At 44.9% G+C, this 72,089-nt stretch overlaps 1 protein-coding gene and 1 pseudogene across 1 annotated transcript; both read left to right on the plus strand.

Moving 5' to 3' along the window:
- Window positions 1-12,705: 12,705 nt before the first annotated feature.
- On the plus strand, window positions 12,706-17,299 carry LOC139226218 (tetraspanin-10-like). The gene is made up of 2 exons (XM_070856843.1): window positions 12,706-13,283; window positions 16,993-17,299. Exons 1-2 carry the CDS (start codon window positions 12,706-12,708, stop codon window positions 17,297-17,299), a joined length of 885 nt encoding a protein of 294 aa, XP_070712944.1.
- Window positions 17,300-58,893: 41,594 nt separating this feature from the next.
- On the plus strand, window positions 58,894-59,132 carry LOC139227271 (U2 spliceosomal RNA; annotated as a pseudogene).
- Window positions 59,133-72,089: the final 12,957 nt, after the last annotated feature.

The raw sequence follows: 72,089 nt of genomic DNA on the forward strand, positions 1-72,089 counted from the left end.
AGTGGTGTGCCACAGGGATTGGTGCTGGGACCACAACTGTTTACAATATACATAGATGACCTAGAAGAGGGGACAGAGTGTAGTGTAACAAAATTTGCAGATGACACAAAGATTAGTGGGAAAGAGGGTTGTGTAGAGGACACAGAGAGGCTGCAAAGAGATTTAGATAGGTTAAGCGAATGGGCTAAGGTTTGGCAGATGGAATACAATGTTGGAAAATGTGAGGTCATCCACCTTGGAAAAAAAAACAGTAAAAGGGAATATTATTTGAATGGGGAGAAATTACAACATGCTGCGGTGCAGAGGGGCCTGGGGGTCCTTGTGCATGAAACTCTTTTGAGTTTACCTGCAAAACATAAAAACATTAAACGGTGCCACCCGACCTGGGTGACACTCCAGACATTTACAAGGCCCTTTTTTTTTTTTCCCCCCCCTTTTTTTTTGTTTGTTTTTTTTTTTTTTTTTTTTGGGCACTAAAATCACAATTTTCCCCAGTGCCCCCTATAAAAGGGAAGGGGGACACTAAAAGCACTGGCAATTAAGACAAATTAAACTTAAAAAACGTAAAATCAAATTAAAATTTGGTTGCCGGGCGTGATGATGCACTCCAGTCCCTCCGGTGCCCACCTCTCGCGGAAGGCCGCGAGCGTACCGGTGGACACCGCGTGCTCCATCTCCAAGGACACCCTGGACCGGATGTAAGAGCGGGAGAGAGGCAGGCAGTCAGGTTGAACGACCCACTCGACCGCCCGCTGCCTGGACCGGCTGATGGCACCCTTGGCCGTGCCCAGGAGCAGTCCTACGAGGAGGCCTTCGGACCTACCCGCTCCCCTCCGCACAGGGTGCCCAAAGATCAGGAGAGTGGGACTGAAGTGCAGCCAGAATTTCAGGAGCAGCCCCTTCAAATAATGGAACTCCTTGTGCATGAATCCCAAAAAATTAGTTTGCAGGTGCAGCAGGTAATCAGGAAGGCGAATGGAATGTTGGCCTTCATTGCGAGAGGGATGGGGTACAAAAGCAGGGAGGTCCTGCTGCAACTGTATAGAGTATTGGTGAGGCCGCACCTGGAATACTGCGTGCCGTTTTGGTCACCTTAGGAAGGATATACTGGCTTTGGAAGGGGTACAGAGACGATTCACTAGACTGATTCCGAAGATGAGCGGGTTACCTTATAATGATAGATTGAGTAGACTGGGTCTTTACTCGTTGGAGTTCAGAAGGATGAGGGGTGATTTTATAGAAACATTTAAAATAATGAAAGGGATAGACAAGATAGAGGCTGTTTCCACTGGTCAGGGAGGACCTTGAGATGATCACTATCACTAGGGAGGTAGTGCTGGCCAGACTAATGGGACTGAAGGTAGACAAGTCCCCTGGTCCTGATGAAATGCATCCCAGGGTATTAAAAGAGATGGCGGAAGTTATAGCAGATGCATTTGTTATAATCTACCAAAATTCTCTGGATTCTGGGGAGGTACCAGCGGATTGGAGAGCAGCTAATGTAACGCCTCTGTTTAAAAAAGGGGGCAGGCAAAAGGCAGGTAACTATAGGCCGGTTAGTTTAACATCTGTAGTGGGAAAAATGCTTGAAACTATCATTAAGGAAGAAATAGCGGGACATCTGGATAGGAGTAGTGCAATCAAGCAGACGCAGCATGGATTCATGAAAGGGAAATCATGTTTAACTAACTTACTGGAATTCTTTGAGGATATAATGAGCATGGTGGATAGAGGTGTACCGATGGATGTGGTGTATTTAGATTTCCAAAAGGCATTCGATAAAGTGCCACACAAAAGGTTACTGCAGAAGATAAAGGTACGCAGAGTCAGAGGAAATGTATTAGCATGGATAGAGAATTGGCTGGCGAACAGAAAGCAGTGAGTCGGGATAAATGGGTCCTTTTCCGATTGGAAATCAGTGGTTAGTGTTGTGCCACAGGGATCAGTGCTGGGACCACAACTGTTTACAATATACATAGATGACCTAGAGGAGGGGACAGAGTGTAGTGCAACAAAATTTGCAGATGACACTAAGATTAGTGGGAAAGCGGGTTGTGTAGAGGACTCAGAGAGGCTGCAAGGAGATTTGGATAGGTTAAGCGAATGGGCTAAGGTTTGGCAGATGTAATACAATGTCAGAAAGTGTGAGGTCATCCACCTTGGGAAAAAAAACAGTAAAAGGGAATATTATTTGAATGGGGAGAAATTACAACATGCTGTGGTGCAGAGGGACCTGGGGGTCCTTGTGCATGAATCCCAAAAGGTTAGTTTGCAGGTGCAGCAGGTAATCAGGAAGGCAAATGGAATGTTGGCCTTCATTGCGAAAGGGATGGAGTACAAAAGCAAGGAGGTGTTGCTGCAACTGTATAAGGTATTGGTAAGGCCGCACCTGGAGTACTGCGTGCAGTTTTGGTCACCTTACTTAAGGAAGGATATACTAGCTTTGGAAGGGGTACAGAGACGATTCACTAGGCTGATTCGAGAAATGAGGGGGTTACCTTATGATGATAGATTGAGTAGACTGGGTCTTTACTCCTTGGAGTTCAGAAGGATGAGGGGTGATCTTATAGAAACATTTAAAATCATGAAAGGGATAGACAAGATAGAGGCAGAGAGGTTGTTTCCATTGGTGGGGGAGACTAGAACTAGGGGGCACAGCCTCAAAATACGGAGGAGCCAATTTAAAACCGAGTTGAGAAAGAATTTCTTCTCCCAGAGGGTTGTGAATCTGTGGAATTCTCTGCCCAAGGAAGCAGTTGAGGCTGGCTCATTGAATGTTTTCAGCTGTTTACATTGTACATTAATGATTTAGATGAGGGGATTAAATGTAGTATCTCCAAATTTGCGGATGACACTAAGTTGGGTGGCAGTGTGAGCTGCGAGGAGGATGCTATGAGGCTGCAGAGTGACTTGGATAGGTTAGGTGAGTGGGCAAATGAATGGCAGATGAAGTATAATGTGGATAAATGTGAGGTTATCCACTTTGGTGGTAAAAACAGAGAGACAGACTATTATCTGAATGGTGACAGATTAGGAAAAGGGAAGGTGCAACGAGACCTGGGTGTCATGGTACATCAGTCATTGAAGGTTGGCATGCAGGTACAGCAGGCGGTTAAGAAAGCAAATGGCATGTTGGCCTTCATAGCGAGGGGATTTGAGTACAGGGGCAGGGAGGTGTTGCTACAGTTGTACAGGGCCTTGGTGAGGCCACACCTGGAGTATTGTGTACAGTTTTGGTCTCCTAACTTGTGGAAGGATATTCTTGCTATTGAGGGAGTGCAGCGAAGATTCACCAGACTGATTCCTGGGATGGTGGGACTGACCTATCAAGAAAGACTGGATCAACTGAGCTTGTATTCACTGGAGTTCAGAAGGATGAGAGGGGACCTCATAGAAACGTTTAAAATTCTGATGGGTTTGGACAGGTTAGATGCAGGAAGAATGTTCCCAATGTTGGGGAAGTCCAGAACCAGGGGTCACAGTCTAAGGATAAGGGGTAAACCATTTAGGACCGAGATGAGGAGAAACTTCTTCACCCAGAGAGTGGTGAACCTGTGGAATTCTCTACCACAGAAAGTAGTTGAGGCCAATTCACTAAATATATTCAAAAGGGATTTAGATGAAGTCCTTACTACTCGGGGGATCAAGGGGTATGGCGAGAAAGCAGGAAGGGGGTACTGAAGTTTCATGTTCAGCCATGAACTCATTGAATGGCGGTGCAGGCTAGAAGGGCTGAATGGCCTGTCCTGCACCTATTTTCTATGTTTCTATGTTTCTATGTTTCTAAAGATAGATAGATTTTTAAGCCATAAGGGAATTAAGGGTTACGGGGAGAGGGCCGGTAAGTGGAGCTGAGTCCACGGCCAGATCAGCCATGATCTTATTGAATGGCGGAGCAGGCTCGAGGGGCTAGATGGCCTACTCCTGTTCCTAATTCTTATGTTCTTATGTTCTTATGATGGTGCCAAGAGGGAAGAGGAGCTATTGCTGGATGTGCTCTAGCTATGATTGATATGCCAGATATGAGACTCCCGAAGCAAATGCTTTATGCGGAGTTCCTTCATGGTAAATGAGCCAAAGGTGGGCAGTGGAAGCGTTACAAGGACACCATCAAAGTGTGACATCACCACTGACACCTGGCAGACTCTGGTCGAAGACCGCCCGAGGTGGAGAAAGTGCATCCGGGAGGGCGTGAGTTCTTCGAGTCTCAACGCAAAGAGCATGAAGAGGTCAAGCGCAGACAGCAGAAGGAGTGCGTGGCAAACCAGCCCCATCCACCCCTTCCCTCGACGAATGTCTGTCCCACCTGTGACAGGGTCTGTGGCTCTCGTATTGGACTTTTCAGCCACCAGAGAACTCACTTTGGGAGTGGAAGCAAGTCTTCCTCGATTCCGAGGGACTGCCTATGAGATGAGGGGATGATTGATAGGTAAGAATGGAACCCAAGTGAGGGCTGTCCCACTGAGCTAGAAAACAGAGAGGCGATAAAGGTGGATGGTATGATCTATTGTAACAAAGATTTCAGAGAGGTTAGGGAGGATAATCCACCATAGTCGCAGAGAACATCATTTGTGACTTTGGTTGGGGTTAATTTGGTGTGTAGGAGGGACAGAAACCTGATTGGAGAGATTGAAGGAAGTTGCGAGAGAGATGGGCATGTATCTGGGAGATGAGAATATGTTCAAAGACTTTGTGGAGAAAAGGACATTTGATGGGGCAGTAGTTAGTGAGAATAAACAGTTCAATGGTGGATGTTTGAGGAGGGTATGATGATGGTCATCTTGAAATGAAAGGGGAAACTACCTGAGGAACGAGGCCATTTACACTGTCAGCTAGCATGAGAACCAGGAAGGGAAGTTGGATGATCATAAGTTTAGTGGAAATGGGGTCAATAGAGCAGGAGGTAGACTGCAGGATGAAAAATGCTGGGAGAGGGTTTGGGGGAGAGGAGTGAAACTAGAGAGATGAGGGTTCAGAGCTAATCAGATGAAGAAAATATGAAAATACTTTATATTTATCACAGTGCCTTTTAAAGTAAAATGGCACTGTTTTGGATGTGTCTTAGCACAATAATCTTTCAGTGTAGAGTTATGCAAATGGCCTTTCATGTTATTAAGAGAGCCCATGGGATGAGATCTTATGATCTGCCCACCAGGCATTATGTAGAAATGAACTAGTGACTGATACAGGGAATGCTTTGTCTTTATGTCTTGAACAGCTATGGCAATTGTATAGAATGATAATGCAATATTATTCTCTCCCTGAATGTAGTGGAACAAATTAATCAGGGGGAAATCATGAAGGGGAAATCATGTTTAACTAATTTACTGGAATTCTTTGAGGATATAATGAGCATGGTGGATAGAGGTGTACCGATGGATGTGGTGTATTTAAATTTCCAAAAGGCATTCGATAAGGTGCCACACAAAAGGTCACTGCAGAAGATAGAGGTACGCGGAGTCAGAGGAAATGTATTAGCATGGATAGAGAATTGGCTGGCGAACAGAAAGCAGAGGGTCAGGATAAATGGGTCCTTTTCGGTTTGGAAATCGGTGGTTAGTGGTGTGCCACAGGGATTGGTGCTGGGACCACAACTGTTTACAATATACATAGATGACCTGGAAGAGGGGACAGAGTGTAGTGTAACAAAATTTGCAGATGACACAAAGATTAGTGGGAAAGCGGGTTGTGTAGAGGACACAGAGAGGCTGCAAAGAGATTTGGATAGGTTAAGCGAATAGGCTAAGGTTTGGCAGAAGGAATACAATGTTGGAAAATGTGAGGTCATTCACCTTGGGAAAAAAAACAGTAAAAGGGAATATTATTTGAATGGGGAGAAATTACAACGTGCTACGGTGCAGAGGGACCTGGGGGTCGTTGTGCATGAATCCCAAAAAGTTAGTTTGCAGGTGAAGCAGGTAATCAGGAAGGCGAATGGAATGTTGGCCTTCAGTGCGAGAGGGATGGAGTACAAAAGCAGGGAGATCCTGCTGCAACTGTATAGGGTATTGGTAAGGCCGCACCTGGAGTACTGCGTGCAGTTTTGGTTACCTTACTTAAGGAAGGATATACTGGCTTTGGAGGGGGTACAGAGACGATTCACTAGGCTGTTTCCAGAGATGAGGCGGTTACCTTATGATGATAGATTGAGTAGACTGGGTCTTTACTCGTTGGAGTTCAGAAGGATGAGGGGTGATCTTATAGAAACATTTAAAATAATGAAAGGGATAGACAAGCTAGAGGCAGAGAGGTTGTTTCTACTGGTAGGGGAGACTAGAACTAGGGGGCACAGCCTCAAAATATGGGGGAGCCAATTTAAAACCAAGTTGAGAAGGAATTTCTTCTCCCAGAGGGTTGTGAATCTGTGGAATTCTCTGCCCAAGGAAGCAGTTGAGGCGAGCTCATTGAATGTATTCAAATCACAGATAGATTTTTAACCAATAAGGGAATTAAGGGTTACGGGGAGAGGGCGGGTAAGTGGAGCTGAGTCCACGGCCAGATCAGGTATGATCTTATTGAATGGCGGAGCAGGCTCAAGGGGCTAGATGGCCTACTCCTGTTCCTAATTTTTATGTTCTTATGTTCTTATGTTCTTATGAAAATTAATTTAGTAAAGTTAAAATCTTAGGCAAGAAAGGCTGAAAGAAAAGACATACATGTGTTCATGGTGGAATAGCTGAGCTCTGCATTCCAGTAGCCAACTGTTGTCGCCCTCCCTATTGAACTCATCAATCTAGGAACAGAATGTGTTTTGCTGCTATCAGTGCTAAAACAAAGAACAGAGGTTATTATAAGGGGTTAGGGCTGAGGTCAAAGAACTCTCAAGAAGATAGTATCTAGCACATTCCTGAGAACAAACAAACAACTATACCAAGACAAATGGTCACTGGTGCTCGTAAAGTAACAAACGATAGGGGCCACCTCGGGTTATACAAGATAGCAGGAGACAAGGTCTCTTTGAGACATCCCGCTGTATTTATCAAACCTAGTCATGGATGACTGAGCACACAGGATCAATGCCTGGGAAAGGAATTCACAGAAATGATGTAGCACATAACTCATTTAATAAGGGCCGCCCCGCATAAACTTGCTGTAACTATATGTACCAATGAAATCATTAGAAATTGTATGGACCAATGTAATCACAGTAGGAGGGAAAGGACTTGTGACAAACAACCAATGGAATACTTCCGCGCATAGTTTCTTGATTTTGTATGTGTTTTGACTGTATTTTGAGTGTATAAAAAGTAGCAGCCCAGGCTGTTTGAACTCGACCGGTGGGGATTGCCGGTACAGAACTGATGCAACCGTGTCTCCCTTGATCGATCAAATTTAAATAAACAGATCTTATATCTATACACAGACCTGTGTTGAGTGTTATATTTTTAATACTCCACAACACTGAACACCCTTTAGTTTTCATTTCCCAAAAATATTAATAAGATTTTTAAAAGAAAAAGTAACAGAAATGTCTTACAGATCTGCAGCTTTGTTCACAGTCCATGGTGAGGGGCTCTGATGTGGTATGTTGGCTCAGTGCTGAAAAAGATAACTGATGTTTGCATTTCGTGTTGAACCTGACTTTGCGGCCTTCGAATCCCTTTCATTTCTATATATTATTGTAGCGGCCTTAAAACTATTCTCTTCCAGTTATTTTAGTTAAAAAAAGACAAAATTGACCTGGTGGCATATTATGGGTGTGATAATAAAGATGCCGCTAAGTATTTCTGAGTGTAGTGAGTGCTTCCCCAAAGTGACTAGTGGGGTACCGCAAGGTTCTGTGCTGGGGCCCCAGCTGTTTACATTGTACATTAATGATTTAGACGAGGGGATTAAATGTAGTATCTCCAAATTTGCGGATGACATAAATTGGGTGGCAGTGTGAGCTGCGAGGAGGATGCGATGAGGCTGCAGAGTGACTTGGATAGGTTAGGTGAGTGGGCAAATGCATGGCAGATGAAGTATAATTTGGATAAATGTGAGGTTATCCACTTTGGTGGTAAAAACAGGGAGACAGACTATTATCTGAATGGTGACAGATTAGGAAAGGGGAGGTGCAACGAGACCTGGGTATCATGGTACATCAGTCATTAAAGGTTGGCATGCAGGTACAGCAGGCGGTTAAGAAAGCAAATGGCATGTTGACCTTCATAGCGAGGGGATTTGAGAACAGGGGCAGGGAAGTGTTGCTACAGTTGTACAGGGCCTTGGTGAGGCCACACCTGGAGTATTGTGTACAGTTTTGGTCTCCTAACCTGAGGAAGGACATTCTTGCTATTGAGGGAGTGCAGCGAAGGTTCACCAGACTGATTCCCGGGATGGCGGGACTGACATATCAAGAAAGACTGGATCAACTGGGCTTGTATTCACTGGAGTTCAGAAGAATGAGAGGGGATCTCATAGAAACGTTTAAAATTCTGACGGGTTTAGACAGGTTCGATGCAGGAAGAATGTTCCCAATGTTGGGGAAGTCCAGAACCAGGGGTCACAGTCTAAGGATAAGGGGAAAGCCATTTAGGACCGAGATGAGGAGAAACTTCTTCACCCAGAGAGTGGTGAACCTGTGGAATTCTCTACCACAGAAAATTGTTGAGGCCAGTTCGTTAGATATATTCAAAAAGGAGTTAGATGTAATCCTTACTACTAGAGGGATCAAGGGGTATGGCGAGAAAGCAGGAATGGGGTACTGAAGTTGCATGTTCAGCCATGAACTCATTGAATGGCGGTGCAGGCGCGAAGGGCCGAATGGCCTACTCCTGCACCTATTTTCTATGTTTTCTATGTTTTCTACATGACAGTTACAAAATTGGAGCTCAGCTTAAACTGCACCACTTATACATGCATTGATGTAAAGATTTCACAGCAGCAGCAGTAAAGGCTTGGGATCAAGTTTGAAAAGCACCCAATAGAAATCAAAGAAAATAAGTAAATTCAAAAATGATTCGTCACAGCAAATCAGACTTATTGTAAAAAGCAGGTAAGTATTGTTGGCAAAGCATGGGAAACTGGATTTTGTAGTGTGACTGAGATCCATAGATTTTTGTTAGGTATGGGCATCAAGGGTTATGGATCAAAGGCGGGTAAATGGGGTTGAGGTACAGATCAACCATGTTCTAATTGAATTGTGGAGCAGTCTCGAGGGGCATCCTCCTGTTCCTATATAATGACTGCTAAGAAATATTTCCGGTTCAGCAAACTCAGTGAGCCCCTCTGTTTCACTGACTGCAGATTAAAGGTTACACGTGGTCTGCTTCTCTAATTGCTCCCATCGGAACTGCTCCCCAAAGAAGCGGAGGCTTGATAAGGTATCTACCCACGTACCCCAGCAGCCCAGTTGGCCAGTGTACCATCCAGTGTCCTGCTGCGCCATTAACAGCCAGGAATGTCGCTGCTGAGGTAACTAATGTCACCTGTGCTAGGGAAGAATGGGGGTGGGTGTGGTTCGGATTCTTGCTCATGATCATTATTCAGCAACCCCTGCGGGAGGCGTTTGTGTAATGGGTGTGGGGTCAAAGATGAGATTGGGAGGCACGCAGTCGAATAAGATGACAGGTGAAGAACGATGGCCTTGGTGGGTGCTGGTAGGTAAGCTTTACCTGAGGAATTGTAACCCCTCCTCAGCCAGGTGTCAATACCTTCTTCTCTATCTCTATAACCTCCTCCAGCCCTACAACACTCTGAGATCTCTGTGCTCCTCTAAATCTGGCCTCTGGCACGTTCCAGATTTTTATTGCTCCACCATTGGTGGCCATACCTTCATCCATCCAGGCCCTAAGCTTTGGAATTCCCTCACTAAACCTTTCCACCTCTTCACCTCATTCTCTTCTCCTTTAAGATGCTCCTTAAAACCTACCTCTTTAACCAGGCTTTTGATCACCTGTCCTAATATCTCCTTATGTGGCTCGGTGTCAAAGTTTGTTTGATAATGCTCCTGTGAAGCACCAGTTTGCTATGTTAAAGGCGCTTTATAAATGCAAGCTAATGTTGTTGTTATTCTGTACACCTTTGTTTGAATTCAGCCAAAGTCTCCACTAGCATCAGTTTCTGGTTGTTGAAAGCTTTTTGTCTGCTGTATTCTAACAATTCTTCTATATGCTGTGTGAGGACCTGGGTTGTAGATAGTTAGTGCAAAATATTATGAGCTTCTTGGGATGGTGGTTTCCCTTCCCTCAGGTCCCCAAAGACCTCAGATGGACACAGGGCAGACTGTGCCAGGAGTTCATTAAAGTTCTGATCCTGCAAAGTTTGAGGTTTCTGTGGGCAGCTGATAGAGTGCTTCTCTCTGCTATTACCATGAGGGGAAGTAACCTCAGAAGAATGCACATTAGCTCATCCACTGGTGCTGGCAAGAGGATTCTGGTTTCCAGAAATCAGTGGTAGAATGGGCTTCATGAAATCAGAAAGGTCCTTAAATCCCTGAGAGTCAACCAAATATCCTTAGTCCCTCCAAGATGCTGCCCTGTATACTTTGTAATTTGGTCCCCCATGTCCATCATTCAATGCCTCTATGTTGAGTTGATTGACTTGTTTGGATTGCTCAGGTAAAGGAGACAGCTTTGCAGATACTTCTGCAGGTGCCACTTTCTCTACACTGTCCTGCAACGAGTTGAATTCCTCCCAGACGTTGGGGCACAACAGGGCAGTGGACTCCACTGCTTTCCCAACCGTCTGCCACACATCTTGGAAGAGGCCAGGCTGAACCTCCATATGTGTCTACTGATATACTAGCATCATTTTCTTTGTGGCAAGACTCCTGAGATTATCCTCCATTTGTTCCACAGCTAGGGGCTGACATGTCTTATGTCAATACTCAACTACACCAGGCTCTACTTCCATATTTTATCCTCTGGCTTCCTTGGGATGTCCTGAGACCATAAAAGGTGCTATATAAATGCAAGTCTTTCTTTTTTCTTTCTTCTTTGTGCTGTGTCTCACTATATGTCAACTCGTCATCTACACTGCCCGTACTGCCTCGAGTGGGAGACCCTGGGCTGCTGCGTGCAAGTAAGAGTTTTAATGATGGGATTGGGGAGTGATTGTTGGTGTTGCCAGAGGCAGAGGAAATGCAAGGTTGTGCTCTTCAGCAATCCTCTCCACTATATCCTGGCTTACTGGAGAAGGAAACAATGCTGTTAACTTCGGCCTGGCCCCACAAGGCCATTCAGGAAACTTTACCTTAAGTCCACACTCGGCATATCTGGGCTCCGGGCAAGTTTGTGGCTGTTCTTGCAAACTCCACCGAACTTATGGACTTATGCTGGGTGTCCACTAGAACCGCTATGAATTTTCAACGTCTTTTTTTAAACTTTTATATACTGACTGGAATGAGGAAGGAAAATGGCAACTGAAAGAAGCTTTGAATTTGTTTTGTGGTCGTTGATAGTTCCAGACTGTTGGATTTGAAAAGGAAGGAACAATTGGATTGAGTGCTTTTGTGGTCGTTTCTCATTGCTGATTCATAGCTTTTCCTACCCTAATGAGTGACAGTAACTTTTGATAAATTCCATTTGATCAATCGAATATTTGAGCCAATCAGTATGTTCGTTTTAAAGGAAGAGATTATTTTTGTCTTAGATTCACTTAAAATATGATGCCCTACTGGAATGCACTATATGCATCTCTCAAATCATATACCATTTTTCTAATGTGTTGCTGCTGCAGACAGGTAGATACGGGATAAATCAATATTCTATTAGGATCTGATCAGTATAATCTTAAAATCATATTCAAACCATGTTCTTAATCACGATTTTTCTATGTGTTGCAGCAGACAATCAAAATTGCATTTTGCTCTCTGCAATCTTTCTCTCTAGATCTTGATAAATGCAAGAACAAGAGAGAAAAAGATTCCTGCCAGGTAAACAGGAAGAACCGGAGAGTGAGACACCTGTGTGTTTTTGTTGACTTCTTGAACAATTCAATGAATGTTATATGAATCCCTTTCGCTATTTTAAAATCAATTTGTCCAACTCTCTTAGCTGCAACCCAGCAGCCCGAAATAGCATCGAGACTTTGATGAGCCCTAGATGGAATGTCGGAATACATTGTGTATGTGCATTCAATTGAAATAGTGTGACTGTTAAGAGTGAAAGTAACTTTAGGAATGACAGCAAGTATACGATTGACGTGAGTGTGGCACACTGCTATGTCTAGGCGAGTGACCGTGTGATCGAGTAAATAGTGTATGAGTAATTGTGTAAGTGTGTGTACGGTAGTAATATATGTGTGCCGCTATGTTTGACCTCTGGGTATGTTTGGCAGGGGATATGCATGAAGGCGCGACTCTGAGTTTATGTATATATGACAATTGGTGAATATGTGAGAATGGAATGTAAGGCTGGTGTGTGAGAGTAGGAATTCACTTTACTAGATTCAGTCAACCCAACAAAGTGGGATATGTAATGTTTTTTGGCGCACTGTCAGAATCATGGTTACGCGTTGTGCAAAGTCCTTTTTAGTTTGTTTGGAGGCGATCAGCTTTTGAGCCTATTGAGAGTGCTGGACCCAAGTTGGAAATGGACTGCGCTCCTTACGGCGCGGTATGGTCACAGCTCCACCGCTTTCTGACGTTCTCCCAGTGACAAAAGCACAAACCTTAATGTCTGATCTCCAGTGAGGCTGATATTTCAGTAACCCCCCCCCCTCTTGTTCCCCCCCCCCCCTTTGTCTCCATCCCGACAGGAAGATCAGCCCAACAATGGCGAGATGGTGTCGGCAACGTGCGGTCGCTGTCCCCAGGCGGGCGGTGCTGAAACGGAGAGCGTTCGGCGGCCAGAGCGCCACAACCAGAGACAGAGCCATCGGCACCATGAGGTCCACCAAGTCAACGGCTGCATCAAGTACGTGATGTTCCTGTTCAACTTCGTGTTTAGCGTCCTGGGCTATTTGGCGCTTGGGATCGGGCTCTGGGGACTGGTCGACAAGGAATCTCTGGACCTGGACAAGATCACCAATCTCAGCACAGACCCCATGCTGGTGTTGGTGACCGTGGGGCTGGTAGTCGGCACCATGTCTCTCTCTGGGTGCGTTGGGGCCCTGAGGGAGAACCAGTGCTTGCTGAAATTCTTCACCGTCGGCATCCTGATATTCGTGACGGCCGAGATCATCGGTGGGATCGTAGTCTATGTCCTGAAGGACAGGGTAGAGCAGTACCTGGAGAATGGGATGATCCTGGGCGTCAAGAGGTATCAAGACGACCCGGACCTCCGATTTATTATGAACGAGATCCAAAAAGGGTTGAAGTGCTGCGGGGTGGAGTCCTACCACGACTGGGAGTTAAACCTGTGAGTATACAACAGCGGTATTTACAAAACCTTCTCATCCATGTTATAATCTGTAGGTAATCTGGGCTTCAAGGTACTCGGGTCTCACCTGCACAAGTTTGCTGCAGAGTTGCATGGCCAGTGAAACTTGTCCTTTTCATGACTTGCATCACTATTTCCAGCAGTCTTTCATCCACACCAACAGGTTTCAGGTCGACCTGAAGCCCCGCCTGTATCAATCGGCCACTAAATGCGAGAACAACCAGGGAAAAGATCGGTTGGTGACCTGATAGAATCCTTCCCCGGATTCTCACAGGCCGAATCAAAGAACTATCACTGTTTAAAATACCCACTGTGCTTAGATATAGGACATACACATATGTCGTTTAACAAATTCGTTTTGACCAGTCTTCCACCTGAAACTATCAGTTTGACTTTTCGGAAGTACACTTTGCTGTTCCCCTTCATATGTAAACACCAACCTTAAGCGTGGCAGCATTGTCACAACGGCAGACGCATTTCCTGGAAGGAGGATACACATCCTGACCGGATTGTCCATGACAGTGTTATCTGTTTTAAAACTGAGACAATCCGCCGTTTTCTGGCTGAGGAGCGAGTGCCCAGGGGTGTAGTTATGCACAGTGCTTCGACAGAAATGATGAGTACCCAAGTTCACCATCAATTGTTAATATTTTTGCCCGCCATGGTTTTGCCATCTGAAAACTCATGTAAACAACATCCTTGCATTAGTTTCAACAGGTAAATATTGACATTTATCATCCGATTCCAACCACAGTGGGAATTTTCAACAATGATAACTGTTTGAGGCAAGCTGTTGATACAGGATTGATGCTTCATACAATATATGTTATCTTTATTCAGTTCTATACACCAGCACATAGACTTATTTGGCACTTGGTTTACATGTGCTGTCTGTGTCATGGGGGTCCTGGAGGTGCACAGCTCAGAAATACTGCAAATATTTGACTTTGAAGAAGTTACAGGTTAGAGATTGGTGCTGGGCACTGGGTCCCATCACATCTGTCCTCGCTGCATCATAATGTTACTGTTTAATTTTTAATTCACCTAAATCATTTCTGGGATATTTCCGAAGTAACTTGGGCTAATTGTTTAAAAAATACTCTCTGAGCTTTGAATTCACCCCCCCCCACCCCTCCCACCATGCTTCAATCAGAATCTAGGTAAAACAATCATTAGCCCCAATTTTCCTTTACTGGCACTGATGGCGGCAGGGGAGGGGGGGTTGATTTGGATTGAGCGCACTTACCAGGACCGCAACTTCATTGCTGAACTTCATGTGGGACCTAATTGGAATAATGAAGGCTTGCAGTGGGGGGAATGTAAGAGTCCACTACTCGCTGTAGGCAGGATGGGAGTAGGAGGTCTGGATCCTTCCTGGGCCTTTATTCAGCAGCAGTAACGGTAGCAGTGTCCTTAAAGGAGCAGCCACAGTGGAAACCCTATAAAAGTAATATTGATTTTAGTGGCTTTGAGGGAGCATGGGACAATGCATTTTAAAACTGGCAGCTGCTGATGAGTGTTGAAATCAACTTTAACCAGCCAGAAGCTGTTATTTGCACTTCTGTGGCCGCCTTCCTGATATAATAGTGCCAGCACCTGTGAATACTTGTGCTGCTCTGCCTGGGTTGGGATGCCAGCAGCACCCTGTGCATCCCTGCATCAGCTTTAAATTTGGTAAAAGGACAGCACTGTAGGTGGAGGAAAGAAAACGTAGTGTGGGTGTGAAAAGAATTGATGATATGCCAATAGCAGGAACATACTGGTTTGATTTTGAGGGTTCTCTTTTTATTCGAGGTGAGATGAAATATATGTATAGTCAGGGAGAGGAAAGATCCTGTCTCGATGGTAGGGAAACACTTGTTATTGGTGTAGAAGAGGGACAGATGCATTGCTTCAGTAGCTGTTAAGGTGGCATGTGGTTAGCTATCCCCATCTCCCTCTAAATAAGCTATATCAAGAAGGGAGGAGTGGCATAGTACTGAGCACTGCCTCTGAGTGTATAGGACGAGCATCATTCAGCTGGAAGTACTGAAGCAGCAAAATCATTTTTTAGCCAAAAAGCCAAAGGCTTTCTTTAGAATATTAGCCTGAAATTTTAAGCCAAAAACACCCAAATTCAGTTTGGTTCATTTGGCAACCACACGCCATGCCCCAGCAGACTGTGCACAAAGGAAACCCGTTGTTGAGTTTATGGCAAGTGTTATAAGCCATCAGGTGGTTTGAGAGCAATATTTTCCCACTTGGGGTAACCTCCCTTACTTTCCCTAATTCGGAACTCACTATTTAGAAAATGATAGGTGTGAACCCGTATCCCACCATGCCTTGGCACTGGGCTATTGGGGTTTAGTCCATCAACACACTTTACCACACTGTGCCCTGCCTTTGTACTATTTGTGTCTATTGTCATTCTCAAGTTCTCTATCTGGACATTACCATCATATCGGGAGGTGAAGTAAAGGCTGGCTGCTTCCTCATAGGGAGGAATGAGAAACTGATGGAGAAGTTACCCCACATTGTAAGTGCAACTTTCTTTCCTCCTCAGGGCCTTGTGTGCAACATCTCTCTGGATTGTAGAGAGCGAAGTCGAGTGAGAGAAGTTAGAATATAAAATCAGCAGTAGGGAAAAGTTAATAAGTGGTCTGTATATTTATACATAGGGCACATTCAGGCTGCTGTTAGGTCAGTTTTATGTAATGCACCATGTGGTACATAATGTACACCTGTCAGCTTTCCCACAATGGTAAACTGAAAGTCCTAATTTGGTCGCAACAAAAAAAAGTCAGAGGAATAGTAAAAAAAATTGTTCCTTCAGCCCTGAACACAATGCGGTATTTATAAAAATCATTTTCACTTATTTTGTTCTTGTTTCACAATTTGTGCCATCCTGTGGAAGAAAGGCTGCATTGGAATGGCTCATGAAATTCTAAATTAAACTTTCCTTTTTGGCTAAACTTGTGTCCTCTTATGTAAAATTCCTTCTGTGTTTTTACACGATTCTGTAATGAAACCGTTGGTGCCATTCTGTAGCCTGGTGTTTGTGTTTGATACGTGCTGCTGGCTTAATTTCATATGAAATAAAACTCATATTTATTTACACATATTTAAAATATTGGCTTGCCATTTGACATTTTTGTCAGCATATCAAAGTTCCATGAACCGAATTGGATATTTGTGCTAATTATGAGTTCATATAACTGACTTTAAAATGAATACATTAAGGTGAAACTGGTAAGGAGGCCCTTGAAAAGGGTGCACTACATCTAAAAAAGGGTTTAAATGCGCAAAAACATATGTTCTACCTGTTATAACTTAATGTCACTCCAGGAGAGATCGTCACATGTTTGATTCACTTTGGTGGCTGCCACTCATATCCACACTTTTAGCCGTGAAAGCTTCTGTCATTTTTCATACCAGCCAGTCAATGGAATGTTTCACAAAAGGTTCACGGGTTCATTGAAATTACCCATCTCCTCTCACAACAAAGTTTTCTTCCTGCTGGCACAGCAAAAGTGGCAACAGTTATGCAACACTCTGAATCATGAGTCCTCATGTACTTCTCCATTGAAAGAGGCATGTGGGGGAAAATGGTCTTGTGTTGAAAATGGGAAATAATTCAAATAATGTACGCTGTTAAAAAACAGAACTTGTGAAATGTTTCTAAGCTGTTGATACACATTTTCTTTTGCAGATATTTTAATTGCAGCTCCCCTGGCGTCCATGCTTGTGGAGCACCTTCTTCGTGTTGCATCAACCCCCAGGAAAATGGCACAGTTATGAACTCTCAGTGTGGCTTTGGCACTTTACACATGGAAGAAGTGACAGCCCAGAATTATATCTATCTGCGTGGGTGTATGTCACGTCTCACCAGCTGGCTTACTAGTAACATAGCTTCAATTAGTGCATTTGGTGTCATTCTCATGGTTATTCAAATAATTGGGCTCATTTTTGCAACTAAGGTGCTGAGTGATATTGAGCTAATCAAGGCCCATTGGTAGCAGAGGGAAAGACAAGGCATTTCTGTGATACTTTATCAACCTGCCAACAGCGGATGGGAGAAACCTATTGAGGAGTGTAAGATTGAGCTGTTCCATATATTTGTTAGCATTCAAGTCTGACATAATCCACACCTCAAATGCAGTTTAAAATAAATTCAGTCTCATTTTGTTGTCCTTGACCGAGTCTGCCTCTGAAATCCATCCTAAGTTTTTTATGAGACCTTTTACTTATCCAATTAAGGATTGTTATGAATGGAATACAAAGGTTAAGTGTGCGGAGAGGATTTAGGTACAAGCAAACTAAGAGTGATTACACACATTGCATGCCTTCCCGACCATTTTGCATCCTGTAACTCTGCATATACAGCATAGTTTTAACTTAACTTTTTTCTTAAAAGATGTATGTCTTCTCACAGTGCTTAGGCTACACAGACAAGCAAAGAATTTGAGATACTCAAATAACAGATGTTCAGAGGAGGCTATTACCTATTATTAAAAGTTCTACCTACCTCCACAATTCAAAACAGAGGTAATATTTGGAGGATTAATTTGTTTATGAACATAATATTTTAGCAGCTGTTTGTGTGAGTGAATTGAAGGTTGTGTGGAGATGTGAATTGAGTGTGCCTGCTAATAACCTTAGAATGTCATTCGAGTGCACAGATCCTCTGAAGCTACACTAATCAAATTAAAAATCAAGATTATCTGGTGACATTTCTCAAATGGTCTTGATTAGGTGATGACCTGTGTCAAAATGCATCTAGTTGAATGTTACTAGGATGAATTCAACAGAATTATGCTAACAGCAGGAACACATTAAAAAGTAACTACTATATTCAGGGAAGTTACACTGGTAAAAATTAGTGGTTGATACTTTTGAAAACAACCATTAACTATAACCATTTTGTTAAAGATTATATCTCAATTTATTTTTTCTTTATCATTTTTGTCTGGACATCTGTATTAAATAAGAAAATTAATATTAGGAGGGAGAGAGGAAAAGAAAGAAAGAGAAAGGAAGGCAAGAGGGGGAGAAAGAAAAAGGGAGAGAAATAAAGCGGGAATGAAAGAGAGAGAGAGTAAAAGAGAGAAACATAGAAAAAGTGAGAAAGAAAGAGAGTATGTGAGAGTAAGAAAAAGACAGAAAGAGAAAACTGAGTTGCGGACATACAGGGCTATGGAAATAATCCTGGTAATCACAGGTGAAAGGAAACTGGAAGTTATAAGAACATAAGAAATAGAAGCAGGATTAGGTCATTTGGCCCCTCAAGCCTGCTCCGCCATTCAATGAGATCATGGCTGATTTGATCTTGACCTCAACTCCACTTTCCTGCCCGCTTCCCGTAACCCTTGGCTCACCTGTAGTTCAAAACTCTCTCTATTTCTACCTTAAATGACCCAGCCTCAACAACTCTCTGGGATAGAGAATTCCAAAGATTCATGACCCTCTGAGAGAAGACATTCCTCCTCATCTCAGTGCGACCCCTTATCTTGAACAACTATTGAGGTAGCTTTATATTAAAGATTGTCCATGATCTTGTCCTAATTTTACTTACGGCTCTCCTCATAGCTCAGTGAGTTTATTCATGAGTAGCTGGAATGGGGGTAGGGACACTAAAATTGCTCCTGTGTTAGGTAGAAGAAAAATTAGATTTACGCTCCTATTATTCAGCAACTACAGCTGCAAGTAATGTACAGACAGCCGGTGAGGAGAGCACTGGGCTGAGGCATGATGTTACCTGTGAATACTCACTGACAAGACTCATGAATGAACAATGGCCATTTGGCTGAGGCACAGGAAAGAGCAGCAGAGAGTCAGTCCGACTGAGGAGTGGAGAAAATTGGCGAGCAAAAGATTTTAAAAAAAAAGTTTACACAAAATTCAAAATGGTACGTTGATTTTTAACAGAAAATGGCTGAAGAAACAAACACTGTGTAACAATGAGAATAGTGATTTGGTGAAAGTTATAAAACAGTAACAGTTGACTTTCTGGATGCTGAATTTAGATAAGCCATATGCCCTTCCTTATCCATAATTATATTGTGAAATGTCAGTCCTCGGCAACTCCATTTTATAGTTTTACAGTGCTCGTCAGCTTTGCTCCTGAACTGTGAGACGATATGCCAAGGAATTGCAGTATGCATTTTAAAAAAGGAAATCTGACTATTTTCAATCCGTTTTAACTTCCAATTGTTTACTTGCAATGAAAATCCTCTGCCGAGATTCATGGACCATGTTTTGTGCGATAGGGGCCCCCGGGAATCTCATTATGCTGGAATTGCGCCCTGGAGCTTGCAAGTTCAGTGGGAGGGCATCTCATCTGCATGGGGCTGGCAGGCACCTGTGCCATCTCCGACTGTTCCATCTCTGGCTGTTCCATGTGTAGTAAAAATCTGGACACATGCTCACAATTAGAAAGGCTACCCCCCCATCCGCCACTCACCCTCACCCTCCCCCCTCCACCCCCACATGACCCCTTGGAGTGCCCCCTCAACCCTCTGTATAAGGCTGATCCTATTTTTTTTAAACAGACCGACCTGTTCTTTAGACACCCCCACCCCTCACAGCACGTTGGGTTGCCTCATCTCACTCAGCATTCTGGTCACCAGTATTGCAACAGGTCCCTTCTAAGCTGGGGACATGGGAAGTCCAGGTGTAGGGAGTGCTCCCCGTCACATAGCCTCATTGGCATTGTAAAGAAAAGAAAGAACTTGTAACTTATATAGCGTCTTTTGTGACCTCAGGACGTCCCAAAGTGCTCCACAGCCAATGAACTATTTCTGAAGTGTAGACATTGTTGTAATGTAGGAAATGTGGCATCCAATTTGCACACAGCAAGCTCCCGCAAATAGTAGTAAGATAAATGAGCAGGTAAATAAGGGATAAATATTGGTCGGGATACCGGGAAGCACTCTCCTTCCCTTCTTCCAATAGTGGCATGGTGCGGGTAGCGAATAAGCTCCTTGCAAGTCTGACCAGGGGCTTTGGGAGACAGCAAAAATCCAGCCGAACCAGGACCCTGCCATTTCCCAGTATGGTTTCATTGGGTTTTCCCCTGAAGTTACAGCAGAACCCTCGAGAGCCTTTGGTGCCTGCCGATTTACAGCACTGCATTGATTCAGCAATGTTAAGCAATGTACTTTGCGAGCAATGCAAACACTGCAGCTGTATAATAAAACTTTGCAGAAATTTTTGTCTCATAAGTGAAAGATTGTTTATGATCCCACACTGAATGAAAAGTCTTGTAGTACAGCTGGAGCAGCATTGGCATCATCCTTCGAAGGAAGCACTAAATTAAGCAATAGCTGCGGTGTCCCTCTGCTGGTACAAGAGTGCTTGGTGCCAGATTTGAGGCCCTGGTCTTCAAACACTCTCTTCCTCAGGCGACCGAAGGCTGAGCTGGCGCACTGGAGGTGGTGTTGGACCTCGTCATTGATGTCTGCCCTTGCTGATAGTAGGCTCCTGAGGTATGGAAAATGGTCCACGTTGTCCAAGGCCGCGCCGTGGATTTTAATGACTGGGGGGCAATGCTGTGTGGCGGGGTCAAGTTGGTGGAGGACCTTTGTCTTACGGATGTTTAGTGTAACATGAAATGTTTCAAGGACACCCTCAAAGCCTCCCTGATAAAGTGCAACATCCCCACCAACACCTGGGAATCCCTGGCCCAAGACCACCCTAAGTGGAGGAAGAGCATCAGGGAGGGCGCTGAGCACCTCGAGTCTCGTCGCCGAGAGCGTGCAGAAACCAAGTGCAGGCAGCGGAAGCAAGCCAGACTCCCCACCCACCCTTTCCTTCAATGACTGTCCCACCTATGACAGAGACTATAATTCCTGTATTGGACTGTACAGTCACCTGAGAACTCACTTTTAGAGTGGAAGCAAGTCTTTCTCGATTTTGAGGGACTGCCTATGAAGCGCAGGCAGCGGAAAGAGCATGCGGCAAACCTGTCCCACCCTCCCTTACCCTCAACGACTATCTGTCCCACCTGTGACAGGGACTGTGGTTCCCGTATTGGACTGTTCAGCCACCTAAGGACTCATTTTAAGAGTGGAAGCAAGTCTTCCTCGATTCTGAGGGACTGCCTATGATGATGATGATGAAAGATTGCAGTGCTTCAAGATGGTTTTCTCCCAAGTAGTGAATTATAATCTTTGACAAAGAATTTTGTTTGTGAGCAAACGATCAGAGGTAAGTAGAAATCCCCATTGGATGTAAAAGATCTACTGGTACTATTTCAAAGAGGGGCAGGGGAGTTCTCCCCGGTGTTCGGGCCAATACTTTTTCTCCTCAGCCAATATCACTTTAAAAAAAAGCAGCTTACCTGGTCATTACCTCATTGCTGTTTGTGGGAGCTTGCGGTGAACAAACTGGCTGCAGCGTTTCCTGCATTACAACAGGGACTACACTTCGAAAGTACTGCATTGGCTGTAAAGAGCTTTGTGCTATCCTGGTGTCATGAAAGACATTATATAAATGCAAGTTTTTGGATTAAGGTATATATCTGGAGCAGAGTAGTGTGCACTTATTTAATTTGTTCTCAGAATGAGGACAATGTTTACAACTTGTTACGCCTTACGAGAGTATTAGGAATCAGCCATGTTGTGTGGGACTGGAGTCAAGAGTAGGCAAGGCAGCAATAATTTGGGTTTTTACAACAATTGGGCAGCTCTTCTGGTACCAGTGGCTACAAGAGCAGGTCAGAAGCTGGGTATTCTCTGCTGAGTGACTCCCCAAAGCCATTCCACCTTCAAGGTATAAGTCAAAAGTGCAACATCCCCACCGGCACCTGGGAATCCCTGGCCCAAGACCGCCCTAAGTGGAGGAAGAGCATCCTACAAGACACAAGATTACTCTCCACTTACCTGGATGAGTGCAGCTCCAAAACTCAAGAAGCTTGACACCATCCAGGACAAAGCAACCTATGTGATTGGCACCCATCCACCACTTAAACATTCTCTCGCTCCACAACAGATGCAATGTGGCTGCAGTGTGTATCATCTACAAGATGCACTGCAACCACTTGCCAAGGCTTCTTCGACAGCACCTCCCAAACCTGTGACCTCCACCGCATAGAAAGACAAGGGCAGCAGGCGCATGGGAACACCACTACCTCCAAGTTTCCCTCCAAGGCACACACCATTCTGGCTTGGAAATATATTTCTGTTCCTTTATCATCACTGGGTCAAAATCCCGGAACTCCCTCCCTAACAGCGCTGTGGGAGTACCTTCACCACACGGACCGCAGCAGTCAACTGGCTCATCACCACCCTCTTAAGGGCAATTAGGAATGGGCAATAAATGCTGGCCTTGCCAGCGATGTCCACATCCTGTAAATTAATAAATAAATAAAAAACGTCCAAAGGTTGCCATAGTAGGATTATGAACTCACAACCTCTGTGGTTAGTAGTCAAATCTGTACTTAACCAAGGACCTCTTGGGTGAACAAAACTGTGGGAAAATATTCAATTGAGGAGGGGAGCAACTTGGAGTGGGGGGCAATCAGGAGCGGTGTTGACCGGGAGGGGGATAGTGGTGAAGATCGTGGGTGGGGGCGCAGTCGAGGTCGCAATCAGGGGGCTGAATGTGGCGATTGAGATGGGGGGAGCAGAGTCCAGCAGCGGTGCTTTGAATATGGAGTTGGAAGGAGCACTCCTGCCACTCCCGGCTTCACATACAGGCCCTGGATGCCTATTTCTTTGCCTACACCAACATTGCGGGCGGCACACTTCTGGCTCGTAATGAGCATACATTTCACGCCTGACATATTGGAGGCTTAGGAGGCCATTTAGCGCCTGAAAACAGGGGCTGCACATTCAAAATTACCAGGCCTTGGCGTTGCATGGTGGAGCTTGACTCAGAATTCATTACACATTGTTGGTAAATGTGGCATTTTATTAAGAAGTAAAAAAAATTGTGAATTTTATGCAAATGCAAACAAGACATTTGGCCACCTAACACTATTCTATTCATTAAAAAATGGCTTTAAATTTGTCCAATTTCTGGGTCATTGCATGAATATATTTTTTTAAATAAGGACGATTATAAAGTATAAGTATTGCCTTTTTTTAACTGGCTTGTTGATTTCATAACGGAAATGGCAACTGAAAGAACGAGCGTTCTCGGACTGTGTGCGATCTATCCCTCAGGATTTTGCCAGCCCACTAATATTATGCCTGGTCCAAGTCATGCTGCTTTCCCCATTCTGGATTTAATAGGCAATCGTATTACAGGGTATCCGCATTTTGAATATATGAGATGTCAAACCCACACAGTGCCTGCAACATTCACGAGTACTACACTACTCACTTCTCATGCTACGATACTTTTCAGATTGTTGGCAAGTTAATCAACAATGAAAGGCTACCATTCCAATAACATGTAGGGGCATGTGTGTGTGTGTCAGCTGGTGCCATCCATGACTTAAACATATGAATATACAAACATACGAAAATGATGGACAAGAAAAGCTCAGTTGGTTCATCAAGCATGCACCACACTCATGAAGGCTGGAGCATCATGAATGGCCAATTCCTACCTTCCCCCCTCCACCCTTCCCCCACCTGCAGCAATGTAATCTCCTGGAAACATAGAAAATAGGTGCAGGAACAGGCCATTCGGCCCTTCGAGCCTGCACCACCATTCAATATGATCATGGCTGATCATGCAACTTCAGTACCCCATTCCTGCTTTCTCTCCATACCCCTTGATCCCTTTAGCCGTAAGGGCCACATCTAACTCCCTTTTGAATATATCTAACGAACTGGCCCCAACAACTTTCTGTGATAGAGAATTCCACAGATTCACAATTCTCTGAGTGAAGAAGTTTCTCCTCATCTCGGTCCTAAATGGCTTACCCCTTATCCTTAGACTGTGACCCCTGGTTTTGGACTTCCCCAACGTCGGGAACATTCTTCCTGCATCTAACCTGTCCAATCCCATCAGAATTTTATATGTTTCTATGAGATCCCTTCTCATTCTTCAAAATTCCAGTGAATATAAGCCTAGTCGATCCAGTCTTTCTTCATATGTCAGTCCTGCCATCCCGGGAATCAGTCTGGTGAACCTTCGCTGTACTCCCTCAATAGCAAGAATGTCCTTCCTCAGATTAGGAGACCAAAACTGTACACAATATTCAAGGTGTGGCCTCACCAAGGCCCTGGAAGAGGCAAAAAAACCAGGAACAAAAACAGGGCCAATAAAGGAATTAAAAACCTCTGGAAAATACCCCTCCATCCCCTTTGGGTGACAGAAACCAGTCCAGTGGATCACATGGACTGTTAATCTACTTACTTTCTATATGATGCAATCTCTGCGCCTGCCAAGAACCAGCCCAGCTCCCTTTAGAAGGCGTGCAGAGAGTCAACACAAGCCAGCAACACATCCCAGAGGCTCACTGCTCTCTGGGTGAAGAAGAACCGCCTAACATCGAACCTAAATCATCAAAAATAATATTTTATTTATAGAACAAAATGTCCCACGACACTTTCGATGGGGATCAGATGGTAAAGCAGGAAGTGGTAAAAATGTAATAGGAGGTGACCAAAGGCACAGTTAAATGGTAAGTTCTGAAGAGACTTTTGAAGGTGGGGGGAGAGGTAGCAAGGCGAGGAGTAGAAAGAGGCAGATGAAAATTTAAAATGCAGGGCCACAATTAAAACTTCTGTAACTCATTCTAATCAATTCTGGTGTAGATTTATCCAAAGAAACTGGAATTTAGAAGAATGACAGGGGATCTCATCGAAACATATAAAATTCTGACGGGATTGGACAGATTAGATGCAGGAAGAATGTTCCCGATGTTGGGGAAGTCCAGAACCAGGGGTCACAGTCTAAGGATAAGGGGTAAGCCATTTAGGACCGAGATGAGGAGAAACTTCGTCACACAGAGAGTTGTGGGCATGTGGAATTCTCTACCACAGCAAGTTGTTGAGGCCAGTTCGTTAGATATATTCAAAAGGGAGTTAGATGTGGCCCTTACGGCTAAAGGGATCAAGGGGTACGGAGAGAAAGCAGGAATGGGGTACTGAAGTTGCATGATCAGCCATGATCATATTGAATGGTGGTGCAGGCTCGAAGGGCCGAATGGCTTACTCCTGCACCTTTTTTCTATGTTTCTATGTTTCTATGAAACTTAAATGACAGATGCATATTAAGTAAAACATTAACTTACAGTTTTGATCTATGGTGGGGCATGGTTTAGCACCCTCAATTCCACATGCCATAAATTTCCAATCTTAGTTATATTATCAGAAGTCACTGAATGGGGTCCTTCTTACAGAAAAGCAAGAGAAATTGGAAGGCAAGATTATTTATTGCCATCTATTTTTTGATGGAGGATGACAGAGCAGATTTACGAGAGCTGATCTTCTGTCCCCCTCTGCCATCCCTCATCTGTATTACAAAGGGATGGATTAATCGGGAAGGCAAAAATAATATTAAAAACCAGTGGTTGGGACTTGAGGTGATTGGGGTGAACATTATTCTATTTTCCCTCGGTAACTAGTCAGCTACTTATCAACCCCTTATATTCAATGACACAAGTCAAATATTGAATACCAAGAATAAATGGATATATACTGAGCTCGAGAGATTGGGCTGGAGTCAGCAAAACAAGATAGGAGCGAAAGATTTCGGTTATACACCTTGTTTGAGACTTATTTAGTTTTTGCACTATTGAATTGACATTATTGATCTTCTGAAAAGTAGAAACCAGCTGGATTTTAGGAGTCAGGAGAACATGAGCTACTTTGCATCTTTGGTCCCTAAAATGAACTCAGGCTAAAGGAGTAAGATCCTTTGCACTATTAATGTTTGTTTTAATATGACAAAATCGTCATTAACAAGGTGGTAATCGCCTCACAATGGAGTTGCTGGACTTACCACCCCTCTGCCCGCTCAGCCCACTGTCACTTTTACAGAAGCCTATAGCTGGACGGCCAAAGTAGCCGCCTGTTTCAGGCTGTAGACCCCTTTTAATATGCAAATTGTGCTTCTATGATGTACATAGGATCCTGATGGCCATTTTAGAACAGAGCTGGTCAGAGCCTGTGTCGTGCACACACTGACCAGTTTCACTGACAGAGCCAAAGAGGCCCCCAAAAGGTAAGTTTCAGATTATTCTTGTGGGGCTTTTAAATACATTCGTAACACCAATCTTTTTCAACAAGCTATCGGTCTTCTTTCTTAACTCTCCTACCATGGCTCAGCATCCATTCTTTTTATTCCCCTTTTCCACCTGTGAAGCGACAGGCTCAAGGGGCCGGATGGCCTCCTCCTGCTCCTAATTCTTATGTGAGCTGGGACACTTTCCTACTTTGACGGGTACTGTATAAACACTAGCCTAATAGGTCACAATACTGATCTATTGGTTTCCTAATCCACACCCTATTATTATTATATAGGCCCAGAATTTGTGGTTGGAGGCTTCTCGCGGGCGGATACTTCCCACGGCAAAGATTTCTACGACTGTACATGCTGGTCCCGGAGGTTCTGAGCCTGTGGCCCTAGGCCTCTCCACGAAGGCCTGAGTGGAGGCCCATGTATTCCAGGAGCATATGTGCTTCGTACGCGTTCCTGGGATCACGTGGACTGGCCCAACCAATCAAAACGGGGGTATTCCCATTCATACTTATGGTGAGTTCCTTTTCTACGGAGCTGCCCTAAGTATGAATGGGAATACCCCCAAAAACACACAAACACATTAAATAAAAAAATAAAAAAATTACATATTTACAATTAATTAAAATGCAATTTAATTAAATATTTTATACAAAAATTTATTTTTTTGAAAATGTTTAAAATATGTTTTGACCGGGCTAAAAATAAACTACCTTAATGGACAGGGTTTTTAATATATAAATGAGGGATGACATTTTATTTTTCTATTTTTCAAAACTCTTAGGGCTAAAACCTACACTTTTGAGGTTATCGCCCAAAAATGGGCGTTATTTCCGATGTGGGCGGTAAAAAAGGGTTTTCAGATCGGCAGCTTCTCACCCATTCTCAAAACATCTAGTTTACATTTTTGAAAATGGGTGTTACCGGTAGCATTAAATTTTTTTGACCTTCTGCCATAAAGTGTCACCATCCTTAGCAACGGCATGGCAACGCTCGATTCCCGCGATTCTGGAGATCAAGGGTCACCATGACATGTGCAGAAGAGGAGACAGAGAGAGAGGGCGCTCAGAGGGACTGAAGGCGTGTCTGGGTGTGGTGTGGCTGCTTTGGGAGGAAGGAGGGAGGCTTAAGTGCTTCACACCAAGTAGGCAAACAAAAAGTAGCTGTTACCAGCCACATATTTGACCGAATTTGCCCTATAATGGAGGGAGAGGAAGAGGCATCACAGCACACTGTGGAGACTGACGCTGGAGAGAGCAGTGAGGTGAGAGAGGAGCACATTGGAGGCCACAAAAGAGCCAGGGGGGTCTTGGACGAGGCAAATGCCTCCCCCCTGCAGGAGGTAGAGTCATGCTGGGATGATTTGACACAGGGAGGGCGTGGGAAGCCCACCCCAAAGGCCTACCAGAGGATATGGACCGAGATAGCAGAGGTGGTCTCGTCAGCGACCAACAAGGTGCGTGAGGGCAACCAATGCTGCAAACGATGGAACGACCTTGTGGGATCTGCAAGAGTAAGTATTACATTGATTTACATGTACTTATGTATTGACATAATTTGATTTGTAACAGTCATGAGTGACTATCAACAGATGTGAGGTCTTGCACTTTTACTGGGAATGTTTTACTCAAAGCCTGCAGTCACGGTGTACGTCTTTCGGTAAAGAATGATAATAATCATAATAATCATGATTACATCTGTTGGTTATGTGTTGTATCAGTGTCTGTGGCCTAGCAATGATATCACGCAATGATCTCATTCCATGTCATCCTGTCACCTTTTACAGAAGAAGCTATCGACGAAGAAGTCCGTGCAGAGGCGAATGGTGGGGGGCCACCAGTCCCCAGCGACATCACAGAGATGGAGGAGCGAGTGCTAGCACTCGTGGGGAAGCACGCCCGGACAGCCATGGATGCATCTGCAGACCCTGAAGTGATGTCATGTGAGTAAAGCTTACACCATCGCGTGATGTAAAGTCAATAGATTTCACACCAACTCATATCCGACCAATCATATTTGATAGATGATTTCTAAAAGTGTCATAGAAATAATTCTGGCCCAATGAAAATCATGCAATGCACAATGTGTTGATGGCGATGAAATGTGATGTCTGCGATGATTTTGAGAGCGGTGGTGCTTTTGTCGTGCATATGCTGTGTGTAACGCTGGACTCACCTTGTCACCCTAGCACCCCGGTCTTCTTCAACAACCTAATTTGTGTTTTGCAGCTCAGCCAGCAGCGCTGCCCCAGGCAAGGCCACAGAGGCCAGAAGGTGGGGGCGTGGGGCAGGAGTCGGCAGATGATCCTACTACATCTGGTGCTGAGGAGCTCCAAATGTTGCCCGTCAATCTGTTGGGTCTGTTCTCGACGGATGAGAGCGTGGACTTTGAAGAATCTGCATCGCCATGCTCCAGAAGCCATTCCACCCCAAGGCAATCTAGTGGTCCTCCAGTCATTCCCGCCTCCACTCTGGAGGTGCTGGCCCCAAGCACTTCTCCACAGGGCACCCCATTTGTCCCCAGGTCGGCGCTGACTCCGCGGAGTCTCGTGGACGTGGCAGGTCTGTTCCATGAGCGCGACATGACAGCGGAGAGATGGTACAGTTGTCCAGGAGGACTGTAGATATTGGTGACCAGCTCATCGAAGCTTTGGGGGGCATATCCTGACACCTGGCCACCATGACCAAGTACATTCCGCGCATGGCGGAGTCCCTGGATGCGATAGCCAGGAACACTGCTGCCACAGCCCTCCCAGTGGTCCCTGAGTGCGGCACTCCACCCCTGGATTCCGCACCATCACTGCAAACAACAGATGAGAGCAAGGACCAAGATCCTGCTTCTGCATCAGAAAATGTTGCCCCCTCGGCACCCCCCACTCCCGTGCCCGTCCAACCAACGCATCTGCCTTCATCCCCCCCAATGAGGCACTGGCTGAGGAGCTCCTCGGCCAGGCACCATGGAGCAAGGAGGGGAAGGAGTGGAGGTGGGGACAAGAAGGAGAGGGGGGAAGGAAAGTGAGGTGCATGTGCGCAGGTGATGGCTGTGTTATATCTCCATCTGGGTGTATGCAACTTGTTGCAATGTATGGGGGCTGGGGACCACGCTCCTGCTTTGCCTTTGTATTCTGTGTTGCTGGACATGTTGAACATGTGATTGATGTCAATGGTGGAAAAAGTGGGGTGTGGGCGTGGGTTGGGTGTTATTGGCTGTGATACATATGATTTCAGACCAATGTTGGTGTTAAACTTTTGTTATTGAGCATAACCTTGTTGCGCATTGTCTCACATAGCTGGATCATTGCACACTGGTGATTCCTTACCATGAAAGGGTTAAATACAACTTAACATCAATCAATGTAAACTTTAACTGGCACCAAGGTGATGGGCACCATTGATGTCTGAGCTGCACACACACAGCAGTGGGATTTAACAAATGCCAGTCACACCGTTGGCGTTCGTTCCGGTTAGTTCCACTTTCTATGGGCAGTTTTTTGAGCGAGCGATATTGTGGGTGATATGTGTGCGAGGTGGTGAAATTGAAGATGGGCGATCTCCATGGCTGCTAGTTTGGGTAAATATGCTCTTTACGACAAAAAACAGTCGGCAGGCATTAATATTGAATCTCGGTGTTAATTCCGTGCGGAAAGTAATGCCGTGCGATATTATGGGCGTTGAATTCGGCCATTATGTTTATTCCGCCCCAAAAAAGTGGGTGGGCAGTGATATTTTTTCTCGGCGTTCAGCCCATTGGGAAAATAACGCTCGCCGATAAGTCTCCTAAACAAGCCCATCAATTTCCATTTTGTGCCAGAGTGGGCAATATATGAGCATTATCCGTCATTTCAGCGGTAAAATGGCCGTTAAGTGGGCGTTAAGCATGCAAAAAAAGTGGAGGTTCTAGCCCTTATACTGGTAAAAGCAGGCCTACTTTTATCAGGTGAAAGAATTTCAAGGGCATTCGCTGGGCAAAAGTTGGGCAAATACCCAACTCTCCACCGGAGGAGGCCCTTTTCCTCTGGATGCGTGCGATCTGTGAAGAGGATTCTTGACAGATCACGAGTTCCGGGTTTAGGTGCATGCGCTTCGTATACCTAAACCTGGAACTTGCGAGGCCTCTACGGGCATGTGCATACTTCGTACGCATCCATAGGGGCCGCAAATTCAGGCCCATAGTTTTTTCGTATAAGGTATTTATGGTTAACTGTGGAATCCAACCCAAATGCCTTTAAATACGAGGTAAGAACTGATGGTTGCCTGAAGAAAAGAGAACAAGTTAAAAAAAATACAATCAGACAGCTAACAGAGGTGAAGAATGGTCAGTAACAAGGTTTTAAATGATGTGCCATCAATAACTATCCGTGCTATTTCCAGAGCAATGCTCTGTGGGGTAAATTAAGAGTGTGAAACCAGTACACCCACTCACAAGTAGAGTTGTGACTCTACATTGGTTGAATGGTGTAGTGAGTAGGACGACAGAAATAACATAGAAACATAGAAACATAGAAATTTACAGCTCAGAAGGAGGCTATTTCGGCCCATCGTGTCCGCGCCGGCCGACAAAGAGCCGCACGGCCCTTGATCAGCAGCCCTAAAGGTTACATATAAGTCTCTGAACAATGATGAAAAGGCAAAGAGCACCCAGCCCAACCAGTCCGCCTCACACAACTGTGACCTTACACTGAAAACATCTACGCTCCACCCCAACCGGAGCCACGTGATCTCCTGGAAGAGGCAAAAGCAAGATAAAAACCCAGGCCAATTTAGGGAAAAAAAAATCTGGGAAAATTCCTCTCCGATCCATCCAGGCAATCGAAACGAGCCCAGGAGATCACCCTGGCCGTATTCTATTCCCTGCAGTACTTACCATTATATCTGCGCCATCCAACAAAAGGTAATCCAGTCTAATCCCAATTTCCAGCTCTAGGTCCGTAACCCTGCAGGTTACAGCACTTTAAGTGCCCATCCAACCATCTCTTAAAAGTGATGAGGGTTTCTGCATCCACTACTCTTCCAGGCAGTGAGTTCCAGATCCCCACAACCCTCTGCGTAAAGAAGCCCCTCCCTCAAATCCCCTCTAAACCTTCCACCAACCACCTTAAACCTCTCCACCAATGGCAATAGACCCTTACTATCCACTATGTCCAGGCCCCTCAATATTTTGTACACCTCAATGAGGTCTCCTCTCAACCTCTTCTGTTCCAATGAGAACAAACCCAGCCTATCCAATCTGTCCTCATAACTAAGATTCTCCATTCCAGGCAGCAGCCTAGTAAATCTCCTCTGCACCCTCTCTAGTGCAATCACATCCTTCCTACAATACGGCAGTACTCCAGCTGTGGCCTAACCAAAGTATTATACAATTTAAGCATTGTAAATCTTTGCAATGCACAGCATAGGGAACAAGCCGATATTTTATTGGGACAACATCCAGCAGTCACGTGTAGGTCACATGACTGAGGACCCTGCCTTCGGCTGAATCGCAGTGCCTTTACTGTATTTGAATCTCACTAATTACACCAAATGAATGCCAGGCCTCTACACTTCAGTGATAAAAATAATTGAAGTCCTCAGTGCTATAATTTTTATTTTTAACAAAGCAAATAAAGAGCAGCATAGTCCATTGGTGTAGTAACAAGCATTGGTGTAGCAACATGCTGCATCACAGGCTTGTTGACCTTTCACACCTTCTTGGACAAGGAGCAATAACGTGGTAACTGGGTGTAATGCATTTGCTTCATGGGTTCTTGCTTAAGAATTCATAGCAACACATTGCTATTAAGAACTAGTTGGTTTATTAACAAAGGTTTAACAATCACATTACACATTACCAGTTCATCCACTAGGCTCACAACTGCATACCTCATCGTGGATATCCAACTGACTGGGGGTTTTATTGTGTCTTGTGAACACCATGTGACTAGCTAAGCTACTCACAATGCAACAGCTCTACAAACCTGTGAGCATACTGGGCAAGTTTAAACAAAAAATGAAACAAGAGGTAGGAATGAGAGGAAAACTGCGAATTGACCAGGAAACAGTACACTGCATGACATAAGCACGCAGCTGCAATCTGACTTACAACAAAGGCAGGAGTCAAGACTATTACTATTTCAAACCGGATGAATAGAAAAAAATATATAAATCTGTTGATGCTGCAGCTCTTCAAAACTCAATAAAACCTCAGGGATTATCAAGAACCTGAATGGTGGCAGCACACTAGCCATACAAATATAAAATCACATCCTTAACTTCTTCTAGAATTACAAAAATGGTGAGTTACAAAACACGACACAAACTTAAGGTAAACATTTTTAAATTCACATCCTGTTTAATTCCCCAGTTATGATATAACTACCACATACAATTTACTAGTATATTCACTACAGCTTCTAAAAGGACACTGGAATGGTTCCAGATCACTGCTATATAGAATTATTTGATGTAGTGTGATTTCCATCAGGACTTACAGAGCTATCATGTTTAGCTTGGCCTGATAGCAGAGCACAAGGCCCATTCAGAAGACCACGGTTTGAATCCAAGTCTGGATTAAGATCTTCAAGTGGTTTTCCTGTGGCAGAGGAATAAATAGCTTCTAAATGTTTATAGTCAGCATGTCCGTTGGTTTGAGGTTCACAGAGGGCATCCAGAACACTCCCCACCACACAATTACTTTACTTCAATTAGCCTCGTAAAGCAGGAAGCATCTTTTACAATTTTTTGTCAGTGGGAGTCAGACATCTGCAGAAACACATTACCATGTTTTAAAGTTTCCAAATGGAACTACTGAGAAATTCATGTATATACAGTTTCCATTTGACTGATAAGTACACTTCCACTCCTCAAGGAATGCCTCCCTCAATTACCGAAGCTCAGAAAGCTTGATAGCAACTTGGCAAGGCACACCTCAGTGATCAGAAGGATAATTCTAACTAGTTAACGATGACTTATTAACCAGAGTGCTTCTTGTCCAGCAAGGACCACTGTACCCATTACAACTTTGACCTGCAAGGTTATCTGAAGCCAGGCAGGAAGAATTTTAGCCTCAGTGACAGGTCTGCCCCTCCAGCTCCCATCAGTGGAGCAGGCTGACTAGTCAACCTCAACAGTGCTCGAGACTACCTTAGATTCAGATATCAAGTTACCAGAGGACTGACTCAGTTCCAATCTCCCATCATCATGCATGTCATCTTGGAGCCAGCACACTGTCATAGAGGTCACACTTATCCCTCAAAGAGTATAGTCAAGTTGATCAATGGACCATGATAAGTACAGGTCTGAGCCTTTGCTAGAGAGACAGTAGGTACCCGATAAACAAATACCTTCTGCCTTTTTATAGCAGAGTCAGGCTGTTCAAATTGTTTTGTTGAACTTAACTTGTTCCATGTGCATTTCATTCATAATTGTATGTAGCTGCAACATTTGATGTTTGAAACTGAGGGAAGAAGGTAGTGTAAATCTGAGTTACGGTTCCTAACATCCTTTTAGCAAGTCTGATATAATGACCCTGAATTTACGATCTGCAAATAAAATGCCCGCGTACCTGGTGGTCCGGGAGGTACGGAGATTCGCGGTCCTGGACCTCTCCAGGTACCCCCGGGAAGAGGTCCATGTATCTCAGGGGCACAGGCAGTTCGCGAGCACTCCTGGGATCATTTACAAAATCCCCATAAACATGAATGGGAATACCCCAAGAAAAAAAAAATTAAATCATATATTTAAAATTAATTAAAATGGCATTTAAGTATATATTTAAAACAAAAATGTAATTTTTTGAAAAATAAATTTACATGTTTTAAAGGGGCTAAAAATAAACTTACCTTATTTCACAGGTTTTTAAATGTATAAATTATTGATAACATTTTATTTTTCTGTTTTATAAAACTCTTACACTGGTAAAAGCAGGCCTTGCACAATTGGGCAAATAGCCCTCTCTGCACCAGCAAATGCCCTTTTCTAGGGGTTCGTGCAATCTGTCAAGAAAATTCTTGAGCTGTACCCTGGAGTACACTGGATAGACACTGCACCCTGGGTCCCACTCTCAGTACTACAGGCCCCAGAAAATTCTTGACAGATTGCAAGTTTCGGGTTTTAGCGCATGCACGGCACAATGCCTAAACCCGGAACTTGTGCGGTCCCTATGGGCACGTGTGCACCTCATAGGAACAGCAAATTATGCCCAATAACAATCAAATCAATGAAAAGTAAAATTAATTTTACTGTAGCGGATTTATCACTTACATCCAAAGATGGAGACCCCTCTAGATTACAAATGAAATATAGCACTCGTTTTAAATAATTTAGCAATATTTCTATCCCCATATCAGATCAGAGGTACTTACTCTATCGTGAATGGAAAATATTGTCCTCAGCAAAAATTAAGCCACGTTGAAGGCTACCAGCCAATCTATCGAGGAGGAATTTTAGGTCATTATGCACATTGGGACATACCTCCTCCAAACTGATACAGCCCAGCATTATCTAGATGAAGTCCTTCATGAGGCAGGTGGACCTATTTTCTGTCAAGAGGGAGCTATTAAACGGATGGCCAAAATTGGAGCGAAGTTGGCAGTGCATCCACTGTGCCTGCCCAAGCCCTTTCACACCATTTTCAGGTTCGGGCCTGATTAGAATGGAGTCAGCAAGTTGCCCACTACTCAAAAAGTGCTAACGGCCAACTTGTCAAAACATGCGGTAAAAAGACGTGAGCGAGACAAGCTGGCAGTAAGAAAAGTGGCGGGCGGGGACGGAGGAGGCAAAGGAGGGGTGGATAAGTGTCTGCCAAGTGGTTGGCAGCGGGCCACAGTATTTTTGTCACCTCACAAAAATGCCCCATCTAAAAATGTTCCAGTTCATTTTTGGGGCCGTTTCCAACAGTCTCTTTAAGGAGCTCTGGTTAGGCTGTTCATCGCCTGGTATAATTGAGTATAGCATGTGCAGTGCACGCTCTGCCATTTGTACTTGAAAAATGCAAAATTGGCGTAGGGCCCCAATTTGCGTATGCAGACAGTCCTGCCTATTTTTGACGGGTTTGCTGGATGCCCTTCTACATTGGTAGGGCCGGAAGATTTGTTTCCAAATTGTAACTTCTATATACTTCTGTACTGCATTCTGACACCCCTGAAGATCAGGGAATTAAATTGGATATCAGTTAATTTTATATGAAAATTAAGTCAAGCTGTCTTAAACAGAAGTTTAACTATTACAACTTTGTCAGATTCTAGTGATGGGCTTAAAAGACAATGGCCACCAACACTCTACTTATCCATGCACAATAATAAAAAGCAAAAATAAATCAATGAGTGACAGATTTTATTTCCTGCAATGTCATATCCACTATACTTGCAGAACAAGGCCAGTTCTACAAAGCCCATATATTGTTTTAAATGGGTACTTGCTCAGTTTTATTCAAATAACAGAAACTCCAATCTGAGGAACAAGTAATTAGCTTCGCACCACCATAATATTGTTGAAATCACTTGATTTGATGGCGTATTCTATTGGTCACTTTAGCTATTTTCTGGTTGGCTAGCAAGTTTGTATAAATCGAACAAATTCTCTGCCTGTTTCTGGGCTGTATATTCTATGTAAGCAGAGTCTTCTCCAGACCATCAAGTATTGCTTTGAGACCACTGCTCCACTAATCCTCCTCTGGTTTGTAATGGAAATGAATGCAGATTACACTACAACGTGTGTAATATTCATGTAGATAGTTTAGGATCAGGTGCTGTTTTTTTTTTGTGGGGAGTTCCCTTGTGTGACAGCTAGTGTTGCACTCCTCTATGCATTTTAGAGCAGTCTGAATAGCTTCTGTCCTAAAGTCCAAAGTGAATGATCCTCCCTTCTAAATCAGATTCAATTCTTCATCTTTCTCCTGTGAATTCAGCGACCGGGAACAAATAGCGGCTCAAGCAAAGCAAAGAAAAACAGTAGTCTTTCTCGCCATAGCGAAAAATATAGTGGAAATCTCGTCAAAGGCGATTTGCCACAGACTTTATTTTTCAGTCCCGCACCTTGCCGGGTGATGCAGTCTCGTCATCAATTCTAACATTTCATCAGCTTCCCATCATGCTCATGTTTTTTACAGGATTGCTGTTTGAGGAACATTGAGAAATTGTCGAGGGCAATTGAGGAACAAAATTAAACATGATTCACATTCTGGACCCATCTCTATTCCTCCCAGTGATTCAGAATTGGAATCATGTCCTGTTCCAGACTTCTAGGAGGTTTGCTATTTCACTGATTCATTCCCCCCACCTCCCCCCCACCCTTGCTCTCCCACCTTACCAGGCACTTTGTGCATTATGTACTGAAAGGGAACCAATTCTGATGGCCAAATGAGAAGCTGAATCATCCAACTTGTTGACTGACCACCAAACCATTTGCAGATATTTTAAAAGGCATCTCAACTGGAAAACAAATCATGCCAGCTCAATCTGACGAATCAGACTTCTGTCAATACAACAGAAAGAATGAATCTACTTAAGATGCAACTGCCATTTTTACCACAATTGGGTCTTACTGGGATTGTGGAGAACTCATTCAGGAGATCAATTGTACTAATTGTTGTGTATCTGTAAAGCATGCACTCCCATGTTCCGCCACCAGGGCGTGCATCCCCTGAAGTCCGAAGGGATCCCAGCATCCCTTGGGAGTACTGTATATAAGCCGGCCCCGAAGGCCTGTTCCTCACTCTGGAGTGTCTTAATAAAGACTGAGGTCACTGTTACTTTAACCTCCCTGTGTGCAGTCTCATCTGTGTTAGGAACACAATAACTTCACTCTCCCCCAAAATCAAAGTGAAAACTATTTACAAGGTGAGGCGGTCAGGAGCCTTTCTTTTCCTGGTGGACCGCCTCGGTACAAATGTCTGTTCTGGTGTGTTGGCTGTGCCCTCGCTGGGCTGGCGTGTTGTTGGCCCCGGAGGGCTGCTGGGTGAGCCTGGCCTTGCTGGGCTGTTGGGCTTGATGGGTTTGATTTCCTGGTCCGGGGTGGTGTCACTGATCCTTTGGGTGTGTGTTGTGGGCTCGAAAAAGGTGGTGTCTGCTGTGGGTTGTTCAGGGTAATCTGTGAACTGCAGCCTTGTTTGGTCCAGGTGCTTTCTGCAAATTTATCCATTTTTTAGTTTGACTACAAACACCCTACTCCTTTCTTTAGCTATCATCATGCCTGCGATCCACTTGGGACCATGTCCATAGTTTAGCACATGTACAGGGTCATTCAGATCAATTTCCCGTGACACAGTGGCGCGACTATCGTTTACATTTTGTTGCTGTCGCCTGCACCCTACCTGATCACGTAGGTTGGGGTGAACCAGCGAGAGTTTGGTTTTAAGTGTCCTTTTCATGAGTAGCTCAGCCAGGGGCACCCCTTTGAGCAAGTGGGGTCTCGTGTGGTAGCTGAGCAGTACTTGGGACAGGCGGGTTTGGAGTGAGCCTTCTGTAACTCGTTTAAGGCTCTGTTTGATTGTTGGTACTGCCCACTCTGCCTGCCCATTGGAGGCTGGTTTAAATGGGGCCAAGGTGACATGTTTGATCCCATTGCGGGTCACGAATTCTTTAAATTCGGCACTGGTGAAACATGGCCTGTTGTCACTGACCAGTATGTCAGGCAGGCCGTGGGTGGCAAACATAGTCCTCAGGCTTTCAATGGTGGCGGTGGCGGTGCTTCCTGACATTATTTCACATTCAATCCATTTTGAAAAAGCATCCACCACCACCAGGAACATTTTACCGAGAAACAGGCCCGCATAGTCGACATGGATCATCGACCATGGTCTGGAGGGCCAGGACCACAAACTTAGTGGTGCCTCTCTGAGCGCGTTGCTCAACTGAGCACACACACTGCATTGCCGTACATAGAAACATAGAAACATAGAAAATAGGTGCAGGAGTAGGCCATTCGGCCCTTCTAGCCTGCACCGCCATTCAATGAGTTCATGGCTGAACATGCAACTTCAGTACCCCATTCCTGCTTTCTCACCATACCCCTTGATTCCCTTAGTAGTAAGGACTTCATCTAACTCCTTTTTGAATATATTTAGTGAATTGGCCTCAACAACTTTCTGTGGTAGAGAATTCCACAGGTTCACCACTCTCTGGGTGAAGAAATTCCTCCTCATCTCGGTCCTAAATGGCTTCCCCCTTATCCTTAGACTGTGTCCCCTGGTTCTGGACTTCCCCAACATTGGGAACATTCTTCCTGCATCTAACCTGTCTAACCCCGTCAGAATTTTAAACGTTTCTATGAGGTCCCCTCTCATTCTTCTGAACTCCAGTGAATACAAGCCCAGTTGATCCAGTCTTTCTTGATAGGTCAGTCCCGCCATCCCGGGAATCAGTCTGGTGAACCTTCGCTGCACTCCCTCAATAGCAAGAATGTCCTTCCTCAGGTTAGGAGACCAAAACTGTACACAATACTCCAGGTGTGGCCTCACCAAGGCCCTGTACAATTGTAGCAACACCTCCCTGCCCTTGTACTCAAATCCCCTCGCTATGAAGGCCAACATGCCATTTGCTTTCTTAACCGCCTGCTGTACCTGCATGCCAACCTTCAATGACTGATGTACCATGACACCCAGGTCTCTTTGCACCTCCCCTTTTCCTAATCTGTCACCATTCAGATAATAGTCTGTCTCTCTGTTTTTACCACCAAAGTGGATAACCTCACATTTATCCACATTATACTTCATCTGCCATGCATTTGCCCACTCACCTAACCTATCCAAGTCGCTCTGCAGCCTCATAGAATCCTCCTTGTAGCTCACACTGCCACCCAACTTAGTGTCATCCGCAAATTTGGAGATACTACATTTAATCCCCTCGTCTAAATCATTAATGTACAGTGTAAACAGCTGGGGCCCCAGCACAGAACCTTGCGGTACCCCACTAGTCACTGCCTGCCATTCTGAAAAGTCCCCATTTACTCCTACTCTTTGCTTCCTGTCGGACAACCAGTTCTCAATCCATGTCAGCACACTACCCCCAATCCCATGTGCTTTAACTTTGCACATTAATCTCTTGTGTGGGACCTTGTCGAAAGCCTTCTGAAAGTCCAAATATACCACATCAACTGCTTCTCCCTTGTCCACTCTACTGGAAACATCCTCAAAAAATTCCAGAAGATTTGTCAAGCATGATTTCCCTTTCACAAATCCATGCTGACTTGGACCTATCATATTACACTGCTATGACATCCTTAATAATTGATTCCATCATTTTACCCACTACCGATGTCAGGCTGACCGGTCTGTAATTCCCTGTTTTCTCTCTCCCTCCTTTTTTAAAAAGTGGGGTTACATTGGCTACCCTCCACTCCATAGGAACTGATCCAGAGTCAATGGAATGTTGGAAAATGACTGTCAATGCATCCACTATTTCCAAGGCCACCTCCTTAAGTACTCTGGGATGCAGTCCATCAGGCCCTGGGGATTTATCGGCCTTCAATCCCATCAATTTCCCCAACACAATTTCCCGACTAATAAGGATTTCCCTCAGTTCCTCCTCCTTACTAGACCCTCCGACCCCTTTTATATCCGGAAGGTTGTTTGTGTCCTCCTCAGTGAATACCGAACCAAAGTACTTGTTCAATTGGTCCGCCATTTCTTTGTTCCCCGTTATGACTTCCCCTGATTCTGACTGCAGGGTACCTACGTTTGTCTTTACTAACCTTTTTCTCTTTACATATCTATAGAAACTTTTGCAATCCGTCTTAATGTTCCCTGCAAGTTTCTTCTCGTACTCCATTTTCCCTGCCCTAATCAAACCCTTTGTCCTCCTCTGCTGAGTTCTAAATTTCTCCCAGTCCCCGGGTTCGCTGCTATTTCTGGCCAATTTATATGCCACTTCCTTGGCTTTAATGCTATCCCTGATTTCCCTAGATAGCCACGGTTGAGCCACCTTCCCTTTTTTATTTTTACGACAGACACAGGACTCTAAGTCAGAGTCGATACCGGGCCACCACACGTGGGATCTGGCTATCGCTTTCATCATTACTATACCCGTGTGTGTGCTGTGGAGATCCGAGATGAACGTCTCCCTGCCCTTTTTGGGTAGCACTACACGGTTACCCCACAACAGGCAGTCTGCCTGAATGGACAGCTCGTCCTTTCGCCGCTGGAACGGCTTGATTAACTCTTGCATTTCAACGGAGATGCTGGCCCAGCTCCCATGCAGTACACAGTTTTTTACTAGGGACAGCAGAGGATCTTGACTGGTCCAACTCCTAATCTGGCGGGTCATGACAGGTGATTTATCATTTTCAAATGCTTCCATGACCATCAACAAGTTTGCAGGCTGCGCCATTTCCACCCCTGTGGTGGGCAATGGTAGCCGACTGAGAGCATCCACACAGTTCTTGGTGTCTGGTCTCTGGCGGATGGTATATTTATACACTGATAGCGCGAGTGCCCACCTTTGTATGCGGGCTGAGGCATTAGTATTTATCCCCTTGTTTTCAGCGAACAGGGGTATGAGGGGCTTGTGATCGGTTTCCAGCTCAAATTTGAGGCCAAACAGGTACTGATGCATTTTCTTTACCCCGAATACACACGCTAATGCCTCTTTCTCAATCATGCTGTAGGCCCTCTCGGCCTTAGACAAGCTCCTGGAGGCATAGGCGACAGGTTGCAACTTCCCCGCAACGTTAGCTTGTTGTAATACACACCCGACTCCGTACGACGACGCATCACATGCTAGCACAAGTCTTTTACACGGGTTATACAATACAAGCAGCTTGTTGGCGCATAAAATGTTTCTGGCTTTCTCAAAAGCAATTACTTGTTTTTTACCCCAGACCCAGTTCTCACCTTTACGCAATAACACATGCAGGGGCTCTAAGAGGGTGCTTAACCCCGGTAGGAAGTTACCAAAATAGTTGAGGAGTCCCAGGAACGACTGCAGCTCCGTGACGTTCTGAGGCCTGGGCGCGTTCCTGATAGCCTCTGTCTTGGTGTCTGTGGGCCGAATGCCATCCGCCACGATCTTTCTCCTCAAAAACTCTACTTCTGTTGCCATGAGGATGCATTTTGACCTTTTCAGCTGCAGCCCTACGCGATCCAGTCGGCGGAGGACCTCCTCCAAGTTTTGTAGGTGCTCGACAGTGCCCCGACCCATGACCAATATGTCATCCTGAAAAACCACCGTGCGTGGTACCGACTTGAGTAGGCTCTCCATGTTTCTCTGGAAGATCGCTGCAGCTGACCGAATTCCAAATGAGCATCTGTTGTAGATGAACAGTCCCTTGTGCGTGTTGATGCAGATGAGGCCCTTCGAAGACTCCTCCAGCTCCTGCGTCATGTAGGCCGAAGTCTGGTCGAGCTTGGTGAACGTCTTGCCTCCTGCCAGTGTCGCAAATAGGTCGTCTTCCTTAGGTAGCGGGTATTGGTCCTGTAGTGAGAAACGATTAATAGTTACTTTATAATCGCCGCAAATCCTGACCGTGCCATCACTTCTGAGTACTGGAACAATCGGGCTGGCCCACTCACTGAATTCCACTGGGGAGATGATGTCCTCGCGTTGCAGCCTGTCCAGCTCGAATTCCACTCTCTACCTCATCATGTGAGGTACCGCTCGTGCCTTGTGGTGAATGGGTCGTGCCTCTGGGACCAAGTGGATCTGCACCTTTGCCCCGGAAAAGTTTCCAATGCTTGGCTCAAAAAGGGAAGGAAATTTGTTCAGAACTTGGGTACATGAGGCCTCATCGACATGTGATAGCGCTCGGATGTCATCCCAGTTCCAGCGGATTGTGCCCAGCCAGCTCCTTCCAAGCAGTGTGGGGCCATCGCCTGGGACAATCCAGAGTAGCAGTTCGTGCACCGTGCCCTCATAGGTGACCTTGACCATGGCGCTGCCCAGGACAGTGATAAGCTCTTTGGTGTACATTCTCAGCTTCATGTGAATGGGGCTCAGGGCTGGTCTGACTGCCTTGTTGCACCATAGTCTCTCAAACATCTTTTTACTCATGATGGATTGGCTAGCGCCAGTGTCCAGTTGCATGGCTACAGGTAAGCCACTCAATTTTACGTTTAGCATTATAGGTGGACATTACATCGAAAATGCGTGCACCCCATGTACTTCAGCATCTGCCTCCTCTCTCTGAGGCTCGAAATTGCTTTGATCCACCATGGACCGATCTTCCTCTGCCACGTGGTGGTTAGCAGGTTTTTCAGAGCTTGCAGCTCATCTGCAAGCTCGTTGGAGGTGCCCCATTGTTCCACAGCTCTTGCAAACATACCCTTTGAAGCAGCATGAATAGGCTGAATGGAAGCCTCCACAACGCCAACAAAGTGTGAATTGCCTTGCATTCACCCTTTGTTGCGGACTCTGAGTCATCTGGGTCACCTAAGGCCTGCTGGCAGTTGCAGACTTGTGGTTTCTTCCCTATACATTTCTGCTCACAAACACAGTTTCAGTTAATTTATGAACATTGCTAGCACTTGTGTGCTGAGAGATTTGTTTGGTGTTATCACTGGTGGACATAAATGTCTGTGCTATCGCAATGGCCTTACTGAGGGTCGGTGTCTGTACAGTCAAAAGTTTTCGTAGGATGGTCTCGTGGCCAATGCCCAGTACAAAAAAGTCTCTAAGCATTTGCTCCAGGTAGCCATCAAACTCACATTATCGTGCAAGTCGCCTTAGCTCGGCGACGTAGCTCGTCACTTCCTGACCTTCACATCACTGGCACGTGTAGAACCGATACCTCGCCATCAGCATGCTCTCCCTCAGGTTAAGATGCTCCCGAACCAGTGTACACAGCTCTTCATATGACTTATCTGTGGGTTTCACCGGAGCCAGAAGATTCTTCATGAGGCTGTAGGTCGGTGCCCTGCAGACCGTGAGGAGGACCACTCTCCTTTTTGCAGCGCTTCCTTCTCCGTCCAGCTCGTTGGCTACAAAGTACTGGTCTAGCCGTTCGACAGAGTCTTCCCAGTCCTCACCCTCCGAGAACTTCTGCAGGATGCCCACAGTTTGCTGCATCTTTGTGTTGGATTCGTATACTCGTCGCCAGTTATTGTGTTCCTAACACAGATGAGACTGCACACAGGGAGGTTAAAGTAACAGTGACCTCAGTCTTTATTACGACACTCCATAGTCGGGAACAGGCCTTAGGGGCTTATATACAGTGCTCCCAAGGGATGCTGGGATCCCTTCGGACTTCAGGGGTTGCACATGGGAGTGCATGCTTTATAGATACACAACACTAATCATTTTAAAACTAGGAATTCCACAGAATTTTATACTTAACTGAGAAATAGTGTGGAATAGTCACAAACTTCCTTCTTATGAGTTTCTGGGAACCATAAATTGTTCCTGGAGAGGAGGTTGTCTATTAACATATGGTAAACGCTCAATTGGAGCGATATTTCAAGATAGTTATAATTTAAAGTGAGATCCATGAGTTTCCAGGGCTTCCTGAAGCTCGCCAGTGAAAGCAAGTCGAGAATGCAATGGCAGTAGAGGGAGCTGATTAAAGCTCATGCAAAAACTGTAACTGCAATAAGGACTCAATAATCACAGCTGCGTCCTTACCTATTAGTGGGAAAGTGCTTCTTTACAGTACTTTTGCTGAAAGTTTACTTTCTACATTTTGGAGGTCTGCTGGATCACATCAGGATGGGTGGTGCTTTGGCTGCCTTAAACTGGGTCTCGGACAAGGAGCAATATGACCTGCTTTTGACATACCCTCTGTACTCCAAGTTGCAGTATATTTAACCTGTACCATATCTGCTTAATCTGAATTAGGGCCCTTTCTTTCCACTAATTGGTTAATCTCCAGTCCAACAACCTATTTTTCTTTATCGATTTTCAGTGTGAACCTAAATAAGTTATGGTCACTATTTCCCGTGTTCTTCTATTTTTAGATCACTTACTTGTTACCCAGAACTAGATCTAGCGTTGCATCCTTCATTCTTCAACATGCAACATTCTGGTTAAGGGATGCGTACTAAGAACCTCTCTTATTTTGACCATACATGTTATTTTATCCCAGTTTAAATTACCATAATTATAAATCTTTTCACTGAAAGTCTGTCTAAATTGCCGAAAATCACAATCTCATTCTCTGTCACATTATTTGGTGGTCTATAATGCATTAATATGACAACAGATCCTTTCTTATTTCTTAACTTGCCCACAGACCTATCTGTGTACCACCATCAATATAAACTCTCCTTTCTACATAAGAACATAAGAAATAGGAGCAGGAGTAGGTCACCTGGCCCCTCGAGCCTACTCCGCCATTTAATACGATCATGGCTGATCTGATCATGGACTCAGCTCTACTTCCCTGCCCGCTCCCATAATCCTTTATTCCCTTATCACTCAAAAATCTGGCTATCTCCGCCTTAAATTATTTACTCCGCCTTCTAAGGCTGTAATTGTGTCTTTAATTAATAAAGCCACCTCTCTTAAAATTTATCATCTGGAATTCTAAATGCATTTCATGTAACAGAAAGCAGAGAAAGATGAATGGAGCAATGTTCTCTGGTGGTAATCCAAATTGCTCTGGAGCTGAAGAAGTTTGCCCGATTTACATAAAGTTGGCATCAGCCAGATTATGTAGGCATTTTGATGGTGACATGTTAAATTTCTAAATGCTTGTTTCTGGAGGAATAGAAGTTTAACTAAAATTCTAATTTAACCTTGTACCTAATATGTAGACATCGTCTCCTCTAACTTTTCAATCTAGGGTAAACCAATTGGAACATGTTTTTGAATTTGAGCTACATGATGGTATAAAATGTTCTTTGGCTTCTGTATAGTTGAACTGTACATTAGTTCCTCCCTCGGTCTCCCCCACTTACGTCCCATCACCTTTAATCCACTGCAGGAGGGCAAGTGATTGAGGGGCCAACTGTATCAAAGGGGGGAAATTTTCCAGGGGGTCAGTGGGCGTGGTCGGTGGGTTGGGTGGGAAAGTGTTTTTTCCCCCAGCGGGTCGGGACCCCGCTGTCAACCCGCTGCCACGTTCCTTTACCAAATGTCGGGTCTGCCAGTGCTGAATAGACCTGGCAGCAGCAAGGGCAGGCAAATGAAATAAATAGTGGCTTGTTTACAGCCACTTAACAATGCTTTTTCCCAGATTTTTGAAATTGACAGGTTGCCCACTGGTTTCCCGCTGTGCCTAGACTTCGTCAGTGAAGCTGAGGTGGGAGGTCACTTGCTATTGCTTCAGCTGATGAGTTGACAGCATCAAATGTCAAGTCAAAGTTCCCAGTTGATTCAGATATCTTCCCTTAGCCACTAGCTTCTCTAAATTGCATTTCCACTACAGATTCAGAATGCTGCAAGTCTTTACACAAATCTCCATCCAGTCTGACCTCATTTCCTCTCCCACCATTGACAGATTGCTTCTGTCATCTTTACTTCACCTGCCATCTATTCCATCAACATCGGTGCAATTTACACTCTCCCACCTTGGTCCTAAGAATCTGACCACAATCAGCCCAAACGCCAGCATCACCAGGCACACCAGCAGCACCAACAACAACACCAACCTTCTCTGCAATCAACTGATGCTGCACAGGATGCAGGGCATCAGCATCTGACCACATTGCTGCCCAGGATGCCAGGGATGGCCTCACCATAGCCAGATTTACTTCACTTGATGCTGTATGCCCTGTCTGCCACATGACACACCAGGTTGGCACCATCCCACACCAACACCATAAAGCATCCCTACAATGCCCAAGCCATTCCTTTCACACTCAGCAGCATTGTGGGGTGTACCATTATATCTCACCATTCATTGCAACTCACTAAGCCACTTCCAAAGGTGCACTCAAATCTGTCCAAGAAGGCAAAGTGTTGAAAATAATAATTTCAATGTTTGACAACAGAAACTTTACTTGAACATTGGCCAAAAGACCCTTGTGTGTTGTTAGTTGGTATGATTTAGCAAGGATGAGGATGAAAGGGATGGTGGAGGTGCAAGGTAAGCTGGTGTGAGTAAGGATGTGCAGGAGTAGGGTAGGGAAGGCAGTGTGATGGGGATGTGATGCATAGCAGGATGAGGCTGAGTGTAATATTTCGTGATCTACTGAGATCATTAAAAGATTTGCGCCACTGCAGCCAGATCCTGCTGATGATATCCCTGCTTGTGTCCCCTGTGCAATGTGCAACCAGGCTGAGTTGGTCTCCAGTGGAGGTCTCTTCTGCCCTTTGAAAGGGAAAAGAATCTCCCTGCGTGCTGTGACTCCCTCCAAATGCCCAAGGAACTTCAATATTCCAATCTTCAATAGCCCAGTCTTCAATACCCCAATCTTCAATAGCCCAGTCTTCAATACCTCAATCTTCAATAGCCCAGTCTTCAATACCCCAATCTTCATTACCCCAATCTTCAATACCCCAATCTTCATTACCCCAATCTTCAATACCCCAATCTTCATTACCCCAATCTTCAATACTCCAATCTTCATTACCCCAATCTTCAATACTCCAATATGCAATACTCCAATCTTCAATAGCCCAGTCTTCAATACCCCAATCTTCATTACCCCAATCTTCAATACTCCAATCTTCAATACCCCAGTCTTCAATACCCCAATCTTCAAAACGCCAATCTTCAATACCCCAATCTTCATTACCCCAGTCTTCATTACACCAGTCTTCAATACCCCAATCTTCAATACCCCAGTCTTCAATACCACAGTCTTCAATAGCCCAGTCTTAATGGAACCACGAGAGATAGTGTCGGGAAGAGGGAAGAACCACTTTCTGCACAGAGAAAAATTGCAGATACATCCATCAGACTGATCTTGTGCAACCCTAAACAGCCAGTTAAAAACAAATCATCGGGGACTAGATAGCACTTATCCCAGGCGAAAATACTGTTTAAAGGGGAAAGGATGGACCTAAGGTGGGAAGAAAATAACTTTATAAATGTTTTTTTTTAAACCATGGAATACATATGATCATTCGCAGATGCTGCTGTATAATAGTTCTTCTGAAAATTACGCTCCTTTAAACTTCCACTGCAAGGATTTTTTTTCAGTCAGAGATTGAACAAATTCAAAGACTGTGCTCAACATTTTAATCATACATTTTAGTAAAGATTGCATTTTGTAATTGATTATGACTGGTGCATTTCATTAATCAATTCACTGTCAAAATCTAATTTAGACCTAAGAAAATGCATTTTTGTTAAGAGCTCAACTTCGCTTCTGCTTCACTCCCCAAATTATCAAAGGCATTAATTTAATATAGATGTACAGATCCATTAATATTGAGAGTTTTATGTCTGTAAGAATATGATATTATAAAGTTCCTAATAAGAACATAAGAATAAGGAGCAGGAGTAGACCATACGGCCCCTCGAGCCTGCTCCGCCATTCAATAAGATCACGTTTGATCTTCGACCTCAACTCCACTTTCCCGCCAATCCCCATATCCCTTGATTCCTTTATTGTCCAAAAATCCAGTGATTTCAGCCTTGAATATACTCAACGACTGAGCATCCACAGCCCTCTGGGGTAGAGAATTTGAAAGATTATCAACCCTCTGAGTGAAGAAATTTCTCCTCATCTCAGTCCTAAATGGCCAACCCCTTATCCTAAGACTATGCCCCCTAGCTCTAGACTCTAGAGCCAGGGGAAACAGCCACTCAGCATCTACCATCTACTATATACAGTAGACACTTCAAAACGCTGGAGAAGTACCACCAGTGCTGCCTCTGCAAGATCCTGCAAATCCATTGACAGGATAGACCCACGAACGTCAGTGTTCTCGTTCAGGCCAACATCCCCAGCATCGAAGCATTCACCAATCTTGATCAGCTACACTGGGCGGGCCACATCGTTCGCATGCCCGACACGAGACTCCCAAAACTACTCAGAGCTTCGACACGGCAAGCGAGCCTCAGGTGGGCAGAGAAAATGCTTGAAGGACACCCTCAAACCCTCCTTGATAAAGTCCAACATCCCCACTAACACCTGGTAATTCCTGGCCCAAATGGAGGAAGAGCATCCGGGAGGGCGCTGAGCACCTCAAGTCCCATCCCCGAGAGCCAGCAAAAATCAAGCGTAGACAGCGGAAGGAGCGTGCATCAAACCAGGCTCCCCACCCACCCTTTCCTTCAACCACTGTCTGCCCCATCTGTGACAGAGACTGTAGGTCCCACATTGGACTCTTCAGTCACCTAAGAACTCACTTTTAACGTGGAAGCAAGTCATTCTCGACTCTGAGGGACTGCCTACGATGATGACCATGTCAAGCCCTCTCAGAATCTTATATATTTCAATGGAATCACCTCTTATTCTTCTAAACGCCAGAGTATAGGCCCAGAAAGATAAACTGACAGACACACACAAATGGGAGACATGCAGAGGATAGAGGAGACTGAATGAAGTACAGACATGCGTAAAGATACAGACACCGCCACAGACACAAATGACAGCAAAAGAAAGTGTCCTCAGTACTATGACAGAGATAGAGAGAAAGAGAAAATAGAGATTGCGATGAATGGAGAGTTACATAGAGAGAGTAAGATATACAAATCCGATAAATGGAGATAAAGTAGTCACTCTTATTTTTGTAAGTTTTATGAAAGAAAAAATATTCTACTAAAACACTTATTTAAACATGTGAAAGATTATTTCACAGCTTGTAATGCTGTCTGACTGGAATCAGTCCATAGGGCAGTTTTATACTGGTCTAATAGCAACTGTGTAAAACAGCTTGCTTGCACGTCAAACATATTGTTGCTAAGTGACAAGAGTGTTTGCATTTACCAAACAGAATGATTCTGTGTTGATAGTGATTGCTTGTGGGTAGGTGTCATTCAGGTCACTAGCTTTGACGTATGTTTTATAGGTGATGAAAAGAAACATTGAGTGCCTTGAGAGCTTTGGTAAAATAGCTCACAGCAACATTGAATAGATAGGCTTTGTAGCATTGGCATTGTCAATCCATCATTGCAGGTGATATGGAAGTCTGCCTGAGGAAGTGAATGTCTTCAAACCACAAACCAAGGAACCTATCCCTTCTTTATCATGTTTTAAAGCAAAAGACATTTTGAACTAAACAGGGCAAACCTAATAATGCTACTTTACTATTCATCAAGCTCTTGCAATCATTTTCAAGCAAGGTAGGAAACCAGCATGAAGACCACTGAAATCATTTAAAAACAAGGATTCCTTGTATCATTGCTTCAAGTTTTCATTACATCTTTTGACAATCTGTGATGCAGAAGAAAATTACCTTGAAATTCAAAGTCAAACATCAGCAAAGAGGCTGAATATCTCCCCAGGGTTTGAGTAACTGGCTTTAAAGATTACTGGAGGATATCATTTAATTATATTTTAAAATCATTGGTGGCACCTTTGATGTTGAACGGTTATGATCCCAGAGATGCTAATGTTTTCAGACCTGTTAGTGAGGGCATTGTAACTTACTGCCTCACCCAGCTCACAGGTCAGAGGAGTAGATTTAACCAATGCTGGTCAATACCCCAGAACAAAACTATAGTGAACGTCATGGCTGCGATTTCGCCTACTGAGGTGGGCCCAGTGCAGAAGAGGTGGTGGGGTATGCGACCCCACTCCTGGCTCCATCCCTCTCTGTGAGAAGAACCTTCTATTGATGGGGCTTGTTAAGCCCACCCTGCAAGGTTCCCAACCAATTGATAGGAAGCAGGTCTGATGACATCATTTGATGATGCGTCATCAGTCGGTTTCCTTAAAGGGACCAAGTCCACATTCATTTTGACAGTTGTGCTGTCAATGTTCTGCAGTATTGAGGTGCTGCAAACACTGACAAGCACTGCACAAAGGTGCACGGCTGCACCCATGACTCTACGTGCTTCTAGAGGGAGTCACAGTATGCAGGGAAATTCTCTTCCCTTCCAATGGATGGAAGAGACCTCCCCAGGAGACCAACACAGGCTGGTTGCACATTGTACAGGAGGGCACAAGCAGGGATGTCATCAGGAGAACCTGGGTGTAGTGACACAAACCTTTCACTGATCAGTAGATCATGAAACGTTACTGCAAAGCCACACTCAACCTCATCCTGCTGTGCCACTCATTACATCCCCATCACTCTGCCTTCCCTACCCCACACCAACTTACCTTGCACTGCCACCCATCCTTTTCTATCTACATTAACACATCCCCATCCCACTAGCCACCCCTCAAACACACCCTCATCCAATCATACCAACTAACAATGCACAAGGATAGGCACTTGTGTCTTTTAGCCAATGACCATGTAAAGTTTCTGTTAATCTGTTGTCAAACATCGAAATCTTTATTTTCAACACTTTGCCTTCTTGGACAGATTTGTGTGCACCTTTGGAAGTGGCTTAATGAGTTGTAGTGAATGGTGAGACATGTGTAAACCCCGCAATGGTGATTAGTGTGAAAGGAATGGCTTGAACATTGCAGGCTTGCTTAATGGTGCTGGTGTGGAGTGGTGCCAACCTGGCACGTCATGTGGCAGTCAGGGTGTATAACATCAAGTGAAGTAAATCTGTCCATGGTAAGCCCATCCCTGGCCTCCCAGGCAGCAATGTGGTCATGTGCTGATGCCCTGCATCCTGTACAGCATCAGGTGATTGCAGAGAAGGTTGATGTTGTTGTTGGTGATGATGGTGAACCTGGTGATGTTGGTGTTGGGGCTAATCGTGGTGAGATTCTGAGGACCAATGTGAGATTTTTTCAAGAACACCAATGCTGCTGGAATAGATGGCAGCTGAAGTTAAGATGACAGAAGTGATCTGTCAATGGTGAGAGAGCTTGTTCCAAGGAGGTGACAGTGGATAGAGAGTTTACTCCAAACACTTCCAACCTTCCTAAAGCTGAAAGGTGTATACCAAATCCTGAAGGCTTCAGCTTCTAACATTGAAAAGTGAACAGCTGTGAAATGGTAGCTTTTATATCACTTTTGCAGCTGTCACCTATTCAGAGGAATGGAGAGTCAATGACAACCCGGCCTACTTACCTGACATGATTCCCGAGTGCCGTGAAACTCGTCAAAAAGCTGCAAAAATGGAAACTACATGGTAAAATGTTGTTTAAGTACCTTTTAACTAGCTCTTAATTATAGCAATTGGCTTGCCTCCGCTTGGTGTCGGGTCTGTAAAGCGTAGACAGACCTGGCACTTGGGAAACTGACATGGAGGCAGGTTGACAGCGGGATCCCGATCTGCTGTCAATCTCTTAGAATGTGACAGCGGACCCGCCTCTAAACCTGCCCTCTGAGCGCTGGCAAAATTCCGGTCCATAAGTGGATCCCCCGGATGGGTATTGAAGCCTTCATGGTGGTTTGTGATACACTTTGTCACTGTGTTGTCATATTTCCAGTTTCTTGAATAACCGGCTGTTACTTACTGTTCGTCATCACACGTGAATAACGACTACTTGAATGAGGTACAGGGGGCTAATGGTACATGTGGATCTGTGCCCCACATCGTGAGGAGGGGAGGGAGCATTTAATAAAACACTCGATTTCACCCAATACTAAAAGACTAATATATTCCAAGTATTGTTCAACTGAGTAGAAGACATTGTGAACATTTATTACATTCGGTAAAAAATATATTGTTCAAGCAATCTGTGAATAAATCAGTCTGTACACGCTCGGAAGTTAACAATAATGAGTCACCCTGCTCTGGTACAAATCTGCCAGCTATGGTTTAATAGCCTATCAATCAATTTACTTAACAGTCTGACCAAAAATTAATAAATTCATCTGGCTCTGGCTGATGCTCAGTGAGTGATAAGCAGATATGAAACTAAAACCTATGAGTCTGTGATCGGGAGATAAGTGCTCACCTGCTAGTGTGACAGCTTTGGACTTGAGCTGCCCTACATCCGTAACTGAGTAGTTAATTTAATATATGCAAATAAGCACATCTGCAGAATCCTAGCATCAATACGTGCACTCAGCCCACCCGTCTAAAATTGCTGACAGCTGATAAGAAGTCAGAGTTTAAAGGGCAGCGATTGTGGAGTCTTCAGGAAAGGAGTACTTTTGCTGTGTTTTTTTCCATTAATCTATTTACTTGATTACTTCTGTACGACTGTTTTACGCCACGTGTGTTGGCACTGCCATTATCAGTTGGTGCAATTTATATTAGCGCCATAGATTTCTCTATAGGAATCCCATCATATTTATTATTTGGAGGAAGTGCAAAGGAGGGCTGCCAGACTGGTGAAGTTACACCACATAGACAGCCTGCAGTCACCATTACTCCCGAACCCGAATCTACTCTTACCTGACCTTGTTTGAGGAACTTGGCTTTCATGGACGACTCTCCACAAGAGAAGCTGTGCCCTTAAATATTAAACACAACTTCAATCACACATGTAGTAATAACCGATTGGTGAATTCTGGAAACTAACCTGTAAACTTGCCAATATAATTTGTACCAGTGCCATGAGTAAATTAAGTGGCCACACTGTCACTTCACGTTTTAATTTGTAAAAATTCCTACATTCTGATTTGCATCTTTTACTCTATTTCTGTTTAATATCTGTTGCTTATGTGGCATTCTGTTGCACCAGGCAGATCTGATTGTGTTACATCAAACTGTTTTGTACCACGTATTAATCTCCCCCCTCCCACCAAAAAATGTGCATGTGACATCAATCAAATCAATCTGAAAAGAAGCAACAGCTAAAACTAATTGAAACAATGCTGTATTTGGAGACAAATTGCTGGCTGCGATTAAGATGGGTGCAATTTGCCTGAAGCATTCCCCGGATTTTAATCTTCAATGAAACCAGAAACGCGAGAGCTTCCCAGTGAAGATCTTAATGATAGACCAGCCTCCACTGGATGGGAGTGCACTGGCCGCACTATAAAATAAATGCTGTACATGCTGTACAAGGCTTTCTAACTGCACCACCGTGTGGCTCAGTTTAAAATGACAAACCTCCAGAGTTTATTTCTTGAAACTGGGCTTGATTTTAGGCTAGCTTTACAAAGGCCATTTTCTTCCCCTCTCTCCTGATGACGTCGACGACAACTTATAAAATAGCAGTGCAAAAGTGCAAAAAATTCCTGCCTTCAGACAAAATTGAATTTGCTGTAAATTGTGAAAAGCCAGGAGAATTCTCCCAGAAAATGCCTGTGCCATGTGTGATCATTCCTGCCTGCTACTATGCTGCAGAGGCCCAAAGTACCTGGAGCAGAATTGTTTCTGAACTTAAAAATATTTGTTAGTCATTGCTTTAAAAACGCAAGGGTAGCCCAAGTGGATACAGTTTATTTTTTAAATGCTGCCATGCTGGGGTTGATGGTATAGAAACATAGAAGAAACATAGAAACATAGAAATTTACATTTCCATCGTGTCCGCGCCGGCCGACATAGAGCCGCACAGCCCTCGGTCAGCAGCCCTGAAAGTTACATACCTACGAACAATAAACAATGGCGGAAAGGTAAAGAGCACCCAGCCCAACCAGTCCGCCCCACACAACTGCGACACCCTTTACACTAAAACATTCTACATTCCACCCCAACCGGAGCCATGTGATCTCCTGGGAGAGGCAAAAATCAGATAAAAACCCAGGCCAATTGGGGGAAAAAATCTGGGAAAATTCCTCTCCGACCCTTCCAGGCGATCGAAACTAGTTCAGGAGATCACCCTAGCCGTTTTCTATTCCCTGCAGTACTTACCATCGTATAGGAGGGTAGAGTTTCTGCTTGGGCACAATCGGGACATTGCGTCCGAAATGGGCTTGAAATTGCGCTGGGTAGGTTATGCTTCAAAATTCTGCTAAAATTGATTTGCAGAATCACAAACATAAAATCTTGCATGAACCAACACAATCGAGTAACATAATAGAAGGTCATTCTTTCTTTTCCTTTGCATTAGAAAGTATTCCATGATGTATTGTGATAAACTGGTGTAGCTTAATTAATATAGCTGAAAATAGGTTTATCACCAAAAATGAGCACTTTTAATAAGCATTCCTCCACCTCTGAGTAACCTGATTTAAAATCATTGGAAATGACTTAAAAAAACTATACTGAACCATTTAATTCAGATGCCTTGCACCATCATCCCTTTTGTCTCTTAATCTCTCCTGCCTTGCACCCTATCACAGACCCTCCCTTTTGTTCTTTCCTTCCCTCCACACTTTCCCTGCCCCTACACTTACTTAAAAACTTGCTACATCTCTAACTTTTTCCAGTTCTGACGAAGGGTCATCGACCTGAAACATTAACTCTGTTTCTCTCTTCACAGATGCTGAGTATTTTCCAGCATTTTCTGTTTTTATTTCAGATTCCAGCAACCGCAGTGTTTTGCTTTTGTAACACTGAACCATTTAATAGATGTACACTGGTCAATGAAATGATTTATAATATGAAAAATCTTTTAAAACATGCCTACAGGTGCCTGTGTGCCTAAAACAAGTTGAATCATACAATCATGGAATTGTAGGAGTCCATTTGGCCCGTCGAGCCCATGCCGGCTCTCTGCAAGAGCACTTCAGCCAGTCCCACTCCTCCGAGAGTCTTCCTTAGCCAGCGCAATCGGTGAAATCTTGCAAATTGTGGGCAGTTCATGATTTGAGTGAATGGAATCTTGAAGCAGCGTAAAAGTTTTCAGAAAACATCAGCGCAAGTTGGGCATTTGGTTTAAATACCCCGATCTTTTGTGTTGGTTCGGCTGATTCCACCCAGATTGCACTGGAATCTGGGCACAAAACTAGTGCAATTAAGTTGAAACTCCCCCATGCCACAGCGTGTCTATGTATAGAGTGCTTAATCCCACACATTTTCCTGCATCAAGACTGGTACCAGTATGACTGCTGATAATGCAATTCCAAACTCAAGCAGCAGGGGGCACCATTCAAACATGGTCAGACAAGCCATGCTTTAAACTCCTTTAAGTTGGATGAGTTCCACTAAACCTCAGCCAGGCCAGTTATAATGAAGGCCACGACATCAAAGGGAGGGCTACAGTGGTTAAATCATTTTAAAACTTACTATGAGGCCAAATAATCAGCTCATGGGTGAAAAATTAATCTAAATTCCATTCATGCTACTATCTGTTTGGTGATAGAGCAGTTATCCAGCTCCTTATAGATTATATCTTAAAAAGTTCAAATAACATCCACACTAAGGGCTCAATTTTAATGGCTCATTTGCACTTTTTTTTGGCGCACGCCGTTGTTTTTTCTGGCGTAATTATTTAATTCAAAGTTTCCCCCTGGAATCTGCGCCAGTGTAACGGCTTTAGTTACAATTTTTCTCGGTTAGGTTTTTTTTGATGTTCCTTCCTGTCTGCGCCAGTTTTCATCATTTTTCGCAGTTTGCCCCAGGTTTTATCCTAGGTTGGCATATCTGGCCACTCCCAAAAAACCTTCCGGTTAGTGAAGAGAAAGCAGCACACATTGAGAAATCGCGCTGAAAGTCGCCATTGTTTTTCATCGAAGTTTTTGGAGGGAGTCTCTAACACTTGAAATATCCATAATACAGTTCAACTTATTTTACCTTTCAACGGAGTACATGGAAGTTTCTTGGATTTCTGAAGTTTTCATTTTTTTTTACTCACACGCCACCACCGAACGTCTTCAAGCAGGGCTGGAGGGTCTTAGTGTCAGTTGAAGTGAAGGTTACAGTTGCACTTTCATTCTATGCCTCCGGATCGTTTCAAGCTACAACTGGGGATGTGTGCGCCATCTCTCAATATGCAACACATGTCTGCATTCGGCAGGTAACAGCTGCAGTATACGCATGGATGAATGACAACATAAAGTTCCCCATGACCACCCAAGCAATGCGTGACAGGGTTGTGGGCTTCTCCAGGATTGCTGGCTTCCTAAAGGTACAGGGCTGCATTGATTGTACCCACATCACCTTGCGACCACCTTTGGAGGATTCCAAGATGTACAGGAACAGAAAAGGCTTCCACTCCATTAATGTACAGCTCGTGTGTGATGATATGCATCACATCATGTCAGTCGATGCAAGGTACCCTGGGAGCACCCATGATGCATTCATCCTACACGAGAATGTTATATCTGCCATGTTTCAGCAGCAGCCAGAAGGGCAGAGCTGGCTACTGGGAGACAAAGGGTACGACCTCGCCACCTTGCTCATGACGCCCCGACGCGTAACCCGGACGGAAGCTTACCGGGAATACAACATGTCGTGCATTGCAACGCGCAGCACCAATGGGCCCAATTTTCACCAGGAGTTGCTCCATTTTTTTTGGAGCAAGTTGATTTTTCTGGTGTATCTTTTTAGTTGCAATTCTGGCCATTTAATTTGCGCCAGTGTAAATGAGTTAGTTAGGTTTTTTTTTGTTTCCTTTTTTTTTCAAAAGGGGGCGTTACCAGCCACTTACACCTGTTTTGGCAATTTAAGCAAGTTTAGCCAGCTAAAAGTTACTTCAAGATAACTTAGGCCAGTTTAAGTGGGCACTCTTGTACGTTCAAAAAAACCTTGCAGTGATTTAAGAAATCAGCGCAGGCAGCCAGAGATAGGCGGGGGAAGGGGGCCTTGCAAAGCACTAAGCACCTTCACAACAACATTAAAGGAGCATAAATACATTCAAAGCACCAAACACTAAACAAAGTAGTACATTTGCACCAAGCACAAAAAGTAATCAGCAACTAATTAACAAATAAAAAATAGAAGGAATCCTGCACCTAAAGCACCAAGACCAATGGAATAAGTAATCAATCAATCAGTAAATAACAAATAAAAAATAGAAGTCCTACCTTAGGGAACGCAGCAGGCCGCTGATGAGGGAGCCCATTCAGCCAGGGTTTGGGCCCCTCCCATACAGCCTGCAGCACGCACTCACAGATTCGGCCTGCCAGGAGCAACTGCACATGCGCGCAGACTCTAGCATTGTTTTCAGCGCCGGGGCCTGGCTCCACCCCCAATCCACTGGACCACGCTATGCCACCACCGAGGAGAGGCTGGGGAGCGGCCAGAATTGGGAGAAAGATTTTCGGCGCGCTTGGAGGCGGACAATAGCGGCGCACCTCGGGTGAGGGCGCCAGAAAAAGGGGTTGGGGAAATTTGAGCCCAAAGAGAGAACCATTGGCATCTTGAAACAGCGTTTCCAATGCCTGGACCATTCCGGAGGCTACTTGCTATACTTGTTGATCAGTTCACTGTAGTGTGCTGCATGCTGCATAAATTAGCCATCATGAGGCAGCAGCAGCTGGTAGGAGAAGACACACCTGAGACACCTGAGGTGAGAGAGTGGCTGATGAAGATGAGGAAGATGCAGATGATAAGCAGGAGGACAAGGACATGGAAGCCAAGGACCTGAACCCGAAGCACGACGACAGAGGAGGGCGGGCCATCGTGTCTCTTTAACGATTGCTCGAGCTTTGTGCCAGCAGCTCATCCATAAACGCTTTGCTGCCTGACAACTATTCCATACGTATCATGTTTACTGTTTGGACCTGTTCCATACTGTTGTGTTGTGTTAATAGAATAAATGATGGAAATGATTCTTGTTTACTTCAAAAGTTGTGTTAATAATCAAACAAATAATGGAAATGATTCAGTTTTAATGTAAAATATATTTTATTCAAAAGTTTAGCAAACAGTTCTTTGTACTTAACTTAACTCTAATAAAATTATTCTTGTATCAAACTTTAAAGTTTTCAGTTGTGATCATTTAAGAACTTTAAGATCACTTGCTAACTTTTAATCTTGTAAATTTACATAACTTACAAAAATCTTTTAACTTGAGAACAACAGCTCCAACAGTAACAATAATAATAACAACAACAGCAGTAGCAGCAAAGAAAGGTTGCACCCATCTCTCCTCCGCCTTATTCTAAGACCGCCCACCGCGTTGTTCTTGGTGACTCCACCATCCCTGCCCGCAGGCGGCGGCACAGTGTTTCTGGAGTTGGTACCAAGCTTATTCTTTCTAAGATCTGGGTAGTGCGCACCTGTTGAGGGGGGGGGCGGAGGGGGGGGCGGCAGACGGCAATGTGGAGGGCCCAGCTTGCGGCTCTTCAGAGGCTGGTCTGGGGATTGGAGTGGGAGTGGCAGTTGATTCTGTCAATGGGTGCGGGGTCTGGGCGTGTTCCCTTATTGCAGCAGCTAACTCACACATGCCGTCCCTCGTGCGCTCTGATAGTGTTTCAAAGACTAGCCAGCCACCATGACGTCCGGGTGGTTTCTCCCTGGTCAGGAAGGTATATGCTTACATTTTTGTAAACAGGAGGTGGGTGGGATTGGTGACCCATCCACCTCCACGGAGGTGTGTGGGGGACCTGACCCATCCACCTCCATGGCACGAACCTGGTATTGCAGTACTTCCAGGAACGGTGCAGTGGCTCTAGGCCTTTTGGCTAAGAGCATTGGCGCAGAGTGATCCTTGACTGGTGCAGGGTGACCTCTGGCGTTTGACAAAGAATTGTAACGATTGGATAACGATTGGACATGAATTTAAAAAAATAAAAAAAATAAATAAAAAAAAAAAAAATAAATAAAAAAATAAAAAAAAATAAAAAAAAAATGAGAGTGCCTTACCTGGCAGGGGAGTAACCATGATCAAGATCGCTTCTTGGCCTTTTGGCTAAGATCATGCGTAACTGACCTGACAGGGGAGTAGCCACCATGATCTCCGGGTGGTTCTCCCTGGATCAGGAAGGTATATGCTTGCTTTTTTGGAAACAGGAGGTGGGTGGGGTGGCTTGACCCATCCACCTCCACGGAGGTGTGTGGGGGACCTGACCCATCCACCTCCATGGCACGAACCTGGTATTGCAGTACTTCCAGGAACGGTGCAGTGGCTCTAGGCCTTTTGGCTAAGAGCATTGGCGCAGAGTGATCCTTGGCGTGTGCAAGGTGACCTCTGGCGTTTGTGATTTGACAAAGAATTGGAACGATTGGCTACGAATTTCAAAAAAAAAAAATTAAAAAAAATGAGAGTGCCTGAGCCTTTTGGCTAAGATCATGCGTAACTGACCTGACAGGGGAGTAACCACCATAACCCCAAGATGGTTCTCCCTGGATCAGGAAGGTATATGCTTGCTTTTTTGGAAATAGGAGGTGGGTGGGGTGGCTTGACCCATCCACCTCCACGGAGGTGTGTGGGGGGCCTGACCCATCCACCTCCATGGCACGAACCTGGTATTGCAGTACTTCCAGGAACGGTGCAGTGGCTCTAGGCCTTTTGGCTATGAGCATTGGCGCAGAGTGATCCTTGATGTGTGCAAGGTGACCTCTGGCGTTTGTGATTTGACAAAGAATTGGAAAGATTGGCTACGAATTAAAAAAAAACATGAGCGTCCATCTCTGGATGCGGGCCAATGCATTCGTATTTTTCCCCTTGCTGTCAGAAAAGAGGGATATAAGCGGCTTATGGTCGGTTTCCAATTCAAATTTGAGCCCGAACAGATATTGATGCATTTTCTTCACCCCATAAACACACGCTAACGCTTCTTTTTCGATCATACTGTAGGCCCTCTCGGCCTTAGACAGACTTCTGGATGCATAAGCAACCGGTTGCAATTTCCCAAATTCATTAGCTTGTTGCAGTACACACCCGACACCGTATGACGACGCATCACATGCTAGTACCAAACGCTTACATGGATCGTACAACACAAGCAATTTGTTTGAACATAACAGCTTCCTAGCTTTCTCAAAGGCATTTTCTTGGCTTTTACCCCATACCCATTCATCCCCTTTTCGCAGTAAAGAGTGCAGGGGTTCTAACAATGTGCTAAGACCCAGTAAGAAGTTACCAAAATAGTTCAGGAGTCCCATAAACGACCGCAGCTCCGTCACGTTCTGTGGTCTTGGTGCGTTCTTAATTGCCTCCGTCTTCGACTCAGTGGGCCTGATGCCGTCCGCCGCGGTTCTTCTCCCCAGGAACGCCACTTCAGGCGCCAGGAAAACGCACTCCAAGCGTTTTAGCCTGAGCCCCACACGACTAAGCCGACTAAGAATCTCCTCCAGGTTCTGCAGGTGCTCGACGATGTCCCGACCTGTGACCAAGATGTCGTCCTGGAAGACCACGGTGCGTGGGACCGACTTCAGCAAGCGTTCCATGTTCCTCTGGAATATCGCCGCGGCCGATCGAATCCCAAACGGGCATCTGTTGTAAATGAAGAGAGCTTTGTGCGTGTTGATGCAGGTGATGCTTTTCGATGATTCCTCCAGCTCCTGCGTCATGTAGGCCGAGGTCAAGTCCAGCTTCATAAACGTTTTCCCTCCCGCCAGCGTTGCAAATAGGTCATCTGCCTTCGGTGGCAGGTATTGATCTTGCAGTGAGAAACGATTGATAGTTACTTTGTAATCACCACAGATTCTAATGTGCCATCTACCTTGAGGACTGGAACAATCGGACTGGCCCACTTGTTGGATTCAATCGGCGAGATGATGCCCTCTGGTTGCAGCCAGTCCAGCTCGGTCTCCACCCTCTCTCTCATCATGTAAAGTACCACTCTTGCCTTGTGATGGATGGGTCGGGCCCCCGGAATCAAATGGATCTGCACTTTTTCTCTTTGGAACTTCCCGATGCCTGGTTCGAACAGCGAGGGAAGCTTGTTTAGGACCTGGGCACATGAGGTGTCGTCGATGGACGAAAGTGCTTGGACATCGTCCCAGTTCCAGCGTATCTTTCCCAGCCAGCTCCTGCTGAACAGCGTGGGGCCATCGCCCGGTACCACCCAGAGTGGTAACTCGTGCACCGCTCCACCATAGGAGACCTTTATGGTAGCACTACCAATTACGGGAATCAGTTCCTTTGTGTACGTTCTCAGTTTAATACGAATGGGAGTCAGGACTGGTCTTGAGGCCTTGCTGCACCACAATTTATTGAAAGTCTTTTTGCTCATTATGGACTGGCTCATGCCTGTGTCCAGCTCCATGGACACAGAGAGTCCATTTAATTCAACCTTCAGCATTATCGAGGGATACTTTGTGGTAAATGTGTGCACCCCATATACCTCTGCCTCCTTGGTCTGAGGCTCTGGTTCGCCGTGATCCCCCGTGGATCTGTCCTCCTCTGCAATGTGGTGGTTTGGAGGATTAGCAGGGTTTGTCACTTGCTTGCATATATGTCGGAGGTGCCCCATTGTTCCACAGCCCTTGCAAACGTATCCTTTGAAGTGGCATGGAAATGATGATCACCCCCGCATGGTCGACAAGGTATTAATGGCCTTGTATTCACCACTCTTGATGGTGTACTCTGAGTCATCTGCGGATGTGCAGCTGCAGGCATGTAAGTCCTGCCCTGTACATTTTGATTCGAAAACATTACTTTGTTCACAGTACTTGCAGCAGCCTTCGTGTGCTGAGAAATTTGTTTGGTATTGTCACTGGTGGCAATAAACGCCTGGGCTATCGCTATGGCTTTACTCAAGGTTGGGTCTCTACAGTCAAAGGTTTGCGAAGTATTACTTCATGGCCAATGCCAAGTACAAAGAAGTCCCTGAGCATGTGTTCCAAGTGTCCTTCAAATTCGCAATGTCCTGCAAGGCGCCTTAGCTCGGTGACGTAGCTCGCCACATCCTGGCTTTCAGACCGCTTGTATGTGTAAAACCGATAGCTTGCCATCAGAATGCTTTCCTTCGGGTTTAAATGCTCCCAGACCAGTGTGCACAATTCATCGTATGACTTGTCTGTGGGTTTCACTGGAGCGATCAGATTTTTCCTGAGGCCATACGGTGGTGCTCCGCAAATAGTGAGGAGGATCATCCTTCGTTTGGCAGCGTTCGCTTCTCCTTCCAGCTCGTTGGCCACGAAGTATTGGTCGAGTCACTCCATGAAGGTTTCCCAATCATCTCCCTCCGAAAATTTCTCCAGGATGCCCACGGTTCCCTGCATTGTTGCGGTGGGGTCGTCATTTGTATCTCGTCGCCAGTTGTTATGTCTTGAATACAGAGTCAGACTAGATACTGCAAGCTCAAAGTAAGGTGTGACTGTAGCCCTTTATTACAGATCTCAGAGTGCCTCTCCAGCCTGTGAGGCCTCCTTATATACAAGTGCTTCCAAGGGATTGTGGGATCCCTTGGGACTCCAGAGGATATGTCCTCTGGTGGTTAGACATGGTATTTACAGGTTTGCATACATAACAAGCTGACTGAGATATTCCCTCGCTCATGGTCTCAGACATCGTTCCCATTTCTCATGAGATTGCTGTTACTTCTCCTGGCTGTCCCGCTACCTCATCACCCACCCCACTCATGGAGTCATGGAGAGAGTGCAAAATGTCAGTGCTCTCCCCACTCATTGCCATCATCTGAAGCACATCTGTTAGATCCTGCACCTCAGGAGAGCGCGGTCGAGCTCTCCTTCCCCTCCTCCCCACGGGTGTGGCTCGTACCCCACCACTGGGACCCGCAACCTCGGAAGGTGGGGCCCTGGGTGTGCCTCACTGCACCATACACTGGAACCCGCTGCCTCGGGCGTTAGGAAACCATGGACTGTTCCACCAACACTCAAACCACTAGTCATGACACTAAGGGGCTGGCACCTCAGTGGGCGGCACCTGCACCTCCACCAAAGTCAGTAAAACAGTGGGGGCTTCATCCATCTCCATCCCCTCCCACTCCCCCTCACCCCCATGCTCTTGGTCTGGAGGGTGGGATTGGAAGATTTTCTCCTCTTCAGGCTCATCCTTGTCTGAATCTTCTTCTGCATCGTTAGGGTTGGCCTCAAGTTCTGCAAAATATAACTAAACACAGACAAATGGTTAGCAGCAGAGGAGGGGGCAGGGTGGGTGACATGAGTAGGCTCACACAGCGCAGGCAGCAGGCTGATTTGAAGGATCACGATGAATGATAGCACATTGCATCAACCGAAGCGTAGCTGACAGAGACATCCCCAAGAACTGAAGCATGGCTAGCCCGTGGAGTACTTAACATTTAGCAAAGCCAGACTGTGGAATTTGCAGGACTTACCCTCCCCCTCGAGTGTGGGCCCGGCTTGTGCAGTGGTGGTTGCTTTTCTCCAGGCAGGACCCATCAAAGCAGCGACCCTCTCTTCCAATGGTGTCAGTGGGTGCAGGTTTGCTGGGCCTCCTCCTGTTCGAGTTCTTTCCCTTTTATTACGTGCCACCTTCCTCTGCAAAGATGAAAATGCAACTTTTTAGAGAGGGTGTCTTTCTGCTGGGTGGGACATATACAGCTGGTCACATTTACAATTGCAATTCCATTGAATAAATGAAAATATTACTTACACTAATGACTTGACCAAGGTCCTGCCACTTCTTTTTACACTGGCCTCCAGATCTCGTGGTGGTCATCATTGCACAGTAATCTTCTGCAATTTTGTTCCAGCGTTTCTTTATTTCTTTGGGTGGAACTTTTACGTGACCTCTGCTGGTGTCCAGCTCCTGCCATCTGGTCTCAATCACAGTAACTAGTGCCTCCACTTCAGCCTGTAAGAAATTCTTGGTCCTTGCACTGCGTTGCATCTTGTATTGCTGCAGATCCAGTTTTTCAAATGCTCTCACACAGCACTCCTTCTCACACAACTGGCTCTTTAAAAATGGCCGATTGCCAACCTGGAGCTGTACTGCGCATGCGCGTCCATTGATATAATGTCAAAAACTTCACTTTTTCCCCTGCGCATGCGCAGAAGGTGCGGCATCATTTTTTTCAGCGCAGACAGCAGGCTCCACCCCCCGAGGTGACTGGACCCACTGCGCGGTGCCAAATTCGAATGATAGATCGGGAAAACTTTGGCAAAATATTTCTGCCGCATTTCTGATCTAGAAAAACAAGTGTGACTCTGGCAATATGCCAGAAAACAGGCTTGGGCAAAATTGAGCCCTAAATTTATCTTAAAGGCCAAAAGCTGACATTCAGATAATGTAGTTATCATCATTAAGTTGTTCTTCAGTGAAAATAAGCCAATGGGCATGAGGTTCTGCTGCACCTTCTGGTCTGATTTATAGGGCTAGGGCTATTTATTGTCAGTAGTTGGAAAATGTGTTCCGTAAAAGTTTTTTTTAGACTAGTCTTGAAGCTCTTTAGTGCAAGAACGAACCGAAAAAGGACACTGCCCAATCAGGGATAAGACCCCCCAGCGAATCAGAGTTGCGTTACACTGTCCACGGTATTGGGTTGTGGAGGGATAATAGAAAGTTTGGGTGCTTAAAATAGTGACCTGCCGTTTAAACCATGTCATAGCATAGGCTGTCCAGCATTACTAATGAAATCCGTGATGGGGATTTCCATAGTGTTTCATCCCTCTTAGACTGTGTACTGTGATCGTCTTGTCTCTAATGGGGTGTCTCTTTGATCTGGAGCAATTAGATATTGGGTGTGGCCAATGGGGATAACTGACTTTACATTTTAATTAAAACCTCTAATTTAAACTGGTGCCAATGAGCACATGCAGCAAATTACCAGACATATACTTTGGGATATAATTACAGACCTAGCTACTGCCACGTTTATCAGTTCCTCTATATTTATTTCATCTTCAGTATACTTCATGCAGTGTTTGGTAGCAGGGTCTTTCGCTGTACTGAAGACCTCTGGTGTCTGTTGTACCAGAGTGGGTACTGATTGTTTTGCAGATATGTCCATCAATTTTATGCCCTAACCTGAAGAATTTCTTTGCAAATCATCTAAGTTCATCAAGTCTGTAAAACATTTGTTGGCAATGTATTCCATGACATTTAACGCTCCTTAATGGAAAAGTGGTAAGGGAGGGGAATCTGAACAAAATAATTTTCAACATGCGATGAAAACTCAATGATGTATTTAAACACAATTTGTAATTGATGAAGTGTCAGCTGTGGCTCAGTGGGCAGCACACTCATCTCTGAGTCAGAAGGTTGTGGGTTCAAGGCCCATTCCAGAGGCTTGAGCACGTAGACTAGGCTGACATGCCAGTGCAGTACTGAAGGAGTGCTGCACTGTCGGAGGTGCTGTCTTCTGGATGAGATGTTAAACCAAGGCACTGTTTGAAGAAGAGTGGGCCTGAGGTTGTGAAAGATGCTATATAAATGCAAGACTTTCATTTTCTTTATAAAAATAGGGAAGAAAAGGTTTGCTGAGCTCGTTCCTGAACACAGTAGCACTTTCAAATTATATTTTAAACACAACAATGTCTTTAACGTAGAAAAAAACCCAAAGTGCTTCACAGAGATATAATCAAAAAATGGATGCTGAGCCAACAATGGAGATATAACAGCTTGGTCAAAGAGGTGGGTTTGAAGGAGGGTCTTAAAGGGAAAGGGGAGATGGAGAGGCCGGGGTGTTTAGAGAAGGAATCCTAGAGCATGCGGCCTAGATGACTGAAGGCATGGCCACCAATGGTGGGTGAAAGGAGTGAGGGAATGCACTATATGTGCTCATTTCTGTATTTACCACATTTTGTAACTGGTGCCAATGTTACTAAAAGATCAGTACAGGGAGATATGGAAGCTGAGGTATTTCCGTATTTACTTTAATATATGGCCTTTAACTATGACTGTACAAATCATTCTTGCTTTAATTTTAGATACATCTGAGTTGCATGTAAGCAATAATTTTAATGAGTTCTCTCAATATGCTGATTGAATGCTGGCAATGCTTACTGATAAACCTTAATGTACACAAATCTACTTCATAACATTGCTGACAAACTTTTCGGTGTTATGCCTTGATCACTTCCAGCTGCAAGAAAGCTTTATCTGTCCAGGAGGAGGTTCCATTATTCCCGTATAAAATGATTACATTTGAATTGAAGTCAAGAAAGCCCAGTAAAAACCAAGCCAAGATTAAACCAATTTCCTGGCTCTAGTATGTCTCTGGGTTAACAAAAATCCAACACGAAGACGCCAAAGCCGCAGATGGATCTTAGTAATGGAATTCTGTTACTGGTTGATACATGTTGTTTTAAATACTGTTAACGGATGGCCACCTACTGGATTGATGATGAGTTGTGCAAATTGGAAGAAAGGCGATTAAGTCCTTCAATAGGCTTCAGTGTCCTGGTGTAGCACAGGCATTGCTGCTTATACAATGACCTGGTGTAGCGCAGGCATTGCTGCTTATACAATGACCTGGTGTAGCGCAGGCATTGCTGCTTATACAATGACCTGGTGTAGCGCAGGCATTGCTGCTTATACAATGACCTGGTGTAGCACAGGCATTGCTGCTTATACAATGACCTGGTGTAGCACAGGCAATGCTGCTCATACAATGACCTGGTGTAGCACAGGCAATGCTGCTCATACAATGACCTGGTGTAGCACAGGCATTGCTGCTTATACAATGACCTGGTGTAGCGCAGGCATTGCTGCTTATACAATAACCTGGTGTAGCGCAGGCATTGCTGCTTATACAATGACCTGGTGTAGCGCAGGCATTGCTGCTTATACAATGACCTGGTGTAGCGCAGGCATTGCTGCTTATACAATGACCTGGTGTAGCGCAGGCATTGCTGCTTATACAATGACCTGGTGTAGCACAGGCAATGCTGCTCATACAATGACCTGGTGTAGCGCAGACATTGCTGCTCATACAATGACCTGGTGTAGCACAGGCATTGCTGCTCATACAATGATCTTGTGTAGCACAGGCATTGCTGCTCATACAATGATCTTGTGTAGCACAGGCAATGCTGCTCATACAATGACCTGGTGTAGCACAGGCATTGCTGCTCATACAATGACCTGGTGTAGCACAGGCAATGCTGCTCATACAATGACCTGGTGTAGCACAGGCATTGCTGCTTATACAATGATCTGGTGTAGCGCAGGCATTGCTGCTTATACAATGACCTGGTGTAGCGCAGGCATTGCTGCTTATACAATGACCTGGTGTAGCACAGGCATTGCTGCTTATACAATGACCTGGTGTAGCACAGGCGTTGCTGCTTATACAATGACCTGGTGTAGCGCAGGCATTGCTGCTCATACAATGATCTTGTGTAGCACAGGCATTGCTGCTCATACAATGATCTTGTGTAGCACAGGCATTGCTGCTCATACAATGACCTGGTGTAGCACAGGCATTGCTGCTCATACAATGACCTGGTGTAGCACAGGCATTGCTGCTCATACAATGATCTGGTGTAGCACAGGCATTGCTGCTCATACAATGATCTTGTGTAGCACAGGCATTGCTGCTCATACAATGATCTGGTGTAGCACAGGCATTGCTGCTCATACAATGATCTTGTGTAGCACAGGCATTGCTGCTCATACAATGATCTGGTGTAGCGCAGGCATTGCTGCTCATACAATGATCTTGTGTAGCACAGGCATTGCTGCTCATACAATGATCTGGTGTAGCGCAGGCATTGCTGCTCATACAATGATCTTGTGTAGCACAGGCATTGCTGCTCATACAATGATCTGGTGTAGCGCAGGCATTGCTGCTCATACAATGATCTGGTGTAGCGCAGGCATTGCTGCTGATTCACAGCTTTTGCTGTTTTAACAAAATCTTTTTTTTACAGTGAAGCCGTGGGAACATTGTTACACTAATCATCGAATCATTATTCTACTGCAGTAGATTACGTTTTCAGTGCCCAGTGATATCACAATTCATATGATTTAGAACATACATTCAGACAGATCTAATTTTAACGTTGCAAAGATTGTAGGAATCCTTTACCGTGTATTCATATTCCAGGGATAGAACTCAAGAGTAAATCGCTCTTGAGCTTACTTTAGGTTTGGAGGCTCATTCACACAGGCAGCTCCAAGACCCAATCAGAGTCTGTGGGGATGCTCATGGTGGTGATAAAGGGCTCAAGGTTTGGCTCGAGTTGCTCCTATTTTTTTGGAGCAACTAGTTTAGTATGGAGTATCTTAGAAATTGCAATTCACGGCATTTAGTTTGCTCCAATTCTAGTTAGTTAGAATAGTTTTTTTTTCAAAAGGGGGCGTTGCCAGCCACTTACGCCTGTTTTGCAAGTTTAGGCAGCGAAAACTTACTCCAAACTAACTTAGAATGGAGTAAGTGTAGATTTTTGTACGCTCAGAAAAACCTTGCCGACATTTTAGGAATTAGACGCAGGGAGCGAGAGATAGGGGGTGGGGAGAGGGAAGTTAGAGGGAAGTTAGGGGATTTTACAAGCATTAAACACTTCACTTTTACCAATAAAGAGCCATCATGAATAATAAATTAGAAATAAATCAATTGAAAAATAAATTATATTTTCTTACCTCTCTGAAGCAGCGGCAGCAGGCACCGAGCTGCGATATTTCGGCTATTCGGCCAGGGGCTAGGGTCGGCGTGCAAAGCATCGGGAGGGCGAGTGACATCAGCAGAGCCCGGCCCGCAGCAAAGCGAGCTGCGATATTTTGGTCATTCGGCCAGGGGATAGGGGAGGCTTGCAAAGCACCGGGGGGCAGGGAGAGTCAGCCAGCCAGCCAGCCAGCCAGCCAGCAAGTTTCAAAGTTTAATATGTAATTCAATTATGGGTGCTGCATTGTCAATACCACGGACTATGCAATGGTTCTCCATCAATTCACAACATAGGAGAGAATTGATTAGAGCTCACCGCACAAGGAACATCATAGCCCGTAGGCTGATGGGCAGGAGGCCTTACCCACGTCGGCAATATCGAGCCAGGCATTCGTACCTGGACATGAGCGAGGCTGATTGTGTCAAAAGGCTGCATTTCCGCAGAGAAGTTGTTGTTGAGATCTGTGATATGCTGAGAGCAGAACGCCGACTGCCTTGTCTGTTGAAGTGAAGGTTACAGCTGCGCTTTCCTTCTATGCCTCGGGATCGTTTCAAGCTACAACTGGAGATGTGTGCGTCATCTCTCAACGTGCAATACATGCCTGAGTTTACCAGGTCGCGGCTGCACAGTATGCGCGGAGGAATGACTTCATCAAGTTCCCAATGACCGGCCAAGCAAGACGTGACAGGGCTGTGGGCTTCTCCAGGATTGCTGGCTTCCCAAAGGTACAGGGATGCATTGATTATACCCACATCGCCTTGCGAGCACCTGTGGAGAATGCTGAGCAGTACAGGAATAGAAAAGGTTTCCACTCCATTAATGTGCAACTCGTGTTTGACGACAAGCAGCGCATCATGTCAGTCGATGCGAGATACCCTGGCAGCACCCATGATGTGTTCATCCTACGCGACAGCGTTATATCTGACATGCTTCAGCAGCAGCCAGAAGGGCAGAGCTGGCTACTGCTGATAATTTAGATGAAGAAATTGAGTGTAATATCTCCAAGTTTGCAGATGACACTAAGCTGGGTGGCAGTGTGAGCTGTGAGGAGGATGCTAAGAGGCTGCAGGGTGACTTGGACAGGTTAGGTGAGTGGGCAAATGCATGGCAGATGCAGTATAATGTGGATAAATGTGAGGTTATCCACTTTGGTGGCAAAAACACAAAGGCAGAATATTATCTGAATGGCGGCAGATTAGGAAAAGGGGAGGTGCAACGAGACTTGGGTGGTCATGGTACATCAGTCATTGAAAGTTGGCATGCAGATATAGCAGGCGGTGAAGAAGGCAAATGGTATGTTGGCCTTCATAGCGAGGGGATTTGAGTATAGGAGCAGGGAGGTCTTATTGCAGTTGTACAGGGCCTCACCTGGAATATTGTGTTCAGTTTTGGTCTCCTAATCTGAGGAAGGACGTTCTTGCTATTGAGGGAGTGCAGCGAAGATTCACCAGACTGATTCCCGGAATGGCAGGACTGACATATGAGGAGAGACTGGATCAACTGGGCCTGTATTCACTGGAGTTTAGCAGGATGAGAGGGGATCTCATAGAAACATATAAAATTCTGATGGGACTGGACAGGTTAGATGCAGGAAGAACGTTCCTGACGTTGGGGAAGACGAGAACCAGGAGACACAGTCTAAGGATAAGGGGTAAGCCATTTAGGACTGAGATGAGGAGAAACTTCTTCACTCAGAGAGTTGTTAACCTGTGGAATTCTCTACCGCAGAGAGTTGTTGATGCCAGTTCGTTGAATATATTCAAGAGGGAGTTAGATATGGCCCTTACGGCTAAAGGGATCAAGGGGTATGGAGAGAAAGCAGGAAAGGGGTACTGAAGTGAATGATCAGCCATGATCTTATTGAATGGCGGTGCGGGCTTGAGGGGCTGAATGGCCTACTCCTGCACCTATTTTCTATGTTTCTATGTTTCTATGAAGCCCCTATGTGTAACACGGACGGAAACTGACCATCAATACAACATGACGCACATTGCGCCGCGCAGCATCATAGAGAAGACCATTGGCATCTTGAAACAGCGTTTCCGCTGCCTGGACCATTCCGGAGGCCACTTGCAATACTCCCCTGCGATTGTCGGTCAGTTCACTGTTGTGTGCTGCATGCCGCATAACTTAGCCATCGTGAGGCAGCAAGAGCTGGTAATGGAACCAGAAGACCCACATGAGGGGAGAGTGCCTGATGATAGTAATTTGGAGGAGCAGGATGAGGATGATGACGACGATCAGGAAAGCATGCAAGTGCCTGATACCGGAGCACGGGGTCGGAGGAGGGCAGCCCATTGTGCTCCTTTAATGATTGCTCGAACCCTGCGCCAGCAATTCATCTGTGAACGTTTCAATTGCTGATGCCTGAGGGCTCAGCGACAACTGTTCCGCATGGACATGTTTATTTTTTGGAGTTGTTCCGATGTTGTGTTGTGTTAATAGAACATGATTCAGTTTTAATGTAAAAATATTTTATTGAAAAGTTCACGTTCGTGTAATAAAATATTTGTTATATCAAACTTTACTTTAATATGGCTCTTGAAGATTACTTAAAAACTTTAAGATCATTTATAAACTTGTAAAGTTACAAAAGTTACAAAACAATTTCAATGTGAAAAATCTTACACTCTTAAGATCATTGAAACTTTTTAGGTGCAAAATTAAATAACTTACAAAATGTGAGCGCATTTACACTATAAGATCACTGAAAAACCCTAAGATCACTATAAGTTGGAAAGTTACAAAACTTACAAAACAATTTCAATTTGAAAAAAGTCACTACAGTTACATCAAGAACAAAAACAAAAGCAGCAAAGAAAGGCTGCAACCATCTCTCATCCACATCTTGGTAAATGTTCACTTCTTCATGGGGGTGTAATTTGATTGGCCGGGCCATGTGCCCTTATTGCAGCAGCTACCTCCATGAGGGCCTGTGCTGTCACTTACATGCCCTCCCTGATGGCCTGTGTCGTCACTTGCACTCCCTCTGACATTCACTCCCTCATTTCCCATGTCATTACTGCTATTGCTCCTGTCAGTACCGTTACCTCTTCACCCACTGCACTGACGCTGCCCACGAGTGATCAGGTAAGGTCATTGCTCTCCACACCCAGTGCCACAACCTGAGCCACATCTGTTGCACGCTGCATTTCAGGAGAGCGTGTCTCCAATCTCCTTCTCCTCTGCCTCGGTCTGCCTCGTCGTACTACTACACTGGGAGCCGCGGGCTGGGATGGTGGGACAGTGGCTGTAAACTGCTGCATTACACCACCACCAGCACCACTGGGACCCGCAACGTCGGAATCTGTGAAACCATAGAACGTGGAACCAGAACCTATGCAAGGGTTTGAAACACTGATGTCCGTTGATGTGGGCTCATAAATATTAAGTTCTAAGGTCTCCCCTGAAGACAGTTCAGTCAACACCTGCAGCCACCCTTGGTCTGGATTGTCTGGATCTTCCGCATCTGGTTCTTCTGGTTCTTCTTCTGTATGTTCAAGATCTTCAGGATCGGCATCACCTTCTGCAAAATATATCAGAACAGTCAAATGATTAGCAGCACAGGAGGGGGCAGGATGAGTGGCATGAGTACTCTCACACATAG

Source organism: Pristiophorus japonicus, chromosome 16 (genome assembly GCF_044704955.1).
Source record: "Pristiophorus japonicus isolate sPriJap1 chromosome 16, sPriJap1.hap1, whole genome shotgun sequence".
NCBI lineage: Eukaryota > Metazoa > Chordata > Chondrichthyes > Pristiophoridae > Pristiophorus > Pristiophorus japonicus.

Coding starts and splice junctions, on each gene's coding strand:
- LOC139226218 (XM_070856843.1), top strand. CDS start 12,706: ATGGTGTCGGCAACGTGCGGTCGCTGTCCCCAGGCGGGCGGTGCTGAA. Junction 13,284..16,992: donor CACGACTGGGAGTTAAACCT/GTGAGTATACAA, acceptor TTTCTTTTGCAG/ATATTTTAATTGCAGCTCCC.